Source organism: Rosa chinensis, chromosome 2 (assembly GCF_002994745.2).
Source record: "Rosa chinensis cultivar Old Blush chromosome 2, RchiOBHm-V2, whole genome shotgun sequence".
NCBI lineage: Eukaryota > Viridiplantae > Streptophyta > Magnoliopsida > Rosales > Rosaceae > Rosa > Rosa chinensis.
Window position 1 is genome coordinate 16,311,300 of NC_037089.1, and position 72,089 is coordinate 16,383,388.

General features: G+C 40.2%; 4 protein-coding genes across 4 annotated transcripts; 1 reads left to right on the top strand and 3 right to left on the bottom strand.

Moving 5' to 3' along the window:
• Positions 1-10,159: 10,159 nt before the first annotated feature.
• Positions 10,160-10,468, bottom strand: LOC112183794 (precursor of CEP7). The gene has a single exon (XM_024322129.1). The coding sequence runs from the start codon at positions 10,466-10,468 to the stop codon at positions 10,160-10,162; it is 309 nt and encodes a 102-aa protein (XP_024177897.1).
• Positions 10,469-32,642: 22,174 nt separating this feature from the next.
• On the top strand, positions 32,643-33,977 carry LOC112183795. Its single transcript, XM_024322130.1, has one exon. It carries the CDS (start codon positions 32,643-32,645, stop codon positions 33,975-33,977), a length of 1,335 nt encoding a protein of 444 aa, XP_024177898.1.
• Positions 33,978-34,627: 650 nt separating this feature from the next.
• On the bottom strand, positions 34,628-41,504 carry LOC121051182. The gene is made up of 3 exons (XM_040513280.1): positions 41,213-41,504; positions 35,537-36,030; positions 34,628-35,454 (listed from the first exon to the last, which is right to left on the bottom strand). Exons 1-3 carry the CDS (start codon positions 41,502-41,504, stop codon positions 34,894-34,896), a joined length of 1,347 nt encoding a protein of 448 aa, XP_040369214.1. The 3' UTR covers positions 34,628-34,893.
• A 3,117-nt stretch (positions 41,505-44,621) lies between these two features.
• On the bottom strand, positions 44,622-48,539 carry LOC112191035 (nodulation protein H). Its single transcript, XM_024330562.2, has 6 exons — positions 48,033-48,539; positions 47,023-47,255; positions 46,686-46,944; positions 45,483-45,662; positions 45,225-45,380; positions 44,622-45,067 (listed from the first exon to the last, which is right to left on the bottom strand). Exons 1-6 carry the CDS (start codon positions 48,060-48,062, stop codon positions 44,900-44,902), a joined length of 1,026 nt encoding a protein of 341 aa, XP_024186330.1. The 5' UTR covers positions 48,063-48,539; the 3' UTR covers positions 44,622-44,899.
• Between the last annotated feature and the right edge of the window lie 23,550 nt (positions 48,540-72,089).

Below are 72,089 nucleotides of genomic sequence, written 5' to 3' on the forward strand. Positions count from 1 at the left end.
GAGTCAATGACGTGAGGAGCTGCTCAGACAGAGCGATCGTTGAAGCTGTACCGAGGACCGTCACCCAAAGTCCTGTTCGATCATCTTCAGCTTGCACAAACCAATCAAATCTGGTTGGAACCAGATCACCGCTGACAACCAAAAGAGATCGGTCATCCTGACTTGCTATATTTGGCCAACGAAAGTTTTCATCATGGTTCCCATTGCACAACACTCGGCCTAGAGAGGTGATGCCGAAGCCTAAGCTTGAATTTGTCGACAGTCGTTGACCGTTAGAGGGAGCCACCGCAGAATGACGATGCCGAAAACCTAGCCCAAGACAACTACGGTTGAGAGAGAGCGCAGTGCTCATCTTTTTCGTTATTCAATGGCCCATGTTACAAAAGGAGAATTATTTATTAACCTTTGGGTGTGGCTATTTTATCATACTAACTACTTTCTTCACCCTACTAGTTTATGATTCATTCAAAAGGAGAGTTATGGTTTCTTAACATTTATTATCTTCAATCGTTCTCATGCTATGGTAAATGTGATCAATTATTGTTAGATGTATTACATGCGCTACTTTGTTTTGTGTAATAAGATTTTTTTTTTTTTTTTTTTTGGGATCAAATCATCATCCATACTTCATTCTAGCAGAAGGAAAGTTACAAGCAGGGATGCAATGTAGTATAGCAACCAAAAGACCTACTTCTAACTCAAGTCCGATCATCTGATCTGAACATACATTCCAAATTCTAAAAACAAAAAATGGAGCTAAACTCTCCAGAACACCAATAAGGATACAAATGACCAAAATCCAGCAAACGGGCCACAACATGGTTCGAGCCAACGCCGGCATACCAACTGACTCGTGGCTCAGACCAAAGAAGGAAGAATGCGCACCAGTCATCTCCACCTCGTCGGCTAGTGAATACAAGTAGAGCAACTCCAACAGCTTCCCTATAATTTTTGTATTATAGGGTAGCAAAAGTCAAAGTTTTAGCTAGTTTTTCTTCTCCAACTCCAACAGATTCCCTATTTTGCAGCAATCTCTAAAATCTCCATAATTCTTCCTTAAATTTTAGAGATTGCTGTAAATTTAGGGAATTTGGTTTTCTCTCTCTTCATTATCTCTAAAATAGGGATGATTATAGGGAATCTGTTGAAGTAAAAGAGACTCATTCTTCCCTAAAATAGAATAAAATCAAAATATAGGGAAGCTGTTGGAGTTGCTCTAATAGAATCTGTTTAGAGGATCAACATCACAATAAGTGAGACGCAATTTGAGCTTATTATACTAAACGCCATTTTCTTGCCCAACTAATAAACTATATATACCATTATTGAATATACTCTTTTTTTTGGGTCAAATTATTGAATATACTCGAATATTAGACTTTTCGGGAATCTGTTATTTTATTATCACCTTATACTATTTCCTAAACAAAGTTGTTAATTAATTAATTACGTATAACTATCTAGGTCTGTGAGTGGACCACATAGGGCACATTGTTTTCGACGCAGTCCGCCTCACGGCGCACAAGCTTCCATATCGTGAAAGCAAAGCGCGAGTGCTGCACACGCTCTGCCACCGGCGACCGTTCAGGGGAAAATGACAAGTCAGATGCGACAGCTTGGCGGCGGTGTCGCAGTCGCAGCAGATTCCCTTCACTGTTGTCAAATCTGTACCGTCGTTTAGGAAACATGGCCTTCGGGCGGCCGTTGGATCGCACGTAGGGTTCGGAGAGGTCGTGGGCCAGGTGGGCCTCGTCATGGTACGTGTATGGTGGTGGGCTGGTTAACGTCCATAATGCAAATACAGTGGGGCCCGTAGGCCGCAGCCTTTCCCAATTGGATGTAATTTTGCTGACGACAGCATATCCTGGTTGGATTCTTGTCTCGCACATTGTACGCATTGCAATTTACAGCCCAGCATTTGGAGAACGTCTTCCATGCTCGGGTTTTATGGGTCCATCCACGTGACTCTTTATTAAAACTAAATGTCGATGGGAAAGGCTCAGCCTGTTCCCGGTTTTTGTTGCCAATTGAGATTTACCCAGTCATGGGTGAATTGAGTTTTATCTGGTTACTCGGATCGAGTTTACAACCCATTCTCTGTTTCTTCTCAATTCGAGTCTTAGCCGGGATTTGATCGACTAAATCATTCAGATCTTGAATTTCCACACGAAATTGAGTTCCAATACTTGGCCTGCAAATTGAATCTGGAACAACCCAAAATTAGAGAACTGGAGACGAAATTGGTGCAATTTTTATCCTAACCATGAATTTTGGTGGAAAGGATTTTCGAATTGGGAAGAACACGTGTTGGGCTTCTTCATCAATTGCACTCAATACCGAAATTCTGCAAAATCTCATGAATCCTATTCAAATTCTGCAATACCCAGATTCATACTTACCTTTACACCAAAAAGTCAAGGAAAAATTGGAGGTGACAGAGTAGTTCTGTTCTTTTCCCTATTCAAAACGAAGAAAGATTGGACTCTGTTATACTTTGCAGCAAGAGAAGCGAAGACCAGGGAACTTGCGGTTGCAGAGGAAGAGAATTGACAGAACCCGCCCCGAATTTCACCCTGAAATCCGAGGTGACCCTGTGGGGCCCACCTTAGGAATAGCTCTACCAAAAATTCGGCAGAGTCACCCCTAAAATGGATTACCCAAAAACCTGTAAAACACACAAAAACCCTTCAAGCAAACCAACCTTATACTGCTGGAGCCACCATGCTCCCAATTATTTACAACTCTACTTTCACAAAACACAAAACTCAACAATACTAAAATTAAAGGTTATCAGAGCAATACTAATACACAGGGATATAAAAAGAGGAGTAAAGGATCAAAGAATCCTACAATGCGGAAGTAGTGACAATTATGCCTCATATGCCATGTACGCTCGACCTCCACTAACTTGCCTGCAAGCTGGGCATTTGAAATCAAAGGGCCCAGGGGAAAGTAATGTAAAACACGTTACAGTGAGTGGACAAAAATAAATAAGTAAGATAATTCAAACGAAAGAAAAAGCTTTAATACTTTCCCACATTTATTGCTTTAAAAACTCGATGCATGCAACGTGGATAAAACATATTTCCCGCAACACGAAGATTCGTGAAAACATTCCAGCCCCGCTAGTTAAAAGAAATCAAGCTAGCCCCGCTAGCTGAAGGTATCAATCAAATATGGGGAAGAAGTTCTCATCATACAAATAAGGGAGCCTCCCAGGCTCGGGTCGGAGTGTCCCCACTCTGGAGCATCCCATGCTCTGCTCTACTCACCCACGAACACATAGTAAGCAGGGAGGAGTACTAATAGGCTAGCTAGCAATCAATATGACGACCCAGGTATGGTGGTTTAAAACCACACGAAAACTCGAAAATCCGTAAGGTTTCCCCAATATCTCACGAGAAAGTACATAATCCAATGACGTGGCCCCACACGCCAAAATATTCTCGAAATCATAAACCATTAGGCGAGAAATAATCAATAAAAAATAATTCCATCGAAAATCGCATTTTCAAAAAATATTCTTGAAATCTCAATATCGACGAATAGAAATGTATTATAAATTTCCGGAAATCGCCTCGGAAAATAATTCGTCGAAAATCACTTAAATCGTGATTTCAAACAAAGGCCATATATCGGAGATATTATCGAAGGCTCAAAATCCATTTCCGAAACACAATTGAAATAAATCATAGTTAATCTCCGAAAATTAAATCATATTTCCGAAAATAAATTATAACCCCAAATCTGAGCATAATAAGTTCGTATCCAAAATTTATATGGAAAAACAATGTCAAAATTATAATCCAAGGCAAAATATTATGCTCGATAAATAAAACGATAATTAAATAAATCAATAGTTTCAAAATAAATGCATGCATCATTATTTAAAACAAAAGTCCACTCACTGTACCATTGGGCGACCCCGCAAACGAGTTCCTTCATTTAACCATAGCTCGCGACATCGTCCTGTACACAATTATATTTCCGTAAACGGCAATTCGATAAAATAAATACAAACCTAAACGAAACCCGAAAATCCATATCTTCATTACTTCACAAATTCAACCCAAATCTCTCTCACAACACCAATTCCCCAATTAACATATTCCACAACGAAAATGAGGCAAATCCGACGGTCGGATTTCCCATAATTCAATCTCAAAATCCCGAACTTCGGAAAATCACAAACAATTCCAAACTCCTCCAAAATTCACTAAACTTCACATACAACCTCTACAACATTTCTACAATTTAATGGGCTAAAAACTGAAATTAAAACACTGCCCTACACGCTTCCACGCGCCACCAACAGTGGCAGTGCGTGGGCCCCACTCGCACCAAAATTTGGCAGCACCATCTACTCAACAACAGTGACCCGAAAGCTTGACCTCACTGGATCTTTTATGGGGTTGAATCCCAATCAGTTCAAGGATGGAACCTTCCATTTTCAAGGCATTACTACGCCTATCCTACCTCCTGTGGGACGAACCCTATTTGGTGGCCCTGATTCAAGCAAGTCGTGCCGCCTAGTAGTCATTCGAAGTGTAGACACTAAGCAGGCCCGTGAGGATAATGCTTTAACTCTTGTTCCAGTCGAAACTGATCCATGCTCCAAGCGGGTGAGATCTTTTCCTTCACCAAAAAAGCTTAAATTCTTAATGTCTGACCCGTTGGAAGGAAAATCTAGCTCGATTGTTCTTGCAAAGAAGGTAAAACTGCCTGAGTTTCCTACTAAGTTCAGTGCCAAATCCTTGGGTCTTGTTGAGACTCCAGGTGGAATGTTGGTGCCCTCTGAAGTCATGCAACCAAGGTCTGCAATTGAGTTGCCGGTGGCAAAGTAGAAGAAGGGCAGACCATTGGGTTTTAAAAACAAGAATCCCAAGTCGAAGAAGGTCTCTGCTGAAGAGGTTTTGACTGTTCTGTACTCAGGCAAGCCTCCTAGCCCTACTTTGAAGGGCAAAGAAAAGATCTAGGTTGAGTGTAGTAGGGGCCTATATCCTATGTACCATTTCATCCATAATTTATAGGCTCACTGAATTAAGTGAGCGATTAGTTTGAATATAGGTGGTCTGTTTCTATGTATCACAGTAGTTTACTACAACTTCTTGATTTGTCTAGCTGAAGACAGCAGAAGGATATGTATTGGTCATCTTGGCATGTGTTAATGAAATCCACTTTACCCCTTAAAAAAAAAAAATTCAGGAGAATGAAAATCAGACTCTAAAATTTACAATCCACACTCATTCTTTCATCTTTTATTTTAGAAGAATGAAATCCACACTCCCCATTTTAATCTACACTCATTCTTTCATTTTTTTTTATTGAAATTCTTATAAAAAGACAAAATTTAAGTTTTTTTTTTTTTTTTTTGAGAAAAAGGGCGATGCGGCAGCTCTCAAGCCTTGATCGAATACAAGGGGGAGACATTGAGCCTAAACCCCTGATTACAATAAGTAGCTAGAGAACATCCTGAAATACTATCTTGAGTCTCTACTAAACGCTTGTACTCAACAAAGCACCAACTAGCAAAGAGCGCTCTACTGGCGACTCTATTTGCTTTAGCTGCATTAACGCAGTGGTGACACAATGGAAAGATAACTTGGTCTGCAACACGATTACAGCAAAGCATAACTACCATACGCACAGCTTTCCCATCATGATGCCATTGGAAATAACATCCAGTGACACTTAGTTTCACACTGCTACTAGGAGGCAGCGACCATTTGCAAGTGCAAGGAACTCGCCGCCCCTAGAGCAAAACAGGCACACAAGGTGCAAAAGACTGTCACACAGGCCACTACCTCAAACCAGAACACGGTTGGAGCTTATTTCTGACAAAGCAACAACAGGAAAAAAAAAAAAACAACCAAACAAGCAATAAAATCGGAGAAAGGCCAGGAGGTTTGAGGCCTTGGACCCAGCCCAAAACGCCGTTTGCACAGAAATCCCCGCCGCCACCACCTCACCCTCAAATTCACCGCGCCGCCATCGTTGTCGAACCTCTCCCTCGGTCGCACAGCTGCCGCTGCCGCTAGATCTGGAACTCCCGTCGTCGCCTGCTGCTCTATCCAACACAGAGATCCACCCGATCCCCACCGGATTTGCGACGAGATCCGGATGGATCCAACCACCAACCACTGCCCGCGCCGCCGAACTCAAATCCGCCCCAAGAAGACGCCGCAGCAACACCATCCCTGCCCACTGGCCAACAAACCGCCGCCTCCACCCTATCTCTCCTGCAAACGAATTGGACATCGAACCCATCACCACAAAAACTCCACTCCGATTGAGCTTATTCCGGGAAGACCCACTCCCCAACAAGTAAAGAAACAAGGAAAATGGACAAAGCTTGAACGAGGAGGCCGCCCCCAACCCTCAAGCCTTCGACTTAGATCCAGAGGGATCAAGATCTGGGCAAGAGTGGAGGGGTAGGGGAACTGGTTTCTCTCTCTAGACAAAATTTAAGTTATTGAGGACAAGATTTAAGTAACTAAAAAAGGAAAGAAAGAGTTTGGATTGTAAAATGGAGAGTGTAGATTTCACTCCCTTTATTTTATCTCTACAAAAAGATAAAATTTAAGATACTAAGTGCGGATTGTAAAATAGGAAGTGTGAATTTCATCACCCTAAATTTACCTAGAATTTAAAATAATGACACTTACATACAACCAAGTGCTTCACCTCCAATATCAGAAGGGGATCGTAAAATCCACACTTCATATTTTACAATCTACACTTCTTTTTTTCTTATTTGGTAACTTAAATTTTGTCTCTAATAACTTAAATTTTATTTTTTTATGAGAAGTTTGACCAACAAAGAAAATAGGGAGTGTGAATTATAAATTAGGGAGTTTGGATTTCACTTCCCTCTCAGAATCATCCTTCCCGTTCTCCAAATCATGAGTAGCACGAAAATTAAGTTAAAAATTGCCCATGAAGCAAAATAGTTTCTTTTTGGGTCAAAATCGTTTGCTTAGCTAACGGGCTAGATCTTTTGTCTACTCCATTTTCCCTTTCAACAAGAGCCCAATTTCCTTGGCCCGTAACACTCGTTGAGGCTGGTCACAGAATCATGATGATCAAAACAAATTCATGTAAGCAGAAAGTACAGAACTCGACACAAAAAAGCTCCTGATTACATCGAAAACTAATCTTAAGTAGCACAATAAGTAGTGTTATCAACTTAGATATTCGATAAGGTTAGCTAAGATTTCCTAGCTTAATATCATCGAAAAATATGAGGGACTCATGCTTTCATTCACTAATCCAATCGGGACCAGTTAATACATTTAGTTCCACTATAACTGTCAACAACCACTAGCAGATTCCCCAACTTAGTTCCGAGATATGCTTGAAAAATTAGCTTGTGGGACTAAATATATATGGACATAAAAGATAATCTATATAATTCTGCAAATACATTATGAGTCTAATGCATATTGAATGATAGTGCTAACTCCACAGTTAGCTACGCCTTCACAGGAGCATATATCATCTAGATCTGCAATTTTTTAAAGTTGTTTATGTATCTAAACCTTCATAGTCTCATCTATAGGATAATATGAATCCTCAATTTAGATTATATTCTCTCTATATATCTACACTTTGTTTGTGGCCAAATTGACTTTCTTTTAGAGTTTAAGAATAACATTATTTTAAGTTGCGGAGTAAGCAATTAGGGTTTATATTAGAGAGCTTATATAAAAGAGATTACATTGAGGCCTAGAACGATCTCCTTAAGACTAATGGAGCAAAATAAGATATCACAATCATTCCCACCCATGCCAAAACCGTTTTAGAGAGACAAGAGCTGCTAGCTAACTGTGCAGTTTGGTGCTTGAAAACACTTGATGAAACAAGGAAAATAATCAAAACAAATAACACAAGAATTTGTTAATGCAATATAAACGTCACCACTGAGGAAACATCACTGCAAGGCTATTTATGTAGCCTACACAAAGAAGCAATTCACTATGAAATCAAGTTTTTACAAATCATAAGTTGTGGTATTCAATACAACCACTTTACAAGCAATATAGCTAACTTGTTTACAACTTGAACAACCTATTCTACACAAGAATAAACTAGTCTGTTGTTCTAATCAAGACTTGAATGTCAGTTCTTCTTTTTGAATCAACATCTCACTGATCTCAAGTATTATGGAAAAGATGAATGTAGTGAGCAAGTAAACCAAATGACAATATATCAAAGAGAGTTTTTCATAAAATTGTTTGTGAAGACCATGCAACACATAAACCACACTTCAATCTCAAAATTCTAACTCTCTGAATGCAGTTTGGAAACCTTTTATAGAGATGCAAGACTCCCCCTCAATCAAATCTCTTTTGATCACAGAATAAAATAAACAAGGGAGGGTTTTAAAACTGATTTCGATATGCAATCAATCCTTCCTAACTATATGCAATCACAATCTTTATCTGATATGAGTCTTTTGAAAACAATTTAATGCAGATAAGATTTCCAAATCAACTCAAGTAATCACTCAACAATTTAGATCCATAATGCATGCAGATTTGCATGACAATGCAATCTACCTTTATCTTAAGATCAGTGAGCTTGATTTCAGGTTTGTGATCCCATCCTTCAGTCTCCTTAGATCACCGGGAAAGTAGGAGAGAAATATTCTCCAAATCTCTGAACTCCTAATGTTCTTGGGAGACTCTGTGTGAATGGAAATATCCCAAAATACTTACAGTGCTGAAGTTACTTTACATTAGTTTTCTGTTTCTCGCATGTTTTACTTATGGGAAATTCTACTATACTCCACCTATGATATTTTTACAAGTTTATGAACAAATTGTTGTCGATGTGGTAACTTTGTTCAATTATATGTAAATGTATAAAACAAATGTGATAACTTTGTTGTCAATGTTGTAAATTTAGTTTAACTAAACTGTAATTTTGGTTCAATTAGATATAAATGAGTGTATGGTAAAACATCCAAGTACTGTAGAAAACCCCCTTTACTTGTCCATCTTGTAAAATAACCAAAAGAAAAAAAATTCTAGGCCCGTCAAAATGAATGAGATTGAGATGCGGGATTCATTAACCTCATCGATTTCATGTCCGGCCCTTATAGTCGCCATCCCAAAGATCTTAAGGGTCATATATAGATATTTAATTGTGTATTAAAGCAAGCTAGAAAGGTGCAAAGAGTAACAATATTCTAACCTAGGAATCTCAGAAAGTGATCAAATAAACTGAGATGAGTTTTTTAGTTCAAAAGGAAAAAAGGAACTTGTTAATTAATTAAGTAGCTATTAAGTACAAATTAACAATAAACAAGCATTTCTTTAGAGACTAACCGAATCAAAAATGCCGTACACAGCGCATGCTTCAACTTGCAAATTTTGTAATAGAACCCACCAGTCACTGTCTCTAAGTGAAGCCAAACCCTAAAATAGTAATCAAAACCAATCATTTGGGAAGCCTACCAATAGACTGTTTAATCCCAGCCTCTGGGACCAATCTCTCGTGCATATCTCTGTCCCTTGGATTTTGTTTTTGGTCAATTTCGTCTTAACCTTAGAATCCAAGAGAAAGGCTAAAAAGTTGGGTCAAGCTCAGGTTTGGCTGGAGAGCTTAAACTAACTTAACGAGAACATGGGACCAAGCAAAACCCTCTTTAATTTGTTCAGACCTACGTTCGGATTTTAGTGAAAAAGAAAAAAATTAAATTAACTTTTTAAAGTGATGCCGTTGAACTTCATGTTTTATATTTACTCACATCAATGACTATTACAATTGTCTAACATGATAATAAAATTCTGATTTGAAGAAAATTTATGTTTGAATTGATGAAGTACGTTGTTAATCGTCTCACAACTAGAGGCGTCTTGCCTTACATATTCTATACACATTCTTTGCCTCTCCATTAATCGCAAAATGGGACACAGGCCCATCATAGATTGGAGTCTTCTTGTTCTGTCTGTATTCAGTGTTGATATTACAAATTCAAGTATATAGTAATTGAAAAAGTTCTAGCTGTTGTTTGGTTGGTTTGTCATAGAGCTCGGATAGAGGAGAAGAGTTGGGGAGGGAGAGAAAGAGAGATTTTATATACATTAACTGCAGGAGTAAATACAAGTTGCAACATATCCGATTCAAATAACAAATGAACTAGAATAAATATAAATCAATTGTTGATGGAGTGACCAACACCAGGGCTGTGACCCGGAGCAGTAGGGCGAAAATCATCAGTAACATGTTCTACCTTATTGCTCGTCTTTGTTTCAGCTGCTCGGACCAAACCAGCACTATGATTGTGGTCACCAACCTTTGATGCACTCATAGTGTTGATCTCACGATGCAGCCTCGAGCATTTCTTGCAGTGCCCAGACTTCAAATGCCTTCCATCGACTTGCGCGATTTCGTGGCAACATATCAAAACGATGAGCAAAGTACAAATAGTAGTTGTGGTGAACAAGCTAATCTGCTTGGCCATATCTTAATGAAAGCTTAGAGATATCAGAAATACAGAGACAGGGAGAGAACGTAATTAAGTTTCTTTCTGATGGGTACTTGAAGGTTCTGAACTGGTGTGTTGAAACTTATAACTCTACTGTGGTATATATATGGGAGTGAGAGTAGCGGCACCAATCGCCTGTCCAAGTGTGGTATCCAAAGGTTTATTTGCAGACCGGCCAAGACATGTGCGAGGTCCAATGGAGCGGGAAGATTCCAATTCCATAGTGTTGGATCGATGAGATATAAAATCCACCAAAAGTAAAGCAGAACCGAAGAAAAAGTAGTACTGCAATTGATGGTTTATATTTACTGTTTATGCCCAACCTCCCATTAGAAAAATTGCACCACCGCTACATGCTAGTTGTCTATATTCTGCTTGCCCCCATGGCCCATGCAGCAGCATGCAACTAAGCAAGGTTTCACTTTCTTTTTTTTTGCTTTTGTTAAATGATGTACTTTTAAAAATATTTATGTTAACTAAAGTTAGAGAATTCAACCTAAAAAATATAAAAATTAAAATCTATTAACACTTTGATAAAAAAAATAAAATCAATTAACACAATATTATTTAGAACTAACAATTGCAAATTCCAAGTAATAACGTGGTAAATTTTGAACTATCTTTCATCTAAAATCAACCTCAATTAAGAATGAGTGAACATCCCTAACTTTATTTATTTTTCGTCATAAGATATAAATGAAAGGAAAAAAGAGATTCGAACTTTAACTTTGAACAAATAGTGAGAAAAATGCTCATTAACACTAGATTTATAAGCCCAGTACCATTTGGTCTAGTGGCATAAGTCTCTCATTTATGAGTGAGAGGTCGTGAGTTCGACACATAATAGACTAGTTGTTGTATATAAATTGTTTATTTGATTAAAAAAAAAAAAAAAAGACTCGAGCTATAAGCCACTATCAGTCTATCATGAGATCTTTACAAGTTGGGTGTACCTTTTACCTTTCAAATCCCTCAAGAGCTAGGGCTAGCTGCATTAGGAGTTTTAAAAATGTAAGGTTGTACTAATTCCCACTGTACATGCACCTTCCCACTAACTATTCCACTTAGCTCCGTAGCCCTAACAATATTTTTTTTTTTGAGAAAATAGCCCTAACAATATTAATGTCGTTTAGTTAGCTATTTGGACAGTTGCTGTATAGCCTGTGAGATTAGTGATCTATTTATTTCAAAAAAAAAATTCGATCACCGGCAATCTAGCATTTGTGTGTATATATAATATATATATATATATATATAGCTTTTGTGTGTGTGTATATATATATATATATATATATATATATATATATGTAATGATCGGGATTCAAGCAAAAAATTTTGCAAAAGACATGTATTTATTTTAAGTTGAAGGGACGGACAAACCTAACTTTCGAATGAAAAGCAACCTCCATGAAACTTTAGAGCTCCAGCCCCTTGTGCGAGCTAGACTGCGAGTTTATAATATGATGATCATTAAAAATTAAGATACCAAACCTAGAAAGATTTCCCTGCCGACTTGCAGTTAGTGGCAAGAATGTTGGAAAAGAAGCAAAAGGCCTCTGGGAATTACATTACAAGAATAAATTAATTAGTAATAACCCGGTTTCATTGGACCTCCCAGGCTTATAAGAGTTAAATATTTGGTGACTTCTTTACATAATGCATGTTTTCGGGTAAGTTGATGGATGTTTTTTCCTGTGGTTGTTGAAGTGACTTTCCTCAGCTCATGGACGAATATACATATATGTTTATTTATATCCCTTTTGTTGGACAATGTCTGAGCTAGACTCTGAGTTATAGGGTTTAGATTTAAGGACCGCAAGCTTAAGACATGCAAGAGGTAAGCTAGGAGCTTAGGATGTTCCTCATTCTCTTATGATCAATCTCTACGAGAGTTTGAGTTACGTACATGAGATCTTGAAGTCGATTTTAATTTTGTGGTGATTGTGAAAAATTTCAATTGTAACAGTCTACATAGTTAAAATGATTTGAGTTTTGTATTTAACTGAGTATATTAACTCATTGTTTAATTTCCTTTTGTTTAATTTTTTTTAGAGATTTCAAAATTATATTTCTCTTGAGATTGCTTGGCTTCGTGATTGGAAACATGTATGGCTAGAGGTAGATTCATCTACTGTATCGGATTATATTCACTCTCCTCCTCTTGTGCATTGGCAACTTCGAGTACGTTGGTTAAATTGCTTATATAGGATCTCACGAATGAACTTCAAATCTTCACACATATTTAGAGAAGGGAATAAGGTAGCAGATGCTCTAGCTAATCATGGAACATCTTTGTCGGAGCAAGTATGGTGGGATATGCCTCTTCCATTTCTCTTGTCGTTCTATGAGAGTGATATTTTGAGTTTTCCACAGTTTAGATTTTGTTAATTTGTTTGTTTTGCTTGTTTATTTTAGAGGTTTTGGTTAGGTCCCCCTCCATTGTCATTCCCATTTTTTTTTTTGGCTTAATAAATTGGAGTGTTAGAGAGAAAAAAAAAATCTCTCCCTTAATTTATTGGTCTATCTATTCTTGTTTACGCCGATGCTATGATGTCTCCGTTTTTATAAAAACTTTATAGAGAGGGAATTTGACATCAATGGAGGCATATATGAATATTTGTTCACTAATTAATGTACCTGAATTCTGACAATCAATTGATGCTATATCCTCTAAGTACTCTTAGTTCCTTCGGTCACTGAATGCACTGATGTCTCTCTCGCTCTAGAGATATTCTTTTGAATGTTTGTTCACCCAAAGATTAGATTTTGGTTAAGAATAAAAAATATGCTGAAGACTAAGGAGTTCCATATAATCTAAATGTAGGTGGTTCAGTGTTAACGGAATGGAGGTCTTCTGGGTAAAAACCTTACAAATTGAAAGACAGGTCAATATGATACAGGGTTGTGCCCCCTTTGATATGGCCATTGGGACTTAACATGTGTGTAGCATTGAAGCATTTCTTTAAAGTCACACAAGTTCACAGTTATTCTACGTCTTCTGTTTCTCACCATGCATATATGCTCAAGAATGGTGGTTTAGGAATCCCATGCAGTTGTTTAATATGAGAAAATAAATTCATATTAATGATATGCACATATTATTAAGTGATATAAGTTTTTCTCTGCTGCAAAACTCCAGCTAAACTTTCTTTTTTCTTATTTCCATTCCCATGCAGTCGCCCAATGTAACTATATACTGTACACACACACGAGAGAGAGAGAGAGAGAGAGAGTTCTAAATTTCGAATTTTCCTACCTTTCATAAGAAACAACGACAGCTTAATACTATAGGAACCAGGAAGATTCTTAATTTAGGATAAATGTGACAATAAATACATATACAAGCCACTTTGATCTTAGCTAATAATTAAACAACCACAGTGAATATAAATACAATACCGTTTTTTTTTTCTTTTTTAGTCTGCTGAAAATAAAAACCCTAATGATAATAATATAGTACATAGTACACACACAGTAGCTATTACAGATATGATGAAGATGATTTCCAATTAGTTGTGAATGGAATGGCCAACTCCAGGACTATGGCCAGGGGTTGTGGGTCGAAAAGCTTCTACATGACCAGGGCTTGCTGGTAGTGGTACAGCTGGTGGGCTCTGAATTTGATCACTACTGTTTGAATCTCCAGTACCCTGATTTCCTGCAATCGATTTTGCATCAATATCTGGACTCAAACACTTCCCACGCTTATACTTCTTACTAGTTAGTTTCAAATTCCTTCCTTCAGTACATGAAATGAGTTCATGAGAGAAAATAACTAGTAGGAAAAATAAGCAAGTATAGGTAACATTGGCCATAGTGATATATAGAAGATAGTAGACTAGAAGGCCGAGCTAGTATGTATGCTCTAATGAATTCAAGCTAGCTAGCTCTTAGAGAAGGGAAAGAGAGAAACTTGTAAGGAATGAAGATACTTAGAATCCCTCACTTCTGGGTTATTTATAGAGTGAATAACCTGTACGGACTCCCAAAAAGAAAAAAACAATTGAAATGGGAAACCCTAGCTAGGAACTTAGACAGATCGACTGAAGGTAGCCCCAAACTCTACGGAAGATTCCTTGCGTATAACGTGAGATGCTCTACATTGAAAAGATTGAATATTGATTAGAACAGCTATGCCAGTGAACTGTGAACATGTACTACTAATTAGTAAATTATAATTTTGCTAAACAACGCTCGTTTTTACTGTAAGTATGTCATATATGAGCAGTACTGGTAACAGTAAGTACCTATGCATATTGCCAGCTCAAGTAGAATTATGGTAGGCGTAAGAAAGTAATAGATTCTATAGGTTAAATAGTACGGAAAAAGAAAATCCTATATCATACGTAAAAGTATCGCTATCTACAAACTATATATAGGCCGGATGTATCATATATATCAATGAAACCACAAAGGAGTATCATCAAATGTCATGTACTGCAAAATGTTTTTGAACAAAGACATGTATATCATGTTTACTAAACACATCATTTTTTTTTAAATATATTGAGAGGAAAATTTAGAAGGGGATAATTAACCGAAATGCATATCTATGGTTTTTTTTTTTTTCCTTTTCTTTTCTTCTTGTTCTACTTCTTTAATCTCCAGTTACATCCCAAAACAATATTGCCTGTACTTGCACTTTTTGCGGGTCACGTTCATCCCACATATTTAAAAAACAGAAGCATGCTGCATATATAGGCATGTTAAATGCATTTGATCACAATGAGTATTCAGAGCTTATACGAGTAACTTAGATCTATTGTTACTTTGATATTTACATTAAGCAGTAGAAAATTCTACAATGTGTTAACGTATGAAATGCATATAATTGCCTTAAAAGTGGTAAAATGAGTCCTCAAAATAGTAATATTAGTCCTTAAAGTAGTAACATCAGTCTTTAAAGTGGCAAATTTTCTTAGTTTACCACATGAGTCCTCAAAATAGTAATATTAGTCCTCAAAGTGATAACATGAGTTCTTAAAGTGACAAATTTTCTTAGTTTACCATATGAGTCCTCAAAATAGTAATATTAGTCTTCAAATTAAAGAGGTAAAAATAGCTTTACCCTAAGCAGTATTCCTCTGACATGCATGCATAGACCAAAAACATTAGCATATCAGCTAGCTAGGACCAGAGAACTGGTTTCGATTGCCGTTTCTGTCTTGCATTTTCAAGACTTGAACATCTTAGCATAAACTTATTCACAACTTTGTTTTCTTTCTTCTGGGGGAAAAACTACTCTCCCTCCCATATAAACTGTTTGTTTAAGAACACAAGTTGGCACTTGTATCACACCTGAGCCAAGAATGTGGAGGTGGATTCTTTCGGCCTAACCTATGCCACTATTCACATCAATTCAAATATATATTATCATCAATACTTAACGTTAGTAGAGGTCACCTTATATATGTTCCACTTGCTGCATAAGATTCTTCGTATATAGTTAATACAAAAGCCGGCCATGGCAACTAGCTATACTATATGTAATGCAATCACAACTGTCAAAGACTGTCAGATCGGAGCTACCTACAAGCTCAATGCACATGGAGACGATTTTGACTCTTCAAATCCTGTGCATCTTTCTCACTATCTATTTGATTCTCCTTGTCTACGATCACCTACTTGTCATTAAATTTTTTGCCTCATGGGTCTGTTCAGGACTACTGCGCAAGAAAACTAAACAAAAGTTAATAAAGGCTATTATAGTAGTATATGTAGTACCATTACTAGCTATTAGTATATATAATCACTTTGATTACCGTGTGGTTTTAAGAATCTAGCAGCTAGGATTCAGTTCATGACCCTTTTCAATTTTGCGGCTGCCCAGAAAATAAACTTTAATATGTATGCCAACCAAGCTAGGGCTAGCTTTTACTTTTAAATGAGTTTAAGTCCATGTATCTTATGCGTTTTACTTGAAGTTAAAATGAAAAAGAGCTGGTAACTTTTGAGGTAGCCCCAATCATATATCTTTTACAAGTCAAAATCTTACTTTGCCGCATGAGCTCCCACTTCTGAGGAACTTCCAGCTGTGCTGGATTAATTTGGCTGAAAGAGATACATTGGACTAATTAACTAATACGTACCAATGTGGCAATCTCCATTTGTTTTCAAGATATGCAAAAAAAAAAATCTAGCTTGCTCTCACTTAACGTAACCTGGATAGATTTAAATATATGTAATATAATCATCTTGTTAATAATTCCTAGCAGTAAAATGTCCCTTTCTCCTGATCAGGAAGAGAAAAAGTCTCTTTCTTTCTTTGCTTTTGTGAAATATTAAAGTTCTTTGTTCTTAGGTTAAATAAATATTAGACGTAATCAAATCAAATATCACTTTCAGCATATTGCAACATATGATCGAGGGTTGCTTTCATGTGCCTTCTGTCGCTTGCTAAATCGTTCTTTTGAACTTTTGTCTTCCTCTCTATATAATATATACATCAATACGTGAAAAAGTGCTTGATTGGCCCTTGGTGTTGGATGCATTATTCTCAATTCTTGAAAAAGCGTGCAAAACTAGTAATAGCTTCATTGTTAGGGTTTCACAAAAGAAACTATGGTATATTTATATCTTTGCGCAGGGGAGCTGGCCTTCCCCTAAATAGAAAGATATAAATTTTCTTTCTTCATACTTTCTAGTGGTCCTAACTTTTTGCGAACTATTTAACTCATACTCGACCAATTCATTATAAAAATCACGCCCAAAAGAAGCCGAAAAATCATAATGAAAATGACAATTGATATTAGCACTCTAGAATTAACTTTTCACATTATTAGGGTTTCTTCCAAAAAATTTGTTGTTAATTTTTTTTTGTCATTTCTCTTAGCGCCTTTTATCTTTGAGACTAGAACAATGGTTACACTCAATAGTTACATCGTTATACTTGATGTACAATTATCTTTGTTAAGTAAACTATTACACTCACTGAATTTATACTAATTACCTTTAGGCCTCATTTGGTTCGCAAAAAATAAAGTAATTCATTTGTCTTTCTCATCATCTCATGGGAAGGGAAAGGAAATTTCCCAAGAACTTTTCATTTCGTTGTTTGGTATATGCACAAGGTCAAGGTCAGCGTTGTTAAGGGTAAACGTGTGATTTTCCAACTCAAGTTAGATATATGTGTTGTAGTATAAATACATCTACTTAATACTCTGTTAGCATTAAAGCCACCCTCAAGTGCAAGAGGTACAAGTTATAGAATAGGGGGATTAAGTAAGGATGTCGAACCCACGAGGATTGGTAAATCATTTCCTAACTAGGGAAAACCTAAGGAAAAACTAGAAGAATATGCAAATATACAATCACAAACAAAGGCTCACAAGTGAACCAAAGTTCATGGTGAGTATGTGCAAGATGGTGTGTAGAGATTTGATTTTGATTTTGAGATTGGTTTCTATTCAAATTGAAACAATGAAAGCAAGTAATATAAACTAAGTTAAACAAAACAAGTTGTTATCAAATGGATGGGAGTTAGGGCATCAGGTTTCACCTTTTGCCTCCCTTGCAAGCATTAAAGCAATTGAATATGAATGATGCAAAGCTAATTGTCCAACTACCCTCTTAGCATCCGGATAGGACTACTAAGGCTTAAACCCCTTTCATTTTATTAACTCTAACCGGATAAGTCTAGAGCTAACTACCTAGAGACAAATTCAATTACCGGATAGGTCTCAATCCTTTGCCCCTAAATGCATAAAGCTTAGAGTTTAGGTAACCAAGCAAGCAAACCAATCCTATCTCTAGGTGATTTTAGCTCACTACCCTCACATGCACACATGGTGTGCTTTCATGCTCCCTTTTTGCCTAAAGGTAATCAATCTCTAGGAAAAACTTCATGTCATGGCAAACACATAACTCAAATTGATTAGGTCTAAGTAATGCATTCAACTATTGACTTAGCATGTGAGAATGACAACATGAATTTGCATCAATTTATAAACACAAGCATCAATCCAAGCAAGTTTGGCTAGGGCTTTCAACCCTAGCCCCAACTAGTTCACTATTCACACATAGCTAGATACACAAGCTTCAACATTCTATTAAACATCAAATACATAAAGAGATAGGGAGTAAAGGGTGACTATTGATGATGCCAGAAGAGGTGGTGGAGATGGGTCTCCAAGAACATGATGTGGTGGTAGTCACCTCTTTCTCCTTGCTCCAAGCTCATGATATTGGTGAGAATAGTGAAATTTGGGATCTATAAGATGAGTTGTGGTGTTGAGTGGTGAAGGAAATGGAGGATGTAGTGGTGGAAATGGAGGTTTTAGAGGTGGAGATGGTGGTTTTTGTGGTGGAGATGGTGGTCTCTTCTCTAGAGAGAAAAATGGATCTTGGATAGGATGAAGATGATTGAATGGAGTCAAGAATTCTGAATAATTCCCCTTTGGCCTCTCCTTGATCAGCTATGTGTGTCCTCCTTGGTCCCAAAGTGTGCAAAAGATGCTCTTACACCTTGTCCCCCAAATGGTCCCAAATAGACAAGGTGACAAAAGGACAAGGTAAAGGAAGATATTTGAATTTCAAGTGATGGAATATTTTCACAACCATGGTCCTCCTTTGCTGGAGAAAAGACCCTCCATGAGTGGCGGCTCGCAGGAAAAGTTTGCCGGAAAAGTCGCCGGAAAAGTCGATTTGCAATTTTCTTCCAATCTCCGTGTCTTCTTCTCCTAGCTTCAAATCTCCACATTTCAAGCCTCAAATGGTCATTTTATTCTCAATGCAAGGTTTCCTACAAAGAAAAGGAAATGGATTAAAAAGGGTAAAATGGAGTGGAAGACAAATCAATTTTCATAATTATGGGGCACAATTGCATAAGTAATTTGTGACTCAACATACTCTATCAATACAATTGAAGCCTTGGATTCTATCTTGTTCTTTAGCTCTCTCTCTATTTTTCCTGCTTTTCTCTATTTTTCATAAAACTCTAACATGGCATCAAGAGCCAGGTTCGATTGGGATGGGAAATCCGCGCCGACGACCTAGTTGTCCAAGAAATTCATATTCTCAGTCTCTATTCTGCTTATGATTCAAGCATATCAGAAGTGTGATTCAAGTTTTTTTAGATAAGTTCATCTTCGTGGATTTGGTTTTGGGTTTTGTTAAGATTGTTGAGACTTGTTGATAATTTCTACATCGAAGATTTGGATTTGTGTTTTGAGCACTCTATTACTTATTGAAACAAGTTATTCATGGAGATTTGTTATAAATTGAAGAAAAGGGAAAAACCTAGAATTCTAGACGTTCAGACTATCATCAAGGAACCAATCAAGATTAGTGAAATTTGCTGATTCGTGCAAATATTAAGTGAATCATGGTGGAAATTTGATTGAAGAAGACTGGAACTGTCTTGAAATGTTGGGATAATTCTCTTTGATTATGCATTTGGGTATTTTTGTGTGAGACGAGTATATGTTGATTTTGGACTCCTATTGAAGAACTCTACTCAGATATTACAAAGTTTGCTGCCAATTATTGAAGGTTGTTGAGTTTTGTGATGAATATTTCAGTAACTTCCATATTATAGTTCCTGCTTATTCAAGATAGGAATTCCTATTTTCTCTGCTTTTCTACATTAAAGGAATCATAGTTTCAAACTTTGCCACCTTGAATCATGTATAAGAACAATGAGCTACAACTTTCTCTACTCTCCAATTTCAGCAATGCAATCACAGTTCGCTTGGATGACACTAATTATGTAATTTGGAGATTTATGCTCTAGTCAATGTTGGTAGGGTGTGATCTAATGGGATACATTAATGGGTCTACTCCGTGTCCTCCACAATACAAAATAACAAAAGAGGGTAGTATTACCTCAGAGCTTACACAAGAGTATAAGGCTTGGAGGAGGAATGACTCTGCTTTAATGACATTACTAGCTGGTACTTTGTCCCTTAATGCTCTTTCTTTTATTGTTGGGAGCAAAACTTCAAAAGATGTATGGTTTTCGCTTTATGAAAGGTATGCTAAACTTTCAAAGTTCAAAGCTTTCGAGCTCCAGACCTCAATGCAGAAAATTCATAAAGGGAAAGATAGTATAGACAAGTATATGGAACACTTTAAAACTGTCCGGGACCAACTCTCTGTTGCTGGAGTTTTCATTCTTGATGAAGATATAGTGTTTCTGATCCTAAATGGATTGCCTGTTGAATATGCGACCATAAAGACTGTCATCAAAGCCTAACATATGTCAATATCTCTAAGCGAGCTTCGCACAATATTATTGGATGCTGAGTCTGATATTGTTCAAGAATCAAGATCATTTGCTTCTGCTCCTATGCTTAAGCAAAAAGCACTACCATTGCCTTTTCTTACAGCCATGATTGCACAGAATGAAATTGCTAATGGGAATGCATTTATCAATCCTGCAACTTATGGTCTATCCACTGGAACTACCCATATAAATGCTTATTGTACCTACATGTGCCGGAACGAGCATAATTAGCTATAATGAGCCACGCTCATGGTACCGCCAGAGGTACCGACTCCCACCAAGGGGGTAACCTGCGAAGGCACGGCCAGGCGGGCTACCGCTCGAGCCCTGGATCGCCCCTAGATCACAGTTGACGCGCCGCGTCAAGATAGCATCAGAAGTTCCAGACGCTGGGAATCGAAGCACATCAGTCCCACATCGGAAACAAGAAGAAGATCAACCTCTTCCTCACCTATAAAAGGTTATCTCCTCTCTCCTCATTAATTACGCAATTACTACTCATTTATTGTTATGCTGCTCATATACAGTGACTAACTTAGGCATCGGAGAAGTGAAGACCGCCCAACGCGGTCTCCCTCTGACACCCTGTCTCTCGTGCTGCAGTAAATGGAAGTCACCTAATCCTCGGAGTAGTGGTCCGCCCACAGGACCCGGGTTAAACAAAGAGCCGGCTACCGCCGGACTTGAGCATTAACATTGGCGCCGTTTGTGGGAACCCTTGAACAAAAGGTCATCCCGCCACAATCACCATGACTAACGATAGCAGGGGGAACACTGAAGAGCAGGCAGATCAATCCGCCATTCCCCAACCCACCAACCCAGCGGTAGGCATCAATCGCGCGTTATTCACCACCCCGGTCAACCCCGGCGGTGAGACAAACCCAAGTAGCAGCCGCCCGCCAGGCCAAGACCTCGCCTCTTTGTATGAGCTGGCACTGACGGATTTCCACAAAGCGAACAGAGAGCGTGAACAAGAACGCAAGGAAAAGGCTGAGGCCCAAAAGCAAGTGGCCACGCTTGTGTCCCGCTTTGATGAGCTAAAGAAAACGCTGGAGGCAACCGCCAATCCGGCAAGAAGCGAGCAGTCACGAAGCACCAGGCACAGCCGACCTGGTACAGGAGCATTGATACCAGCACCAGTCGTGCATATGCAGGTCCCGCTGCACCCACCAGAGCTAGCGGGAATGGGACCACTCCCTGTACCCCAGCTAATGTTGGAACAGGAGGCAGAGTCATCACTGCACACCCACCGCTCGCGACATCGGGCAAGGACAGAGGGAAACCCACCCGCTCCCAGATGAGGATCAGTTCAGCGGAGTACCCGGCTAGACCCCGCTGGCGATGCAACCGCTCAAATACTGGAAATGATGCAGCAGTTGGAACAAAGGTTAATCCGGGCGGAATCAGGCACCCCAGCACCAACTTCAAATCCACTTTTCGCGTCCAGGCCAAGACCATTTACCGCTGCAATTTTGCTGGCCGTCAGATCGACGTATGCAAAGACGCCAAAAATATCGCATTACAGCGGTAAGACTGATCCCTTCGTCCATATGGACACCTTCAAGAAAGTCACCAACAACAAGGGATTCGATGATGCCACCCTGTGCCACTTGTTCAGCGAAATGCTGGACAATGAGGCAATGAATTGGTTCTTCGAATGCCCGCCGGGATCCATTGACTCATTCCAGGCATTATTGCACGCTTTCCTTTCTCGGTTCATCCTACTGTCCGCCGGGCACCACAATACAAGCCAATTGTTCAACGTCAAGCAGGGTAAGGAGGAAACACTGAAGGCGTTCGTCACAAGGTGGCGAGCGGCAGCATCTCAATGCAGTGATCTTGATAAAACAATGGCTTCGGCGACTTTTAAGCAGGGACTCCTCAAAGGGCCATTCCTCTATCACCTCAACTACAATCATCCAAATGCAGTATACGACCACCTCATGAGTGAGGCGGTCATTCATGCCCAAGCAGAATTCATCACATATGGGGAGACCCCACCGCCACCAGCAGCATTGGCAAAGTCGGTACAACCCTCCTCCAGTCAGCAGGGGACTGCTAACAAGACCTCAAACACTCCGCCAACTGACAAAAAGAGGGAGTGGCAGCAGGGCCAGTACCAGAACAAGCGACAGAAGGACCAACACTACAAGGGGAACTGCCCATCCCATGGGGACAACCGCAACAAACATACGGAGTCTTCCCAGGGGTATGCAGCATTTACAGTCCTCACGGCCTCGTATGAAGAAATATACAATCAGTGTAAGGATCAGATCTCACCACCGCCCCTGGGAAAGTACCCAAAAACAGGAAAGCCAAGAAACACCGGCAGGTGGTGCAAATACCATGAGGACAGCGGTCACAATACCAACAGCTGCAACGCCCTCAAAACAGCCATTGAGACCTTGTACTGTGATGGCAAGCTTGAACAGTTCAAGGTGCGCCAACATTGAGCCCATGCCGGGTACATGCTGCTCATGAAATTCCCCACACCCAACGACACAGGCTGTGTCAAGGGAAGTCAACAGTTGGCACGCGAGTGTTATTCTACTACTATAGCACAATCAACCCACCGCCATGAGATCCTAGCGGTAGGCAGTCAGGCACCTCCACCGAACATTTTTGAGGACCCCAGGGAAGACGAAAAGAAGTACGTAAGGAAGGAGCCTGTCAACCTAGAAACATCATTGAGGGTTGTCAGCATCTAGGACGAGCACCCCGAGCAGACAGTCCGCATAGGCGCTCAATTAGACCCAGAGCTGGCGGCGGAGCTCACTCAGTTCCTATGTGACAACGCTACGGTCTTTGCCTGGTCATATGCAAACATGCCAGGTATCTCCCCTGAAATCATCTCACACAAGTTGAGCATCAAACCATCCTTCTACTCTATCAAATAGAAACGCAGAGCCTTTGACGAAGAGAAGTACTGTGCTATAGGAGAGGAGGTTACCAAACTCCAGGGCATTGGGTTCATCCGCCAGGTCATCTATCCCCAGTGGATTTCCAACCTGGTTATGGTCAAAAAGGCTAGCGGCAGTTGGAGGATGTGCGTCGACTTCAAAAATCTTAACAAGGCATGCCTGAAAGACAGCTTCCCACTACCCCGCATCGATCAACTCGTCGATGCAACCGCTGGACATGAGCTCCTCAGCATGATGGATGCTTTCTCCAGCTATAACCAGATCAGGATGCATCCCGACGACCAGGAGTGCACCACCTTCACCACCGACAAAGGCCTGTATTGTTACAATGTGATGCCTTTCGGTTTGAAGAACGCAGGGGCAACTTATCAGCTACTGATGAATGCCATGTTCGCGGAACATCTGGGCAAGATAATCGAGGTCTACGTAGACAACATATTGGTCAAGAGTATAAAGGCCAGCGGACATGTGACAAACCTAAAAATCATAATAACCATCCTCCTGACCTATGGTATGCGCCTCAACCCAGAAAAATGTTTCTTTGGCGTCACCGCCAGCAAATTTCTGGGGTATATTGTCAGTAAGCGGGGCATCGAGGCCAACCCTGACAAGGTGCAAGCTATCCTCAACTTGAAGGACCCAGAATGGAAGGTACACGTCCAATGCCTCCAGGGCAAGTTAACCGCCCTGTCTTGATTCATCTCCAGACTGACCGACAGGTGCGCCCCATTTTTCAAAGTCCTTAAAACAACCCACAAGAAGGTCATCGATTGGAACCCAGAGTGCCAGGCGGAGTTCCAAGGCCTGAAGAAATACCTGGCGGCAGTTCCACTCCTCTCCATTCCTGTGCAAGGAGAAACATTATACATTTACCTAGCGGTATCTCAGTCAGCGGTGAGCTGCGCCATTGTCCAGTGGGAAGGTCAGGACGAGCTCCCAGTGTTCTATGCTGGTAGGGGCATGAACTGAGCAGAAACGCGGTATCCTCCCTTGGAGCAGCTTGCTCTCGCACTCATAGTTGCCGCTAGACGCCTCCGCCAGTACTTCCAAGCCCATACAATCCATGTGTTAACCAATCAACCGCTGAGACAAGTAATGCAGAACCTTGAACATTCAGGGCGCCTCAGCAAGTGGGCCATTGAGCTCGCGATTTTGACATAGATTACAAACCACGAACCGCCATGAAGGGCCAGGCGGTGGCGGACTTCATTGCTGAGCTCACCGAGCGTCAGCCCGAATCCAAGATCGATGCACCGCCTGGAACATAAATAGTGACAGCCGAGGAGCCGGCTCCCCAACAATTAGACTGGAACCTACAGGTGGACGGTTCCACTTTCGCCAAGGCCATCGGCGCCGGAATCATCTTAACAGGACTATGGGGGCTTAGCGTCGAATACGCGTTGAAATTCAACTTCAAAGCCTCTAACAACATGGCGGAATATGAGGCACTTATTGCCGGCGTACTCCTAGCCATTGATTCAGGGGCCGACAGTGTCAACATCTTCAGCGACTCTCAGTTGGTCGTTAACCAGGTCAACGACAGCTTTTAGGCCAAGGACCAGCAGTTAGCGACATACTTAGGGTACGCCAAGACGCTGCTAAAAAAATTCAAGTTCCACACCATCACACAAATCCCCAGGGAGAAGAACGCCAAGGCTGATTCACTGGCAAGACTGGCAACCGCCCAGCCACACCAGAGTCCAGCGGACACAAGGGTAGAGTCTCTGGACAGGCCAAGTATCACAAAAACCCTGGCGGAGATCTTTAACATTGAGGCCAATCCTAGCTGGATGGACGAAATTATTCAGTACAAACGCAACGGGACATTGCCAGAGGACAAGATCAAGGCGCGACAGCTCCAGCGGAGAGCAACCCGTTACAACATGCAGAGCGGCAAACTTTACCGCCAAGGATTCACTCACCCCAACCTCCGATGTCTAACCCCAGAGGAGGGAAAGGTCGTGCTGGCAACAATACATGGCGGAGAATGCGGAAATCATTCAGGCGCCAGATCCTTGGCTAATCGCACAATGCGACAAGGCTACTTTTGGCCTACACTTGGTAATGACGCCAGTCGGATATCAAAATCTTGTCACAAATGCCAACAATATGCTGATCTTCCACATGCCCCGGCAAAACCTCTGTCGGTTATCGTCAGTCCCTGGATTCACTTAACATGGGGCCTGGACTTGATGGGAAAATTCCAAACAGCCAAAGGTCAGTTCAAATACATCATTGTCGCCATCGACTACAACAGCAAATGGATAAAGGCTGAGCCCCTGACGGCAATAACTACCGCCAAGGTAATTCACTTCCTCTAGAAGAACATCTACTGCCGCTACGGTGTCCCGCATGCAATCATCACAGACAACGGCACACAGTTTAACAACAAGGAACTCATCTCTTTCACCGCCAACCTGGGCACCAAGATGCGTTTTGCATCAGTCGCTCACCCCCAAACCAACGGCCAGGTCGAAGCGGCAAACAAGATAATCAAGAGGCTGTTACAGAAGAAGCTCGATAAGGCCAAGGGTTTGTCGGCAGAGAAGCTCCTGAAAGTTCTATGGGCCATCAAAACAACCTCAACTTCCGCCACAGGTGAAACCCCCTTTTATATGATGTTCGGAACTGAGGATGTCCTGCCTATCGAGGTAACCCAACCAACCGCTAGGGTCGAAGGCTACTGCCCCGAGACCAACAACGACAACGTTAACCTCGATAGGGATCTCCTAGAGGAAAAGCGAGACGCAGCCCATTTGCGCAATCTCCAGAACAAGCGACGGGTATCGCGTTTCTAAAACGCCAGGGTCAAAGCTCGCAACCTCCAACTGGGGGACTGGGTAATGAAAGAAGTCATACCACCGCCAACAAAACTTCGCCCAACTTGGGTAGGACCATACAAAATTGTAGAGGTTGTTAGCCCAGGCACCTTCTACTTAATGGACAAGGATGGCGTCACAACGACCCACCCTTGGAATACCGAACACCTTCGGTGTTACTACAAATAGTCATTCCGCTACCCAAGAGCATCTTGACTTAGCTAAATTTTTGTTCAATATTCAAAAATTTAGCTAAGGGAAGCTACCCAACGGGTACGACCCCGCTTTTGTAAATGCTGTTTAGACAGCTATCAATGAAACGAGGAATTATTCAAACCATTGTTACCAAGTCTAGCACTGGGGGCAACTGGCAACGCCAGTCAGCGGACTACGTCGGCTACATTGTGCACTTGGACCAATTTTAATTCCTTTAATGTTTCATTCATGGCCAAAAACAAGTGTCAAGACCTTTAGCGGTACACACATCATCACAAACAAAAAAGAAAAAACAAAGTATAGGAGCTTAGGTTCCGAAACTTCATTTATATCCCAAGTGAAGTACATCAAAAATTTATGCCTCAGCGGCTACAACAACTTTCCTACTCCTATCTTCAGGGCTTGGCGGGGATGGCGGGGTTGGCGAGGTCGGCTCCGCTACCTTCGGCATCTCCACTGGCGGCCTACGGCGGATGTGAAAGGCTCGTCTGGTCGGACCCTCGGGCTGTGGGACTGGGGGTCTCTATTGTGCCATCCGCCCGGGTGTGGGCCGCCAAGAACCAAGCACGAGACACCTCGGACTGGGTAGGCGTCCGCTGAGAGTCGCCCTCCGGAAGTTCGCCACTCTCCCCGCTACCCGAGTAGGCTCCTTCAACCTGACCAGGGGCGGTACTTGTTGTAGGCGGAGCTTCCTTCGATGGCTGCAAGGCCGGCATCGATGCTTTCGCCCAGTCGATTGCACCCTTCTGCTGCAGCATTTCCACATTAGCTAGGGCACCGGCCTTCGCTGCTTCGGTCAGCGCCTTCTTGTACTCCGTCAACTGCTTGTATGACTCAACAGCGGCGGCCGCAGCACGGCTCCCCTCAGCCTCCAGGCGAGCGACCTCACCCTCTAGTCGCTTAACCTCGGCATGTCTGGCGGCGGACTCCCGCTGAAGGATCTCAACCTTCTAATCCTCGGAGTAGTGGTCCGCCCACCGGACCCGCGTTAAACAAAGAGTCGGCTACCGCCGGACTTGAGCATTAACACTTATAATGGTCATAATGTTGTTGCTATGAGTCATATGGGTTATGTTCAGCCACCTGCATCTACTGGATTCATAATTCCTTCCTCTCAGAATATATCAATGAGTTTCTCAAGTTCTCCTGTCTCATCTACACCAGTTAGTACCAACTTTCAACATAGTTTTCAAGGTGCTACAATGATAAACAATAATGAACCTTTTGAATCGCAACATATGTTTCAGAGTACTCCAATCATAAATGGTTGTGTTACTATGAATCAAGCACCTTATGTCATGCATTGTACTTCACCTACTGTTGGTTATGTGAATCCTTCATATCCCATGCCTCAGCCTACTATACCTCAGCAGCAAGTTGTCAATGGTGTTTCTTCTACATGTGGGTTTATGGCTCAATATAATAATGGAAATGGTGCATACTTACAGTACCCCAATGCTCTGCACACTAATGGCTCTAATGGTTCATATTTGGTACAACTTCAGACAATGGAATGACACAGGAAAATAATGTTGGAAGCTTTTCTCATAGACCTATGTCACAACACAATGTTGTGCAGTCTCATAATACAAGAACTTTCAGTGGCAACTTCAACTCAAATGCAGGCAATAATGAGCTTTCTCCATTTTCTGATGTTGTTTCTTGTTATAGTGCATCCGAAAAATCATGTGTTTCAGCTGTCAATAAATTTGATCAAGTCAAGGGTGATCACAAGATAAGGGATGACCAAAAGGCACAAGCTTGTGTCCCTGTTGTTCCCTGTTGTTGATGTTAGAGTTTCTGCTCCCAAAACTTCTTCTCCACCTACAAGCTATAATCCAAGATAAGCAACCAGTGCTCCAGTTACTTCTGTATCGTCTGCAAAATGGGTACCAGAGCCCTTTGTTGAATTTGTTCCATGTGGTTCTGTTTCGGGTGGTCCATTTGGTTCTGTTTCAGTTGCCCCAACTACTTCAAACAATGCTGAGATGGACTTACTTAGTTCCCTGTTATTGACTATTGTTCCAAGTACATCCACTACTACCACATCTGAAGTTGATGGCCTTTTAAGTTCTGCTCCAGTGACCATATTTATGGAAACTCCTCCAGATACTACTATATTGAACTGTAGGCAGGCCTCTTATCCTCTGAAGCTATGGCAATCACTGCCACTCATTAATCCTGGTTGAAAGTTTGAAACAAATATTACGGGTTATTGTGTTGCTAAATCTTTAGGTCTTTTCTAATGCAATCTGATGGTAGCTTCTCTCCCATTAGCTTGAGGGAGGGTGTTAAGGGTAAAAGTGTGATTTTCCAACTCAAGTTAGATATATGTGTTGTAGTATAAATACATGTACTTAATACTCTATCAATACAATTGAAGCCTTGGACTCTATCTTGTTCTTCAGCTCTCTCTCTATTTTTCCTGCTTTTCTCTATTTTTCGTAAAACTCTAACAAGCGTGGCTGATGTTGGTGTGCAAGGGTGCAGAGCTATTAGCTATGACAGGGATAGGTGCAGGAGAGGAGGTGCCCAAGCGCGGGCTGCCTAACTCAATCTGGACACCCAATTCTAATCAGGGGCCCAACCCAGCTTGAGTGCTGAAATCAATTGGGCTTTGGGTGTCCAACACTAATAGGAGTGCTTTTTGGACTTCGGCTCTTTTGTGGACGAAACCAATAAGCTCCCGCTCTCTATATTTCATATTTGGGATTCAGGAGGATTGATCCAGGCATCCAGCTAATCTTACTTATGTTCTTTATGTTTGTAGTGAGCCTATATATGTACTATGTTTATGTTTCATAGTGTGATAGGTTTGCTAGAAATAAGTCCCGAATGTTCAATGAATTGAACTTATTCCTATGTACTATCATGCTACCACCACAACTTTTTGTCTGTTTAATGTCTATCTGGTGATGGTAGCGGAATGATATGTAGTGGCCATTCTGGCTTGAGATAAATGAAAGATTTATATGATTTATTCAAAAAAAAAAAAATGATCGTCTACAGTACATTAATGTACCGATACATCAAGTAGACTAGGTTCAATACAGAGGTAGACTAGCTCAGTACATGGGTAGACATGCATGGAGTTAGTCTACCATTGTATACCGAGCTAGTCTACATCTGTATTGAACCTAGTCTACTTGATGTATCGGTATATTAATGTACTGAAGTATTTTCTAAAAAAAAAATGTTGGTTCTTTTATTTTTTATTTTGTTAAATATGAAAGACAAGGGGAAAATCACTGAGCCAGGATCCTATGGCTTTGCTTTTAGGGACATATGAGACAGATATACAGATAGATTATAGATAGAGAGATAGAGATATCCAACAGCGAATTTTATTATCAGTTTATTACAAGAAAGCATATATAATATGATATACAACAATCTAGTTACTTATTACCCTATGACTTGAAACCAAGGAAGAATGATAATTCTATGCACAGCTAGGATAATTCTACAGAAAGATAATTACTGTAGAACCTAAATAAATGACACTAATTACATATCACACACAGAGGACGCCAGCTATTCTGTATGTCTATGGCCTTGGTTTGACATTTTCTTGAAGATCATGGCCCACACCAGGGCTGTGACCAGGTTGGGTTGGCCGGTAATCTTCTTTCGTTCCTATAGCAAAATACTTCCCAACGCCCACTAGTGTCTTTGGTTCACTGCCTTGTAATGACTTATGACCAGCACCGGGGCTGTTACCTGGTGTTGTAGGTCGAAAATCTTCTTCGTCATTGTATGCTGCAGTTCCTGACTTACCGAAGTGTCCTTGATTCTTCACCACTGCACTTTTGACTTCTCCCTTCAAGTTGTTGGGATGGCTGCTTTGCTCTCCCAATTCTCTTTTATAGTTAGCTTCAATGGTATCGATGACGATCGTCTCTGCAATTTTTTTTTTTGGCCAAAAGGGCCTTATTCCCTCAATAGACACAATTTCAAGGCATGCTATTAGGGCAAAAAGAATAGCACATTTAGCTTCCATATCTGGAAACGAGAATGAATAGTACTGATTGATGGTTGTACGTATTTGGAGCCTGATCAGATAAACTCAATCTAGCTGAAAGGGAACGAAAGATTTGTAGAAGCAATGAGGAGACATGAAAACAAAGTTGATATCTTTGTGGGTATTTATAATCCTAGCAGAGTAAGCACTGCTAAGATTTTAACCACTACTTTTATTATAGAATAAACAAAAAATTGTGGACTCGCATGACATTTCAATGTGGACGGTACGTTTATAAGTCAAAATTTTTCCGGGCCCTCTAATTAGAAGATTATATCATAATGACCAGACATATATAGTTTAATATTGGTATTTAAATTTTTAGGGGAAAGATCTTCCTCAATCATTTGCTAGTCCATTTGCCACTTCCATACTAATCTCTCTTTTCTTCATAGAAATATTATCATTCAAAACCAATTACTTTTCATATTACCAAAAAAAAAAACATTTTGCTTCACTATTATGCTCGGGTGCATGTTAATTTCTCTTCTTCTATTTATTTATTTATCTATCCTCTCATTTATTAGAAAGACACGATGGTATCAAAGCTCAACTATTTTAGTAAGATGCCTTCGGTTCAGTTCAAATCCTCCAACCTTCATTCTCCACTTTCCACTTCTTCATAATTGTTTCTCTTTCCTGCATTACGTGCACAATGAGCTGCGTGTGAGAACGTTGTTAGTTTGATGTGCATGTAAGGAAATTTGGTTTAATATATGTGTATTGTTTGCTCCTTCCCTAACTTTGAAGGCAGTGGTTGTTCGTTGGACATGGTGCTTGATTTGTATGATATTTGACCCTTGAATGTGCTGAAGTGTTGCTTGAAGAGCTAAGTGATTATTAGTACTCTAACGAGGATGAATACAACAGAGCTAATTAAGTTTGCATCAAAGTAAGATTCGTGTGTACTCTCCACTTATGGGTGTATAAATAATATGTATGTGGAAGGGCTAGTACTCTACATGCTTAATTAGAACTCTGTTGGTCCACAGATTCAAGTGTTTAAACCGATCTGCCCTTCCTCTCTCAGATTTCAAATGGGTTGATGATTAGCTCTAGCTGCAGTTTATTAAAAGAACCCTAGCTAGCTAGGTACTTTTGGTGAAGATTCCTTGAGCAATATATATCATGATTTCCTGCAATATATCACTTCTAGAAAGGGCATGAAAATCCTTCTTCATTGGGTGTAACTCAAACCATATTCAACTACAAAAGAAATCAATCTCATTATAGCGCGAATCACTCAAAACACCGCACAAGAAATTAAGTTTATTGAGTTTTTATTGTAAAGTTTTTATCATAAAGAATCTCGTATCATATATATCGTTGTCTTTAAGATTAGAGCATCTTTAGCAATGCTAGCCATATTTTAGTCATTTTTTAGCTAAAATAGCTAAAAAGTTATTTTGGCTAGCCAGTTTTAAAACACGTCTGCACCAATGCTCTCTATTATAGCTAACCTTGAATATTTAAATTACATAACCCTAATTTTTCAACGGCTATTTTTTATTATGTGAAAAATTGATCTCAACGGCTACTTTTTCTTGGTGGTCAAATTGATCAGTTCTTTGCTTGCTGAGAGCAAAGATAGATATCTATTTTCATATCAGATATGATCTGCTCTAAATTAAAGCGAAACTAAATCTTTTGTGCAAGAAAATGATATCAAAGAGATATATATTAGGCTAACCGACATCATATTAAAAAAGATACATATTTTGCTAGCAAATCATATAAAAAAGATACACATTCATTTTTGAGATATGTATATTTATGAAAGATTTGGCAAAGCAACAAACAATGGAAATTGATCATTCTCATTTACTTGGAAAGATTAGTTGCTTGCTTGACGAACATGCAAAGCAATAATATATATTGATACCCGGTTTTCAATCTTTCATCTCATATCTCAACTTCATTTAGTCTAGACATCTCATTTATATTGTGTCCAATGGCGAGTCAATCCATAGCAAGTCGTTGGATGCGTAAGAGGTTCCTGAAAAAGAATGATATTGCGGATGAAAAATATGAAGATAATCTGATTAAGCGGGTAGTTGAGGAGAGGGAAAGACCAATACGCCGTGGTTCAATCAAAGGTAGGATTGTTGTTCCACGCTATATAACTAAAGGTCATGAAAATCTCTACCGTGACTACTTCGCTGATCCACCTATATTTTCTGATAATGTTTTTCGGAGAAGGTTCCGAATGAGACGTCATGTTTTTCTTAGAATTCAAAATGCAGTGCTTTTATGTGATCCATATTTCTTGCAAAAAAGGAATGCTGCTGGAGCTATCGGGTTGTCATCATATCAAAAGATAACTGCTGCACTACGAATGCTTGCTTATGGAGTTCCAGCAGATTATGTAGATGAATACGTTCGAATAGGTGAAAGTACTGCTCTAAAGAGTCTTAAAAGGTTTGTTAATGCTGTAGTTGTTATGTTTGGTGATGAGTATTTGAGACCACCAAATAGTAACGACATAGCTAGATTGCTTTCAATTGGTGAAAAACGTGGATTTCCTGGAATGTTGGGGAGCATAGACTGTATGCATTGGAGATGGAAAAATTGTCCATCTGCATGGCAAGGTATGTATTCTGGTCACTACCATGAACCAACAATTATATTGGAAGCTGTAGCTTCATATGATCTTTGGATTTGGCATGCATTTTTTGGGTTGCCAGGATCTCACAATGATATCAATGTGTTAGATCGGTCTTCTTTATTTGATGACCTAGCCACAGGACGTGCTCCTCCTGTCAACTATTTAGTTAATGGCAAACCGTATAATATGGGATACTACCTTGCTGATGGTATATATCCAACATGGGCGACATTTGTAAAGACAATACCAGCTCCACAAGGAAATAAGAAGAAACACTTTGCTAAACAACAGGAGGGAGCAAGAAAAGATGTAGAGCGAGCATTTGGAGTACTCCAAGCACGTTTTGCAATTGTACGAGGACCAGCACGTTTATGGAATCAAGAGACACTTAAGGATATCATGACAGCATGCATAATAATGCACAATATGATTGTGGAAGACGAGCGAGATGATGACCACTATATTAGAAATATTGGTCGAGATCGTGATAGTGAAATTGATCAAATCATTGAGAATTATGATATAGTTGGAGAGCCTTCAAATGTATTACCATCACATGAGCGAACACAAACATTGATGGAGTTCATTGACAACCATCTCCGCATTAAAGATGGGGAGACTCATTCTAGACTACAAGGAGATCTTATCGAACACTTATGGCAGCTACATGGAGGAGAATGAATTATCATTTTGTAGTACTCATTTTAGTTATTGGTTTCTGTTTCAATTACACAATTGAATAAAACACAGTATTTGTGTTGAAATTTACATAAAAAATGATGAAATTGTACTGCATTAAATTTTTGAATTCAATACAAGTTTTCTGCTATGAGCAATGCATAAAGAACAGTACTAAGTAATCTTGAATGAATCTGTAATTATTTCAAAACTTAAAGAGAATAAAGAAATTATTGAAACTCTTTCAAGTCTTATGAAGAGAACAGTACAAAATTGGAATAGAGTGTCACTAAGATAACGATTCTGCTAAGCACCATAGTTAGCCAAGTTGCCAAGTGTATTGCCTTGATAACAATTCTTAATTTGATTCTTTTGTTTTTGTAATCTTTTTAATCCAAGCTGAGGTAAAAAAGTCTTGCAATGAGCTCTGTAGCCTGGAGATTTCACCAGACCACACACATGATTTTTCAACAGTGCCAATTTACTTATATTTTAAACTCTTTTCGGCTTTCTTGCTCTTTAGTTTGTAGTTACCTATCTCTCCATTTTCTTATAATGCCTACCCCACTGTAGCCACTCGATTTCAACTTTTACATGAATAAAACTAGGATCCCTAACACTGAAGTGAGTAATACCACTTGGTTCACAAGTTCTATAAAGCTTATGTCTTTCAATCAGAACCAGAATCTCCTTATCGACTATATAACAACAAATAAACAAATTCATCATTCAAAAGAAAAATTTGGATAATAATCATCACTGACCTTAACAGAACAGAGAGAATAGATAGAAGTACATCATCAGCTCTCAATGTAGCTGAAAACGTACAACTTTCAAAGCAACAAAAAATGAGAAAAGAAAGAGACTAGCACCAAAAAATGAACTGACATCTAGTTCGCACATCACAGGTAACTCCAAACTAGTTTCCATTAGTAGCTCTTTTTGCTATGATTTCCTGTTGAAGTCCTCTAAAATATTCTGCCCGCATTGGTTCCATTGTAGAAGTATCAATTGCCATTATTGCATTATCCTCTTTTCGAACTTGAATTTCAAGTTCTTGTTTCCTCAGCTTAATGTTCTCTTGTTCTGCATCATACATCAGTTGAAATTGCTCATCCTCCTTATGAGCATGTTCAACTTTCAGAGCATAATAGTCTCCTAATTCAGATTGGGCTGCTTCCACTTTCTCTTTAGCTTTTGCCTTCCTTGCCAAGGTCTTGGCAGCCTTTTTGCCTATAGGCCTCTCCAAGCATGGAGACTCATTACCTTCAACATTGCCATCAGCTAAATCTATTGTATCTGGGCTAGCAGATGGAGTGATAGGAGACGAAGTAGTAGGAACCGTTGCATGAGTTTTCTTTGGTTTTTTCCTAGAGAGTTCCAAGTTCCATTTCGGGTGGAACTTCAACACATGCCAACAATGCTCATATGTAAAGTTGTATCCTCGCTCCCTCCTAAACTTTTGTTTGGCTTCCACAATCTGAACAAACATAAAAACAAAATAGAGTTAGTTATTCTATACTATGTAACTTGGAATATATCACATTGGTAATTTAGATTACCCTATCTTGTTCAGTTGTACCACTTGCTCTTGTCCTTTCAATTTCAGCAATATAGCCACAAAATTTGTTCACATCCAGTTGAATTCCAGACCAGCGATGCATGAGAGAACCCTGATTACGATCACACTCTAGTTCAAAGTTCTTCTCAGCATAGAAATAGTCCCAAATTCTTTTCCAATAAGCAGCACCTTTTTGATCATTTCCTATTGCTGGATCAAGGGTAGTATTGAGCCAGGCAGACACAAGAAGGTTGTCTTCTTGAATGGAGAAATTCTTGGCTCTTTTAGCTTTCTTTGTGGTTTTGGGTTCACTTTGAGCAGCAACTTGACTTTGAATAGGGTTCTGACTATAGCTAATAGCATCGCCAGATGCAGGATAACCAAACGTTGAAAACATATTATCATTATGCCCTGAGCTTCCATTGAGGATATTGGCATAATTTAAAATATCCTCTCCTAAATCTATTGCAACACGGGGACTTGAGCAGAATCCATCTACATGTATAGGAATTGATAATCAACATAAGAAAACCAGACACCATGTGATAAAATAACCAAGTTAGACCATCTTGCTGCTGCATACTTCTTCTTTTATGGTTTGCATTATCAAATCAAGTATAGACTGGCCAAGAAAAGATCTATATATATATATATATATAGGCATCAGCTTTCAATTCATTCCTGTAATCATCAGCTCTCAATTCATTCCCACTTATCTTTTAATTCCACAACATATACATATAGGCATGATATGTTATAAAAACCATCGTCCAAAGCATACACATAGATAGACAAGCCTCTAGAAGCAACAGATTAAAGACATCAAAGCATATCACTGAGTAAAACATCAATTAATCTCATTCAAATCTGATCTACACCCATAATTTGATACCCACCAACGTACTCAAGTTCCAAGAAATTGCAGTGATTCTAGATCTATGATTAATCAAACAAAGAAATACTTACCGTACAAAAAACTAGAATAGCCCCAAATCCCTTTATCAGGGTTTGAATTTCACCACAAATTTCCGTAGCCCAAACCAAAAAATTTTGAAATCGAAGAACATCAAGGAAAAAGAAAGGCAAGAGAAGAGGAAGACGATTACCTAGACGTTTGAATTTGAACGAAATTGCCCGTTGGAGGAGATAGCGAGCATCTCGAATTTCTCTCTCCTCTCCTAGATTTGGCGAGCGTAGTAGCGAAAACCATTTTGGCGAACGATATAGCGAGTCTGCTGGAGGCCTGATTTTGCTACGTTCCGCTTCTCACGCTCGCTAAAATAGCGTAGAATCACTTTTGGCGAGGCTGGTAAAGTTGCTCTTACGATATTAAATTTTTATTTTAAAATCTGTCATTATAAAGAGCGTTGTATCATATATATCGTTGTCTTTAATATTGCGAATCTAATTTTGACTTCTTGCGCGTGCATAATAGTCAAGCACTAGTATAGATCTGTGGCATTCGTGCACATAAAGAAAGAATTTCTAAATACCACTAACTTAATAAGAAAGTTATTTGTGGTTAGTGATCATGGATGGTTTATATATACCGCCGAAATTTGACCAAATCTAAGCGGTTAGTAATGACCACTTTGCAAATTTACTGTTCGGAGTTTGACCCAGGAGTTAGGGACTATACTTTCTTTATGGAATTTTAATTGCTATATCATTTTATAATTAATAAGTTTGGGATCTGGCTCCTCTAAAATCAGGAGATAGTGAATTTACTTTAATTTCATAAAATCTGAACTCTCTATCTGATCTAAAGGTTATGACAATTGACAGATCACTCTTCCATCAATTTTTAGTTTTTTCTTCTAAACCATAGTTAACTTGCCGTTAACTCTAGAAAAAAAAAAAGTTTAAGGATTTGGCGTGGAGTTGCTACGTGTTCTTTCTCTGTGTTTCTGACCATGTCAACTCATTCATGGTTGCAGAGGAGATGAAGAAAAGAAACAAAAAAGCTGACTTGCAGTGAATAGCAGCAATGAATATGCCATGTGAATTGTAAACATAACCCTAGAAGTTGTGTCAATTGGAAAATTCATCAAGAAGCAATACTATATCAAGAAAAACTCAAATTGACCAAGAATGAGTTCGTAATTCCATGACTAATATAAGTTAAGTGCAATTTCTCCTATCATCTGATAGAAATTCCCAATGCTTTCCCAAATTTCAATCTTGAATGCTAGCTAATAATTGTCCTTTGTAATTTGAATTGAGATCAACCTAGCTTTTGCTTTCAACAACGAATTAAGTGTGCTAATGTGTCTTTACATTTCTTGTTGATAATCTTAATTAATTTAAACCAACAAACAAACTACCAATGATTCAACTGACCAAATTACTTCATAAGAATAAATTTTGTTTTTTCCCCCAATGACCAAATTTTTGTTGCTTCTATTCAAAAATTGATAATCACTGGTGGAGAAATGAACATCATACGTACATTCCAAATTTTGCCAGATGACACAGCCAGTGGTTTTGTGATAACGTTGTTTTCTGATATATGACCCCTTTTGTGGTTTGGGTTTTAAGTTTGTCCTTGACCGATGGCTGCCAATAAATTGAAGGAAAAAAAAACAAAACCCTTATGGTCAAAGAATAAAAAAGAGTCAGAGTCAAAGTGCACTAGCTAGTTACACCCCAGAGCTGTGGAGGACGGGTCCCGACCACTTTACTTTGTCACAAATTAAACAAATTGATTCAATTAATCGCCTGTTGAAGCCTAATAGAGTCAAGCTGAATCAAATGATGAGCCAGCCCCCATGCTTCCACTCCCCTCCATTTTGTATGGAATTAACAAAATTGGAGAATCTTGGAAAAGGTCTTAGCTGTTATTCGTTCCTCGCTCTGAGGAAGGCCTCTCAGAGAGCCCTCTCTTTAGCACTGAACTAAACATAATTTACAAATGACCTACATATATTTATATACAACACAGATCAAAAGCGCACTTGATTTCTGTAGTGTTCAGTCGCAAAATACATATAAAAATATACAACGTGCAATGTGCATTGTTCAAGAATCAAGAGAGGATATCTTTTTGGTTCACCACAAAAAAAGAGGGGAAGATATCATTATGATACAGATGTCAGTGAAGCCTCACATGCATGTAATTAATCAAACAGCATTAAGTTATAAACATTCTATTAATTAATTACTAAGGCACCCATCTGAAAGCACAAGCATGCAATTAGACTCTCTGCTTTCGGTAGAAAATGAAATGAGTGCGGTGAACAGTGAAGAAAATGTGAACTACTTAGTTTGGAAAGGTGTGAAAATGTTTTACATAGAATAGTAGGTATTGTAAAGTATAAACTCAGTATTTGTTAAGGCCGGCCGGGGGCGCGGGCAATGTACTTCTGGAACACAGAGCTCTGAGCCTCATGGATGTGCATGCTAGTTATCAAACGCATGCATGATGGCCCATTTTTGATTTGTGCACTCAAAATGTGTCAATGCATGCATACTAAATAGAAATGCATGGTTACTTTCATGAATCTAGCTTCTCGATCAGGATATGGACTATGATTGAGTAATGAGGACAATAAGTTTGGCTTCTTACTCTCTGAAATGTGGACAAGGGATTCACTTATCTGATTCGATCTATTAATTTTGAATCTCATAAGAGAAGTTAAACTTGAAGTTATAAGCAAGGATTTAATCTGATTCCATAATTAATCAGCTAAAAATTTTGTGATGACCTGCAAAACTAGCCAGGGTCAAGACTTGCATTTAAAAATATCGTCCTCATGATCTACACGTATAATTAAGAAAAGAAAATACTTAAACTTATACTAATGAAAGCGAAACTTGTCAGTGAGCCGTGACCTGTTGGTTAGCTAGCCTAATTAACACTGTGGAGGTCATGGGTTCAAATCTCATTGACATCAGAGGTGTGGTGGGGAGTTACACTGTCGTCCAGAATAAAAAAAAGGAAAGAAAAAAAGCGAAACCTTTAATACAATCAGCGCCAAACTAAATTAAAATTAACCCCAAACAAATTTAGAAGCAAACCATGCTAGCTCCCAGACTAAATTAGAATTAACCCCAAACAAATTCAGAAGCAAACCATGCTAGCTACCAGATCCGACTACCCCCTGATAGAATGATAACAGACACTCGATTACCCTTGCAGAATTAGACGCCTGAACACATGTATGTCTGAAAGAAATTTAGTTACAAGAATTTGCCAAAATTTTATGTTTGTAATTTATTTTCAAGAATTAATAACCTAAGGGTGTGGGAGCTCTAGATCTTATATAGGCTGAATCCTCTTTTCCCTTTGGGGAAAGATATCAGTTTGGATCGATCAGGCTTGTATAATTTTCTCTCACCCAACTGTACTTTATTTTTTAGAAAAACAAAGATTATTAGGAGACAAGCTAGTGTACTGGTGGGTATGAGATACCCTCATTTACAACTATTTGAACAAAAATTTACAAGTATTTGAACCAAAATTATAACATTGAGAACAAAAATTACCATATTCATTTACACTATTTACATATAGTTAAACAAAAATTACAACATTTATAACGAATTTGTTCAAAAGCTTGTAAAAATATCGTAAGAACTATAATTACCATTATTAGAACTAAGATTACAATATTGACCATGAATTTATTCAAAAACTTGTAAAATGTCGTAAGAGGTGCAATTACCATTATTAGAACTAAGATTACACAAAGTAAGACTCAAATTACAACTTTGACAACAAAATTTGTTCTCACTTTTGTAAATGTGGGTATGAGATACCCACCACTACTCTAGAATTTCCTGGATTATTAGATGATTCGCTAATTCACCAATAAGGCAATAAGCAACTCGGAATGATCCCCTGAGTAACTTGAGAAAGCCTTTATTGAGAGCATAGGAAAGACCTTTAAGAGCTTGATAGTTGATCAGTAAGGAGGACATTAGCGTTGGTTAGCTTGAAAGAATCAGTGAATAAGGGAGACGAGGAACATCCGAGTCTCTACAGGTACTAAACCAGCTGTAGCTTTTCATTGTTAACAACAAAATTTAAGAAGTTATATGTTGTTAACCACGAAACTGTCAAAATTAAGCTTCACGATAGGAGAACTATGTATATACGCTTCACAATAGCTAGTCTACACTGCCTCCTTATGAAGATCATTTTCCGAATTCTTAGGGCTGACAAATTAATTCCTCCTGGTCTTGGTGATCAAGCTCCTTCACTTGCACATTTAGCTTCTTATTTTGCTTTGTCGTTAGGGTGTTTAATCCTTTTTCATTTTTCTTTTTTGATCTATTTCATCGTTAACATGCTTAACAGAATCTACTTTATACTAACTGTAATCGCCCTATAGGAAGTTTCACGCCATACAAAAAAATATTCCTAGGTTCTACTTCTCTTAAAATAATTAGGGTTTAGAATCTTTCTAAAGTAATCTTATAGTTTATAGTATATACCTTTGCTATACTTATTGAGATGATTATATAGGGATCAGACAAAAGCTATAGAAAACCACAAATTTTATTGATAATCAAGCAACCAAACTACATTTTAAAAACAAATCTGTACAAACTTCTTGGAATCTTATAGGGTAACTGGAACGCTTATCAATACAATGCGGCACATACATAGGGATATTAGATGCAAGCCCTAGCTACAGCTAGTTGTGAGTGGAATGTCCAACACCGGGGCTGTGACCTGGAGCTGTGGGCCTGAAGTCAACTATGCCATGGGCGGGAGGAGGGGGCTGTGCTGCACCAGCAACCTCACTTTGTGGTGGTGTCACTGATGTTGGGGGAGATACGACCACTGCTTTTGAAGTTTCAGTCTCGTTATGAACCACTGATTTGTATTGATCAGTGTGGAGAGTTTGGAGCTCGCTAGTATCAATCAAACGCCTTGCATCAGCGGACTGAATTTCCCAGGTTAAGATTACAAGTAGGGAAAGGAATAAAGAGCAAGCAATGAAGGCTGATTTGCTTAAGGCCATACTGCGAATCGAGGAGCTGGTGGGAGAGCAAAGGTGGAAGCTCAAATATGAAACTGACTAGTAACTAGGACACAAAGAAAGTCGGCTAGAGTCTGAATCAACTTAATTAGTTAAGAATGATGCAGGAAAATTATTGCTGTAGAGTAGTTTAGCAAACCCTGCCTTGAATGAAGCTGTGATTGCTTTGAGACTTCCGTCTGCATGAGTATATATAGAGCTGAGAGCACCACTAGGGCTGAACTGCCAAGTGCCAACCAATTCTCTCTCAAGTTCAAACTACCAAAGAAATATAAATTAAGATGGTGCTCTCTTCCCCCAACCCCCCATAAATATTAAAAGACAGGTCAGCATAAGTACAAAGTAGAAGTAAGTGTAGGATTTTCAAGATCTATATATTCAGCATCTGTATTTTTTCTGTTTACTTTCCTATGAAGAGTAGGGTTAAGTGAGATCATTAGGTTGTGTATAATTTTTCTTTATTTGATCACTTGGATGCATATCTCTTAGGATAGGACTCTAATATTTTGTACTATACAAGGAATGCAAGAGTTTGACTCTCACCCTTTCTTTCTCATCAATCACCCCTTTAATTTTTGACCAAAAAAAAAAAAAAATCAGAAACTGTTAGAGATTTGAGTTCTAATATTGTTAAAATTTATCCCAAAAGTTAACCTACTAAAAGCCTAGTGAAACAATATATATATATCTATATATCAGATCCGATCCAGAGCGGAGCTCCGCTTTGGAATTAACGTGTGAAGTTCGAGTTTTGGGTCACTTTTCGGTCGCATATCCATATCTCGACCGTTCAGTTTTTAGGTACTAGTGTATAGATCATCTCTGCAAATTTTCAACCAAATTGATGATCGTTAAGGTATCTAACTCGCTTAAACCAATGGACGGACTGAATCTGTCAACCTGAACCGTACTAGCTTTAAGGCAGTTATCAATGTCTTAACGATCATCATTTTGGCTGAAAATTTGCAGAGACGATCTGTACACTAGTACCTAAAAACTGAACGGTCGAGATGTGGATATGCGACTGAAAAGTGACCCAAAACTCGAACTTCACACGTTAATTTTCAAAGCGGAGCTCCGCTCTGGATAGGATCTGTATATATAGAGAGAGAGAACAATTAAATAACACTAACGCACACACCTAAACCCTAAAGATGGTCTGTTAACAGTTTGCATGGGCAAGCAAACCGTCCATTTACATTATCTTTCTATCTCCTCAGTTAATTTCTATATATTTCTCTTACGGCCGGTGCAGTACAGCAAAAGAAATATTATTAGCTAGCTGGTGTGGCCGTGCGTACTCTTATAATTTTTTCACAACCAATCTTTTCAAACCTGTGCTCATATAGATCACTAATGGACGTATATTAACCAATCATATACGGGCAGAACTATTTCTGTAACTATAAAATAACAAGTTGAAGAAGCAACAAGCAAATGAAAGGTCCATGGAGGCCAGACCACTGGTTCTGATTCTCCCACTATTCTCTGTTTGAAAAAAATAAAACTTTTCTACCTTGGTTAGTTGGTTGCATCTTCATTATAAATTTGTTCTTCACCAATATTCTTCTTCACAGAAAAGGTTAAAGAGTAGTTCCAGTCAAACACCCTGACAATTGTCAAGTACTGGAAGTTTTAGCGGCTAGATTTAACAACGTACACTGAGAACTGAAAAGAGTTTCTTACATTATATATAGTGCTAATTGTTGGCCGTTAGTATAGCTTTACAGTCGTCCCATGTGTTTATAAAAGTTGCCCTAGCTAACTCTAAGTACTTAGGTTCGAAGAGGCCCCCATCCACCCTCGCATGCCTACCATGAACTCTCTGAACAGGCCGTACTGTTTCTCTGTCTCCTTTCCTCACAAGAAGGCAAATATCTTACTTATATAGTCACAATTAACAATGATTCTTATTGTGTTTTGTTAATTAGAATGGTTTATTCTGCAGCAGATTCTCCAATGCTTCAATATAACTCATATTGAGACTATGTACATCCAGTCACAGATCCTTAAATTTTTCACATTTTTTAAAACTTGTTCAAAAGAGATAAAAGCTGTTAATTGTTGATTGATAACACTTCCATAGGTAGAGGCATCTTTAAAGAGAACAAAAAATGTCTGGCATACAATATTTTCTTGTCTCTTCAAGGCATTGTATCAACGGTTTTATCTTTCACAAAATCAACCACATCATTATCACACACAGCAAAGCAACAATCAAGTTGCTCTGCTATAAAAAAAATTAAAAATGATACATGCCCTTTCAACAAAGAAAATGATACATGTAAATGGATCTCATGTAATGCATTGTTTTACTTAGTGATTGAGTTCATATAAATTCAAAGAAAAGTCATATCTTTCACATATTTCAAGGAAAAGTGAGATGCATTGTTTATTTAGTGATGGAGTTCAATGTAGATTCAACAGTGCATCAATCACATATTGAGTCTATATACATATGTAGATACATCAGATGAATGAATTACATATTTTTCCTTTTCCTTTCCTTTTGTGAAAGATGAAAGTGATCGCTAAACAGAACTCATAATCACATATAAACAAACTCGAGAGAGCCATATAAGAGTGATAGTATTTCAATTCTCACTACAGAATTTATTTCTCCAATCCCCATCCTGAAGAGGATCGAATCCTCCTCACCTAGAGCTGGTTGAGGCGGAGGGATGTTGATTTGGTGGCATGTGAGTTTACTTTCAACCTTTCTCTAATTGAAGCTTCAAAACTTTGAATAACTTCGAAGTCGCAGAAAATTCGAGGGTTTTTCTCTCCCTCCAAAAGATATGAACAACCTTCACCCTTTGGCCCAAGACATTTCAACCAAATATATTGGACCGTAATCTTTCTTGGGCCAGAACAAATGCCCATGTATCACTATACAAATTTGTGGACCCGGCCCACATTCTTATATTATTAGTACCCAACAATCACCATCAATCTCTCATTTTCCTTCTTGGGTGAAATTCAGATAAAAGAAGGAAGTGTTATATGTGGGACTGTGGGAATAGCCCAAGATAATGGCGAAATACTAGGGTTTAGCCCAGAAGTCACATTAACCAAAGTACTAGCATGACATAAATGACATGAAAAAAACAAAACATAAATCGAAGAATTGCACATTCACTCACAATGTTTAGCTGAACATATACAATGTGTCTCTCTGGTTAATACAAAGAAAAACAAGGTATAGATCAACAACTCGTTGATGAGATATGAAACAAGGATCAAAACACCAAGCAGTGTTGCAGCCAAAATTTTCAAAGCAGTGGCAATATCCTGTCAGCTTCTGCCTTCTGGGGTAAGAATATATAACTTGAGTGGATATTTACACCAGACTTAAATTAGTTAGCAGAGGACTACGTCTAATAATCCGAATGGAGAAAATATTCATATGGTGTTCCTGTTAGCGTATTCTTGACATCATCCCAGTTTCTGATATGGTCTGCCAATGGTCCGTTGTGTATTTTTACCTGATGGCTTTTTAATCTCTTCTTAGGAAGTCTCAGGAACTCTTCAACATCTTTTAAGACCTGAACAGGAAAGATGACCCTCAGTAGATGTATACAAAATCAGATGCTAGTAGTCTCCAAGTGAACAGACCCTAGATGACTACTGAAAAAATGGTAAAGATTTTTTTAAGAATAAATAGCTCTTAAGGATTAAAAGATAACCCAGTGAGATCCTTACAGTGCGGTTTTTGACAATATCTTCATAATACAACACCATGTGTCTGGTGCTATTGAAGCATTCTATGGCCTTTGCAGCTGTCGACTCCATTTCTTTAAGATCAGTAATCAACTTCGTGCAATTGATAGTAGGCTTGTACTTTGATAGTGTATCAGCCTGTATATACAAGAAGTCACCAGCTAAAATTCAGTATCATGAATGTTGGGGAAGGTAGGAAGGAATACGTGCATACAAATATGTATAGAGACAGTGAGAGACCTCTTCTTCTGAATGTACATGTGCCTTGTGGGTTCCATTCAATAGCTTAGCATACCGATCATAAGAATTGGCAAGAACAGAGACCATTCTGCGCAATAAATTTCTTCGAAAGAGAAATATTGCAGAAACCCCCCTGCGATTGAAGTATTCTACTATCTCTTCATGGTGCTCCATTAATCCCTGCAAAAGCCATAAGTTAGTTATGCTCTTCCATAGCTTCCCCAAACAAAGAGGCAAACACAGAGAAGAGAGGGAGAGAGGAATATCCATAGTTTCTTCAGAAATAATGCATATTTCACACACCAATCACAGAGACACACTTCTTTATGGTGCTCAATTATCCCTGCCTAAGTTAGCACTTCCACTGTCTACCATATTGAACAACATATCTAAACCTAGTTGATTGCTTCAGAAAATTTGAATATCACACATACATTTCCTTCAAGGAATAGATATTATTATACAGTGGTGTACCTATGAAGGAAATGTTACAGTTAGCAAACAGCTTTTATGAGCTATCAAACTTTTAACTTATGGTCCCAACATTTACATTCATCACTGTATGTTAATCCAGATCTCAGGGAAGCTGTGGACAATAGTGGTACTTGCGTTTTCATAACAGGTAAGGGAACAAAACCTAGAGCACAGTATATGGGGGTACTTCAAAATCTGCATTTGGTTAAAATTACACCACAAGAGTAATCTCTCCTTTTATCAACCAAACACTGAAAACTCTGTCCTAATCAGATTGAGCAATGTATATCTGAAAAAGGACTTCATTGCAATCTTCAAGGACATCACTTGATATGGTGTATATCATACACAGACAATAAAGCACATAGGAACCAATCAAAAGTTTACCACCTAATGAATTAGCAGGACATCACACAAATTCATAATCAAGAGTGAGAAAAACAAGAAGTTAACCGGGCAGATTAAGCGGTAAACAATTACTTTGAGGATATTAGAAGAGTAAACCATCCATCAAATCAGTACACAAATTTATTGATTATAACTTATTGCATCAAAAAATGAGCATATTAATTAAACCAAATTTCTGCTACAAAGTTGACAACCAATTAGGTACCAATATGATTCACATTCTTAAACATTTGTTACTACTCATTAAAAAGAAAAGTTCTCTAATAATCAACAAGCACAATAGAATACGATTATATGCCTCAAGTTAAAGACATTAAGTACCTGATTAAGCATCCACTTGAAGCCAGTTGCTGCAGAGCACTCATTCTTGGAAGCGCTACTGAACCAGTCTAAATTGTAAACTTTATCTAGAGTCTGTACAATTGAAGAAATATTTGCCCTCCTATCCTTAACGGAAAATATCTCTCCATTAGAACTAACATTCTTGTGACTATTTAATAGGCTTTCGAACCATCCACTCCCTGATCTCTGCATCGATAAGATTGCAAAGAATCTCACAGGATTACGTGCACATTCAGCCCTAGAAAAGACCAAAACAGTGAATTACAAGGCTTAAGATTCCCAAATTTAAAGCAGAAAGGTACAAATTTTAAGTTACCTGCTGAAAGTTTCAGGCATTGGATAATGCTTAAAAGGAATTTCTAATAGTTTGGTTTCATGAGAAGGCCTTCCAATGACTTTGATGCTTTCGAATTTAGTCACAGTTTCGATACTTATCTGCTTTAGACATATCGAGCAGATGTAGACTCCAAAAACCATTGCAAACATTAAGACTATCATTCTCAGAAACAAAGGAGATTTCTTGGGAGATGGCTTTATAATCAAACTTTCCTGTCAACCAAAAGGGGAAAGGAGGGAGGAGAGAGAGTTAAAATAAAAACTTTTAGAAAGAGAGATTATGGAAAGGTTGTGATAAACATGCTCAAATGTAGTATTACTAGTGCAGGTTCTCTCAGTAACACCAACAACAATGCTTAAGACTTTTTAAGTCCATATAATAACTAGAAGAACACCATAATGCAATGGTCGTAAATGTAATGGGTGCATAGCTGTAATGTATGTTCTCTAAGTAACACTAACAACAACAAATTAATCTAGAAATCCATGAAACCACTCAATACCGGCTCTACGACTAACTCAGAAAATAGAACCCAGTCAGAGAAATACAAATCTAACTGGGTTTTGAACGGTACTAATCTTAACGACACAGAAAACTTGATTACAAATAACTTCAAGGCATGAAACCAGATCCAACATGTGGCAAGCATTAAGCATCAAGCGGCAAAGTTTTCCATTCAAATCCATATACATTATTCTTCCACATCCATGAATCAACCACAAAACTGAAAGCTAACACCTTTCACATAAACTAACCAAAATCGAAACTGGAAAAGGAAAACGAAGACAGCCCATCTATGCTTCCAGAACACATCTCATCTCAGACCCCCCAACTTCTTTTCGCTCTTTTCAAATCAAACAACAAAATAAACAAGCAAAAACAGCACCTTGAGCAAAACCCACTACTTTAATTCAAACAAAAAGTGAGCTTGAAAAGTCCAAAACACAAAATAAAGCAAAAGAAAAAAGAAAAAAGAAAAAAGGCAGCACCTTGTTGAAACCCAAGATGAATTCCGCCATTGTTTCACCAGAAACAGAGATAGACAAAGAAAACAGGAACCTCCAAACCGAGTTCAACAGCCTCAGCAGTTCATCCCCGACCTAAACACAGCTGCTAATCCTCAAACAGAAAAGAGAGACAAGTGAGAAAAAGAAGCCGCCTGGGTTTTTGAGCTTTTTGGCCGCCCAAAAAACAAAACAGAAGCCAAGTACAAGGAGTAGACAACAGAGGCCTAGGATACCCAAAGAGAGGGGGGGGGCTCTGGCTCTCCCTCTCGGTCTCTAACTGGGATTCTTTATTCGTTGTTGGGTACTGTAGATCTTTCCCCGTCAAAAAAACTAAAATCTAAATCAAAGCAAATTGCATGGACGACCACCCAAATGCCGTGTAATCTGGTTAGTCCAAAGTCCAAAGTCGAAACCAAACAAAAGCACACACTTCTGAGGACAGAGCGAAGCTCTCGTTTTCCTCTGTAGACTTTGACTTGTGTTTGATTACAATGGAATCTGTAGATTATTAGCAATCATAATTTGTTTAATAATTTTGTTTTCCCAATAAAGCAAAAATAAAATTAAAATACCTTTTGATTTTTAAAATATAATTCACTTGAGAACTTTTCTAAGCAAAGATGCTTTGCTACCTAATAACAATTTAAATGATAATTAAGATGTCAATTTGTTATTAGGTAGTAATCCATCTTGCTTGAAATCTGTTAATCTATTTAAACATAAACATTAAGTGACACAATATGATACATTATGGTTAAGGTTAGATAGGATTTTCCTTTTCTATGTATAAGTAGGATGAAATTTAGAGTATTAAACTGCTAGATTAGTGCTTTGTGTTTAGTGCAGTGGAAATGAGCTGTTATGTTATTTAAGGGAATTGTAAGGTGCTTTAGCACAACTGACATCATGAGGTGTCATAATGTGATTCTTCTTGATAGAACACCTAACATGTCAAATAAAGACTGCTCATCTATTGACTTTCATCTAATAATATGTAATTCGCATAAAACGTTGGATTAATAAGGTGGTGTGAGACTGCAAAAATAGGGTTAGGGAGTGCTATATGATGCAAACTTCAAAAGAGAAAAATAAAAATAACAAACATATGATCGATAAAGAGAGTAAGAGAGAATTTGCCTATTTATTAGTTTAACATCAGAAGAATTTCTATTACAAAACAACTCAATACGATAAGCATACCCGCAATATCCACATATTTTGCAACTAGTCCTTTTTTATATGGTAGTTTTGAAGCTTTTAGAGCGGGCTCTTGAAAGGAACCCTCGTAAGGAAACCTAATACAAGAGATGGAGACCTAGAGTGATCCAAAATTACCCATCAAAACGTTTTCTGTTTGGATGTCAAAAACTACTATGAACTGTAGATTGTGATACATTGATGTTGATTATCACCAAATTTCCAATAATATATAGATTAGTTATCTACCGAACATATGTGGGTGCACTTATAGCACTCAAATTTTGATTGCGACACTAGTTACTCAAAGTTAACTTGGAAGCACTAATCCAAGCTATCTTTTATTTAATTGTATGGATCATGTATTATGCATCTTCATATTTATATCATCATTCAACAATCTTTTATGCATCATCATTTAAAACAATTTAAAAGTATTACCACAATTGTAAGGCGAATATAATAGTCAACTTTGCTCTTCGCTAATAGGTGTTTGTCAGAATATATATGCTTAGTTAAGACTCCGGCTATTATTTCAAGATGTTTACTTGATTTTTATTGTATTTTGGGTTTGGACACAATGTTCTGCCATGTATTATGCGGTTTCATAATGGTCAAGGCTTGAGGAAAGCCATACTGGCCTTTTTTTTTTTTTTAATTATCAATTGTTAGGTGTTTTCTGTTTTGAATTAGCTTTGAATAAGTAAAAGTCCTAGTCTACTAGGAGTTTGTTTTGTTTACCAAGTCTTTAGGGAAATCCCATGAACTTAGGAGTTGTTAGTCATGGGTAGTGGTTCCAGATTTTTTGCTTAGTTTGTTTTGTACGCTCTATTTATACAGAGCCTCTTTCAATCAATGATAATCCAATTCAGTTCCAATAATCATTCTCTATTTCATATCGTTCTCTTATTCTAACATTCTGGTATCAAAGGGCCTTAGGTGAAAAGCAGCAGCTTTGTGTGTCTTGCAGCAGCAAGGGTGATGGCAACAGAGAACAATTATGTGCAGCCTTCAATACCACGCTTTAATGGTCACTATGACCATTGGAGCATGCTAATGGAGAACTTCTTGAGGTCGAAGGAGTATTGGAGCCTCATTGAGACAGGCTTCACTGAGCCTGCCACTGGAGAGGGGATGACGGCTGCACAGAGAAGGACATTGGATGAGTTGAAGCTGAAAGATCTCAAGGTAAAGAATTACCTCTTTCAGGCAATTGACTGCGCAATTTTGGAGACCATTCTCCAAAAGGACACAGCGAAGCAGATATAGGACTCGTTGAAAAAGAAGTATGAAGGCAATGCAAGAGTGAAACGCTCTCAGCTCCAAGCACTACGTTGAGAGTTTGAGACCCTTGAGATGAAGGTTGGTGAGTCTGTTTCAGATTATTTCTCAAGAGTTATGTCAGTGGCAAATAAGATGCGAACCATGGCGAACAGATGCAAGATGTTAATGTGGTGGAGAAAATACTTCGCTCCTTGACTGACAAGTTCAACTACATAGTCTGCTCCATTGAAGAATCCAAAGACATTGATCAGTTATCAGTGGATGAGCTGCAGTGTTCGTTGCTCGTACATGAGCAAAAACTCAATCGAAATAATGGAGAGGAGCAAGCAACCTTGAAAGTAGCAACAAATGGTGAAACTCCAACAAGAGGAAGAGGTTGTGGGACTTGGAGAGGTAGAGGCAGAGGCAGGGCTTTCGAGATGGCAGTGGCAGTAGGACCCGGCATGATCTTCAATCCTACGATAGGACCAAACATGATCTTCACTCCTACAATCAGTAGTCCTCAAATTCCCAAGGTAGAGGCAGGGGGCATTTTGATAAGTCCAAGGTTGAATGCTTCAGATGTCATGGGCTTGGTCACTTTCGTTCGGAGTGTTATGCGAAGCTTCACAAAGACAAGCAAAAGAATGGGGAGCAGTCCAATTTTGCAGAGAAAAAGGAAAAGGAAGAAGAGACGCTTCTGATGGCATTGCATGTGAAGGAGGAGCCTGAAGCAAACACATGGTACTTAGACTCCGGGTGTAGCAATCACATGTGCAGTAGCAAATCATCTTTCTCTGTTTTGGATGAAGCATTTCGCACTGTTGTAAGGTTTGGTGATAATTCTACTGTAAATGTTATGGGCAAGGGTGATATTCAAATTAGAACTAAAGCTGATCATATTGTTGAAACAATCTCCAATGTGTTCTATGTTCCTGATTTGAAGAGTAACCTGTTGAGTATTGGTCAGCTTCAAGAGAAGGGATATGTGTCTACAATCAGGGAAGATGCTTGTGAAGTTTATGATCCTCAAAGAGGTCTAATTGCTCATGTAAAGATGACGCCAAACAGACTATTCAGCTGCGAATCAAGAGTGCTCATTCATGCCATTTGACCGAGATAAAAGATTCAACATGGCTATGGCATTTTGCTATGGTCATTTGAATTTTAATGGATTGCAGACACTATATCAGAAGAAAATGGTTACTGGTCTTCCTCAAATCTATCCTCCCTCCAACAAAGTATGTGAAGATTGTTGTGTGGCAAGCAGCATCGTGAGTCATTCCCAAAAGGAAAAGCCTGGAGAGCTAGTTCATTCTGACATATGTGGACCCATCTCTCAGGAATCTAATGGTAAAAAGAAGTACTTTATTTCTTTTGTTGATGATTATAGCCGGAAAACATGGGTTTATTTTTTGTTAGAAAAATCAGAAGCTCTTGCTGCATTTAGAATCTTTAAAGTTCTAGTTGAGAAGGAGGTTGGCAGACCTATTAAGATCCTGAGGACTGATCGTGGTGGTGAGTACAACTCACAGGAGTTTGTGTGAGTTTTTGTGCTTTACATGGAATTCTGAAGCAGCTTACTATAGCCTATACACCACAGCAAAATGGTGTATGTGAAAGGAAGAATCGTACTATTGTAAATATGGTACGAAGCATGCTTGCAAGAGGAGGAATTGGGAAGTCCTTTTGGCCGGAGGCAGTAAATTGGAGCATTCATATATTGAACAGAAGCCCTACATTTGCTGTTCAAAATATGACTCCACAAGAGGCATGGAATGGAGGTAAACCTACTGTTGATTACTTCAAAATATTTGGTTGCATTGATTATGCTCACATTCCAGATCAAAAAGAAAGAAGCTTGATGACATGGGTGAAAATGCATATTTCTTGGAGTGAGTGAGCAGTCCAAAGCCTACAAATTGTATAATCCTATCACTAAAAAGATTGTGATTAGCCGAGATGTTGTTTTTGATGAGGAGAGCACATGGAATTGGGCAGATAAGAGCACCCAACAGAAGCAAATACATGTGAGCTTTGATGAAGAACAATTAGGAGTGCAACAACAAATCCCTCCTACAGTCGGAGTGTAGCTGCAAATCTCTCCTACTGAAGACATGACAAATGAGCAGCCAATACATGAAGTTGAAGCAGCAGCTCCAAGCTCAGAATCACAAAGAACAAACAGGAAGAGACCTGCATGGATGATTGACTATGTAAGTGGAGATGAATTTTCTGATGATGATCAACTTGCTCATTTGATTTTATTCGCAGACTGTGATCCTTTAACTTTTGAGGATGCGGCCAAAGAAAAGAAATGGCAGAATGCTATGGATACGGAGATAAGAGCAATAGAGAAGAATGACACTTGCGAGCTTGTTGATCTTCCAAAGGGGCAGAAGACTATAAGAGTGAAATGGGTCTTCAAGACCAAGTTGAATGAAAAGGGAGAAGTGGAGAAGCACAAAGCTCGGTTGGTAGCAAACGGATACAAGCAAGAGTATGGTGTTGATTATAGGGAAGTTTTCGCTCCAGTGGTGAGGCTTGACACAATCAGGTTGGTGATCTTGGTTGCAGACTTGCAGCACAAAATGCTTGGCCTATCTTTCAGTTGGATGTTAAATCTGCGTTTTTGCATGGAAAGTTGCAAGAGCAGGTGTATGTTGATGAACCCACTGGTTATGTGCAAAAAGGTAGTGAGAAGAAAGTCTACAAGGAGAAAAAGGCTTTTTACGGGCTTAAACAAGGACCTAGAGCTTGGTATAGCCGTATAGATGCCTACTTTGCTGGAGCTGGGTTCAAAAAGTGTCCTTATGAGCATACTTTGTACATCAAATGTGGAGCTGCAGGGAAGTACTTGATTGTGTGCTTGTATGTAGATGATCTAATATACACCGAAAATGATGAGCTGATGTTTCATGATTTCAAGAAGTCTATGATGGAGGAGTTTGATATGACGGACCTGGGAATGATGCATTACTTCCTTGGCATCGAGGTAGTACAATCAGCAGCTGGAATCTTCATTACACAAAAGAAGTATGCACTGGAGGTGTTGGAGAAGTTTGAGATGAAGAACTGCAATTCTGTTGCAATCCCAGCAGAACCAGGATTGAAGTTGGTTAAAAATCCTGAACTAGGATCAAAGTTGGCTAACGATCCTAAAAGCAAGAAGGTTGACAGCACATTCTTCAAACAGAATGTAGGTAGCCTGATGTACCTCATAGCCACAAGGCCTGATATAATGTTTGCAGTAAGCCTTATTAGCAGGTTTATGGAGCATCCAACTGAGCAACACATCCTCGCTGCAAAAAAGGTGTTACGCTACTTGAAAGGTACAATTGATTTTGGTATCTTTTATAAGAAGGGAGAAATGTCAGAACTTGTTGGGTTTACTGATAGTGATTATGCTGGGGATGTAAATGATAGAAGGAGTACTTCTGGTTATGTGTTTATGATGGGTAGTGGAGCTGTTTCTTCATCAAGTTGTCTCTTTGTCAACAACTGAAGCCGAGTTCATTGTCGGAGCATCATGTGCTTGTCAAGCAGTATGGTTAAGGAGAATGCTTGGAGAATTAAATTTTCCTCAAGTGGAAGCTACTGCAGTTTATTGTGACAATTGTTCTACCATCAAGTTGTCAAAGAATCCAGTGTTACATGGCAGGAGCAAACACATTGATGCCAGGTTCCATTTCCTTCGTGATTTGACAAAGGATGGCATCATTGAGTTGGTTAATTCATTGTAAAAGTGAAGATTAGATTGCTGATATCCTAACATAGCCTCTCAAGGTTGCTACATTTATGAGGCTGCGAGGATTGGTGTTTGTTTTGTTTACCAAGTCTTTAGGGAAATCCCATGAACTTAGGAGTTGTTAGTCATGGGTAGTTGTTCCAGATTTTTTGCTTAGTTTGTTTTGTACGCTCTATTTATACAGAGCCTCTTTCAATCAATGATAATGCAATTCAGTTCCAATAATCCTTCTCTATTTCATATCGTTCTCTTATTCTAACATCAATTAACAATCTTTTATGCAACAAATCAATAAAATTAGAATTGTTTAAATACTAATTAGTACGAAATAAATAGACATTTTTAGCACAGTTCCCTCTACTAGTTTACAATCTATTTATCGTGAAGCAAAAAATGGTGTTGCTCCTAGGTTAGCACACCTTGCTAGTGTTGACTATTGGATAGATAAGACTCCTGTAATTATCCAGGATGTCCTATATGTGGGTTACAGCTCTATTTCTTGAGGTGTATGTACTATGTTCCCCTCGATGTACAATTGTCTCTTATTTATTATTAATAATAATAATGGGCATGTGGCTGAGTCTTCCAGTTAGATTGGGCTCTAAATTCTTTTTCAAAAAAAAAAAAAAAATATTTTTTTTAACGAATTGTCCATTTGTTTCACACAGTTGGCTAATGAATTATATCCACTTGATTTTTTTTATTTTTTTATAAATCAATCAATAAAATAATTTATAGTATGAACGACTTGATCATAATACTACATCATGTAATAATATAATATAAACGATTAGAAAAGCTTTCAAATTAATTTGGAGAAGTTCCTTCTAGTTACCTAGACAACTGAAGTCTGTAGATGAGATTTTCAAATCATTCTATAACATGTTTCAAGAAATAAAGCTTGATTAAAAGGGTCACTTTACCTCCAAAGGTAAAAAGTTCAAAGGTGCTTTAGCATTGTCAAACTCAACACTAATTAGTTATATACTAATACTTATATGCGTGTTTATTCATCGATTTTTTCCAAAACTATAGCTGGTTACGTCTCAAGACTTCAAAAAACAGGCAAACGAATGTTTAGTAGTGCTGGGTTCATTTATAAATCCATTAATCCAATGTCATGAATCTTCAAAGCCAATTAGATCTTAACTAGAAATTAAACTAATAAGTGATTGGAGAAGCCAATTTACGATCGAAGTTGCTTAAAATTCAAGCTTATTCAATTGGTTTAACATGTGGAATGAGTCATATGCTCAAAGATTTGAATACTATATATGCATGACCAAAGAAACTAAAATAAAAGAAAGAAAGATTCATGGTCTCACAAGAGAAAGACATGGACGGATATGATATGAAAAGAAAACGTGAAACCCACTCTGAATAGTGTTTGACAACCAACCTTCTCCCGTCTCATATTATAGAAATGTTATCATCATATTATAGTTGAAGAATCTATACGAGTACTTTACTGTCCCACATTAGTCATTGCTTGCATTTTAAACTATCCTGATCATTATTGGCAAGGCCTAAAAAGAGAGAACATAATAAGTTGAAGTCTAAAACAAAGAGTGGAAGTTATGATCACTGCTAGCAAGGAAGTTTCTGGGATTTAATGTCCATTTTGTAACAAACACAAGACAGGACCATCCATAATCCAATCTTATACATAGCTCAACAAATCCATGCCTAAAAAGTATACATCAAAACATACTTACAACCGACAATCATAGGCACCAACTAGTAATACAGTTATTAAGTCAAAAAAGCCTTAAATTGTTAAGATAAGAGACCCAAGGAAGCAAAACATAGAAGATCTTCTAGAAAACAAGCACAATTATGAACTAAAAGGCCCCAGTGCTTCCTTCTTTAATAAGCCAGTGATGCCAAATGCCCAAATCACTCTCATTTGTCAACAAAAAGACCGTAACAAAATCAATCTTGTTTTCCAGCCGTTGAGAAACAAGGAAATTGCAAAAAGAAGAGCGCAATGTTAGATATCTCAAGAACAAGACATTGTGTTGAGACTGAACATAGATATATATGTGGTTGGTATCGAGTTCAAGCATCAAACTGAGGTTGCAGACTCAGTTAAATCATATAAGTCCACCTCATTAATCTGTTTTGATTTCAAATTCAAATATTCAAATGAATACAGTTAATAATTAAGATAAATCTGATCCAGACAAGTTAAAAATTACATGCATGGCTAAACTCAATATATAATCAGGTTTTGGTCCTTGCTGATACACATTCTTCTTTTCTCAGTCATGCAAACAATCCCATCTATTTATAGGAGAAATCTAAAGATGTAATAAGAAGAAGTTTCAAATTGAATGAATCTAATTCTTCAAGTAAGTTTGCTATTCTTCCAAGTTTTTGTTTCTGGTATACTGGGATTGCACAGAAATCTCAATGTTCATGTATTCATCTTGAAATAGATTTGTGTTTACAATTCATGTAACTAAACACGCAAGAATCCACCTAGACTCGTTCTCAAGGATAAACTCGACTCTCCAAGAATTAATGAGCCCCCTAACCAAAATCCAGCCAACGACATTACGTAATCAATTTATTTGAAAAACAAATAAAGTAGAAGCTTTATCTATCGAGTCATTATCGTAAAGTCCTCGTTACCCATCGCATACTCGGCCGCCAAAGAAAGAAAAGAAAGAAAAAGAAAACATAATATGGCTTCTTGTTGGCAAATATTGATTTATGGGGTAAAAAGGGGTTTAAGCAAGAACTGAAAGGTGAGTGACATATATGTGAGATATATAACTAAGAAGCACGCACAAATCCAAGTTTGTCATTAGTCATTACTTATAATTTCACTCACATCGAGCTCTATAATTTTGCAGACAAAAACTGAAAGGGACTGGCAAAACACGTGAGTGCCAAAATCCTTGTCATATGAAAACAATGAAACACAGCTTGAATAATTAAGCAAAGGAAGACTACATTCTACTGATTCCAGTGCTACTTCGGTCCTGGAGACCTCTGGTTACTAAAGACAACCTACTAGTGGGCACAACCAGGCATGCCCTGGAAAATCATTGACTGCCTTCCATGCCCATGAGTACGTACCAAGCACTGCTTCTATACTATTTTGCAAATTTAAGTTCTTTCGCAAGAAAAAAAGGCACACTGTTTGACTGTGTCAGCCATTGATTGATAATCGATGGCATTGTTTGAAACCAGTCAAGCCTGGCATAGGAATCAAATTCACATTAAGGACAGACATTAAAAATTGAACTGATGCTAGATTGCTAGGGAAGAGACCAACCTCTGCCTGCAAATAATTCTGATCCAGATGTTTTAACTGTGGGTAGATATATCGGTTCCACTTTACGAAACATCATATGTCTATTTGATGTATAGGTAAATATCAATACTTATAAGTTGGTTTTGACTTGTAACGTATTTTACATGTTACTCAAATATGAATAAGATGTGAGCTTATAGAGAAATTTTGATGGAAATTTCGATTGATTCAGAGATATTTAAAGCGTTATGATCTGACGTACTTATAACTTTTAGCTTTTAAATCCAGTCATTAAGGTTCAGAAGTACATTTATATTTTTTTTTTGCTTTTCATACGGATAAGACTAACATTTATATATACCATACAAATAACTTGCCTTTGTAACTCAAATTAGTTCAAAGGATTAAATACTGATTACTCCCTGTACTTATAGGGTTTCGTCGTTTCAGTCTCTGACGTTCGAATTCACCTAAAAACTCCTCGAACTCTCAATTTCCTCACAATTGGTCCCTGCCATCAAGGAGTTTGAGGAGTTTGAGGAAATTGAGAGTTTGAGGAGTTTTTAGGTGAAATTCGAACGTCAGAGATTGAAACGACGAAACCCTATACGTATAAGGAGTAAACAATATTTAGTCCTAGTTTAAATGTAACTTGCTAAAAGTTGGACTAGCTAGAAGAGTTGCTTACACAAATATCAACATAGTGGGAGAACTGTGTTATTGGAAATGATGCTTCTTCGTAATAGAATTATTTTTCTAATATGTCACCACAATCGTAAAACAAATGGAGTAACCAGTAGAACATTCTTCGCTAATGGGTGTTTGCTAGAATGAGGAATTATTTGGTGGTCCTGGACCACCACGTGTCATGCTGACATGGTGGTCTCAACCAATACCCACGCGACATGTGTATAGCTGCTAAATTGATAGGATTCCCAATTATGTTTAACGGCTCTGTTTGCTCACCTTTTCGGTACTAATAAACATAAAGTCCTCTACTTCAAAAAAAAAAAAAAATCAAGTTCGTCTTTTACAAGTCGAGAAGAGAAACAAGTGGAGGAACAAAAAAAATTCCCAGATATAAACTGCTTAGCTCTTCTCTTTGTCAGATCTGAAAACTTCCTATCATAATAGAATTTTCTCCCTTTCTCAGTCAGTTTACAGGGATCTCTCAAAATTCCGATCCAATAAATCATAATCATAAGCGCCGACTTATCTTATTTTTCTTGGTAAAGAGGAACCATTTGAATAGCTCTGTGCAATTTTAGAATTTTGTTGTTGTATATTGGCTTACCTAGCAATATGGGATTACGCCGACTTACCCTTTTTCTACACATGCATGTGTTTCTCTCCTTATCTTGTGATTATCCTTTTGTTTAATTTTTTATATAAGCAGTGGAGGTATCATTATGCAATGTTTCCTCCAAATTTCCAGACATAAATGTTTTCTGGTTTTTGTAATTTCTTGAGATGGAGTCCAAAAAAAGGGCTAGTGGGGGCTAGACTTTTCGTTCATATCTTATCTTGCTTTATTTTCATTGTAGAAGAATTATCAAGTGAATCTAGTATTGGCAGCAGAACACTGAACCGTTTTGGTTTTCTAATTAGCTTCAAGGATAGGATCATTCTGTTATGTTTTACATTTTTTAATGGGGATGGAATTTTGATTCAGGGATATTTTTCATGCTGTTTCCATGTGAGACTTTAGTAGTCTTTGTTTTTTTTTTTTTGGTGTCTAATATGGAGAGCAAAATTGCATCTTTTTTCGAATCATGAGATATGTATTGGCTCAAATTGATACCTCGATTAAGTTCAGAGAAGATGCTGATGTGAAAGTTAAGGATTTTGACCCAGAAAATCTAGAAAACAACAACTGATTTTGTGAGAATTGAAGGTGGTGAATCCCCTTATATTATTAAATGAATCCATCTGCATTGGTAAATAAGTTTTGGGGTTATGTTAAGAGTTAATTATGGACCCAATAGTACATGACTTCCATTATAGGGTGTTTTGTTTTCTTGCTAACCTAGCTGCATGAGTTACTGTTAAAATTATCAAATTCTTGAAACTTTTTATGTACAGGTCTGCCATTATAGGGTATTTGCTTCTTTACTGTTTGTATTATTCAAACTTCAGGCTTGGCTATGTTTTCTTTACTTCTGCTCAGGAAGAAAGAAAAGACTTTGGATAATGCTCTATATCAGTAAATGTGTGATGAATGAATCAAAATGTATATATGCCTGATCGTAAGAAGTTACATTTTCCTTACCAATCCAGTACCCTTGATCCCTGGAATCACATTTAAGAGATTGCTATCACTTTTTATTTTTGGATTCTTACTATCCTCTGCATGTATATATGATCTAAATACATTTACTTTGTCCTTGGATGGCTTCTTGAGCGTTTTTACCATATATTTACTTATAGAAGCTGAAATTTCTATCCTTATAATAGGATGAGTTAGCACGTTGAGAAGTTGTTTATGCTATAGCCTTGTATATGTAAGGTTCTACCATATGGTTAAAAGTATGTGTGCAGATGACTTTTATTGGTTATCTGTCACTGTAGGTGAACAAATTATCCCATTGATTCAATCCATGCTGGCAAGGAGATCATTTCAAGCAAAGGTTACTGAAAGTCTGTTTGATGAGTACACATTTGAAACTGTTATTGATGGAAAGCTCCTTTGTGGTTTATTCGAAAGGCATCATCAAGAAGCAATAGACGTCAGACAGCCAATCAATGCTTATGCAAAGGATTTCGCATCACATGAGATTGCTTGTGGAAAGGTCTTGGAAATATGTTGTTTTGGCAATATAAAAAGAGTTGAAAGCTCGTTGCTAAGACCAAAGTTTTAATAGTTAAATGGTGTATTCTAAATTGTATATGTATTATTGTCTCTAAGCTTGTTAGGTAAGTGAGTTGGTTTTGGTTATGTGGGTAGTTTTCATTTACATGTAATGTGTGATTTTAAATGTGAATAAAATGTTCATGTTTTTATAATTGATCAAATAACTAGTTTATTTGAGCCTTTGCTTTTACTTGTTTAATCAAGCAAAATGTGGCAGAATACAAACCCCTCATATATGATGGAACACATTATTGGTGCTCTCACTTCTTTGCGAAGCTTGAATTCTAGCAAAAAAAGTGTCTGAGCTGAAGGCCGCACATCATTTTTCCCATAGTGTATATAGTCTCTTCAACCATAGTGTATATAGTCTCTTCAACCATTCATTCTCTGTAACATTAAATGTCACAAGTAACTCATCCCATGTAGACTGAAATTCTGCAACTGTCTAACAACCATAAAGACACTTATTGAATATCTTTTTAAAGTCAAGGATTCCTAAGTAGCTTGCTATATGTCTTGTTGCATTCAAGGATATATGCCATAAACATAGACAGTGATAGGTATCAGGAAAAACATCTCTAATGCCATTTGCCATTGCTTGACATTGATCAGTATAAATGGTCTTTGGTGGTTGATTTCCATTGACTCTAAAAATGTTTCAAACAACCAATTGAATGAAGCAGTTGTCTCATCCAATAGAAAAGCACATCCAAATAATACATTTTTCCAATGGTTATTAACATCCACAAAAGGAGCACAAATCATGTTGTACTTGTTGGTTCTATATGTACTATCAAAGACTAATACATCTCCGAAGCACTCATAATCAAGCCTTGATCGACCATCTCTTCAAAAGAAATTTGTCATTCTATTTTCTTGATCCACTTGCACTGAGTAAAAGAACATAGGATCTTCAGTTTGCTTACGCTTGAAAAGATTAATTAAGCTTTGAGCATCTCTAGCCTCAAACATAGCCATTTTCTCATTATTCACAAAATTATAGCAATCTCTCTTTGTAAACCCAACCGTTTGAGATCCGCCAACTTCTTCTGGTAAATATGAGCATGTCTTTATGGTCCCTATACAAGCATCACCCATGGTCTTTATTACCCCTTTATGAGCTTCAGACAATTTTCTATTTGATCTTAAAAATGGTCTCTCTTCTGGCTTAGCAAGCTCGTGATTGTGCTCGGCATGAAAGTGAGAAACTCTCCACATGTCATCTGCTAATGTAAACAGGATCATGGCTTTGTAACCTGTTCTTGTATCTAACCTGTCAGCTTTTTGGTTTATGAAGGATCACCATCCTGTTGAAAACCTTCTTTTGAACACAGGAAGTTAATTTGATGAACAACATTCTGTGCATCTCTTTTCTTTTTTCTCTTTCGAACACTAAATCCAATTCTTGCAGCATAGCTGTTGTAGAATTCATTAGCTTCCACTTCACTACACACCATCTTTCCAAACAAATCATCTTCATCGAAACTTCCTTGACGATTCACAATATATCATTGGATCTTCCCGGTTATTATAACCATTGTTCTCATCATTACTCTCCACATCAATGACTATAACATATACAAGAATAAAAAAAGAAAATTAGAACCAAAGTAGTGAGGCAAGGAGACATGGAAACTAACTATATTTCAACCAATACTATAGTATTTGTTTAGTCAGACAAATAAGTTTGACTCTTATTTGGGGGTTCAATATAGACAATTTTTTTAATTACCAACTACTGCAAGATCCCATAAACACCAAAATACTTTTCACTAACCATGTTAGTTTCTTTTAATAGAGGAGTATCTCAAAAGAAATATACATATAATTAAGGCTATAACCTTGGCAACAAAAGCAGCTACTGAAGTTTTATTGCAAGTTTTTTAATATAAAACAAGTAAGCTGACATTGTGATTACCTTTTACATATGCAAGTTTGTTTTCATGCCTAGCTATATATATAAAAGAAAGTCAAGTAAGCTCGACTTAGCAACAAATTCAAATTAGGGACGTTCCAACCATCAACCTGACCAATTTTATAGATTGCAATCTTCACTTTGTTCACCACACCCCCCCCCCCCCCCCCCCCCACCTGTCCTCTACTCCAATTCAGAATTACTACTTGTAGAACCCTGCGAGAACCCCAGCTAGACCTCACATTCTCACGCAGAACGCCATAACCTCCCCAAGTTTGTTTTTTTGCCTATATACTAAAGAAAGTCAGCTTACAGAACCACCTAATCATAAAACAAGTTCCCCAATACGCAAGAATTTCAATGAAACGAAACGACTTCAATACTAATATATATATATATATATATATATATATATGTATACAGTCCTTCTTGGCTAAGGATGTCCTTACCTTAGCTTAGGAACTGATTTCAAGTTTTTGACCACTTTTTGATAACATATTCACATCTTAACTGTTTAGTTTTTAGGTCCTAATGTATAGATCATCTCTGCAAAATTTCAGCCAAATTGATGATCGTTAAGGCATTCAAAACTACAATTTATAATAATAAACACGAACGGTTCCGGTTCTATAGATTCAATTCGTTCATTGGTTTAATCAAGTTCGATACCTTAACGATCATCAATTAGGCTGAAAATTTGCAGAAGTGATCTATATATTAGGACCTAAAAACTGAACGGTTAAGATGTGAATATGTGATCGAAAACTGGTCAAAAACTGAAAATCCGCTCCTAAGACTAAGGTAAGGATATCCTTACCTGAGAATGACTGCATATATATATATATATATATATATATATGTATGTATGTATATGTATGTATATGTTAATGCTCAAAGTCCGGCGGTAGCCGATCTTTCGTTTAACGCGGGTCCGGTGGGCGGACCGCTACTCTGAGGATTTGATGGCCTCCGCTAGCTGTCACACGAGAGATAGGGCGTCAGAGGGAGACCGCGTTGGGCGGTCTTCACTTCTCCGATGCCTAAGTCAGTCAATGCATGTAGGGAGCATAACAATAAATGAGTAGTAAATGCGTAATTAATGAGGAGAGAGGAGAGAACCTTTTATAGGTGAGGAGAAGGATGATCTTCTTCTTGTTTTCGATGTGGGACTGATGTGCTTCGATACCCAGCGTCTGGAGCTTCTGATGCTACCTTGGCGCGGCGCGTGGCAGCGCGTCAGCTGTGATCTGGGGACGATCGCGGGCTCGGGCGGTAGCCCGCCTGGCTGTGTCTCCATAGGTCACCCCCTTGGTGAGAGTCGGCACCTCTGGCGGTACAATGAGCGTCGCTCATTATAGCTAATTATGCTTGCAAACGTACATGTAGGTACAAGTCCCCCAAGTCCCGAGTCAAGGAGGGCAATCTTGGTTGGGGAGTTGATCGGCGGTGTGAAGCGTTATCTCCGCTTAGACTTGCAAAAGCATAATTAGCGTCAGTGCGTTGTCAACCATGGATTTACTGAGCGAATGCTTTATACCCTTTCGGGTGGGCCCCTGCTAGGCCCGCCAGGGAGTCCCCCACTCCCTAGCCAAGACGGACCTTTGGATGGTCTGCAAATTGTTTGTTGAGGGGAAGCTTCGCGGGGCAGAGGGTGTTGGGTAGCGAGCCCAATCTTAGTACCCAAGTGACGGGGGTCAACGTACCTGATCAGGGTCGTCGTAGACTGTTGACAAGTCCCCGTGTCTCGTAGGGACGACCTGACCGTAACGCCGCGTGGCGGACGTTGTCAGAGTGAGGCCTAGCCTCGGGATTCGCCGCTGGCGGATACCCCCCGCTAGTTGTAGCAGGAAACAGCGTCGCGTAGACGTGTTTGGCGGTAGTTATTGAGCGGAGTTGCGCTTACCAAAGCATGTGGTTTGCAAGATGGAGGGAGCTCTGCCAGCAGTGTTGCGTGTAGCAGAGGCTGCCTGTTGCAAGTTGATGAGTGGAAGTTCCGCTAACGGGGAATCGCTCAGCGGAGACTTCGACACTAGGAGGGTGCTAAGGGAGAAATCCTGCTGGCGGGGTTTCGGTTAGCGGACTTCGACACTTGGAAAGTGACGAGTGAGAAGTTCCGCTAGCGGGGTTTTGCTCAGCGGACTTCGACACTCGGAAGGTGACAAGGGAGAAGTTCCGCTAGCGGGGTTTCGCTCAGCTGACCTCGACACTTGGAAAGTGACGAGTGAGAAGTTCCGCTAGGGGGGTTTCGCTCAGCGGACTTCGACACTCGGAAGGTGACAAATGAGAAGTTCCGCTAGCGGGGTTTCGCTCAGCGGACCTCGACACTTGGAAAGTGACGAGTGAGAAGTTCCACTAGCGGGGTTTCGCTCAGCGGACTTCGACACCTGGAAAGTGACGAGTGAGAAGTTCCGCTAGCGGGGTTTCGCTCAGGGGACTTCGACACTCGGAAGGTGACAAGGGAGAAGTTCCGCTAGCGGGGTTTCGCTCAGCGGACTTTGACACTCGGAAGGTGACAAGGGAGAAGTTCCGCTAGCGGGGTTTCGCTCAGCGGACTTCGACACTCGGAAGGTGACAAGGGAGAAGTTCCGCTGGCGGGGTTTCGCTCAGCGGACTTCGACACTGGGAAGGTGACAAGGGAGAAGTTCCGCTGGCGGGGTTTCGCTCAGCGGACTTTGACACTCGGAAGGTGACAAGGGAGAAGTTCCGCTAGCGGGGTTTCGCTCAGCGGACTTCGACACTCGGAAGGTGACAAGGGAGAAGTTCCGCTGGCGGGGTTTCGCTCAGCGGACTTCGACACTGGGAAGGTGACAAGGGAGAAGTTCCGCTGGCGGGGTTTCGCTCAGCGGATACCGCCGACGATTGGCGCCTTCTTCCCAAAAGTGGTGGCTTCCATTAGACGCTTCATCTGATGGCGGTTGACACGTGGCGAGCCCCTAGAGGGTTAGCATGCAGAGGCGTGTCTCCTCCGCCTAGCCGTCTCCTCGCCATTAATGCTAAGTAATGATGGATTTTGTAACCGAGGTGATGCCTCGGTTAATCCGGAGAGTAATTGGAGTCGTGGGACACGTGTACGGCCGACATTTGATGTCGTTTTTCAATGGACGGCGTAGAACTGTTTGACATTGACATAAAAGGGGGGGAAGTTAGCAAGATTTGACACTTTGCTCAAAACCTTGAACTGTACTCGTCGTCTTCAAGTTCTGTGTGTCCGAGATTGGAGAAGAAGGCTGAGGCGATATCGCTGAGTTATCATACCTGGAGAAACTACGATCTCCGGCTGAGCCGAGACAATTGCTCACACTCTCACCAGAGACTCCATCGTTGAGGTTGGTACTCTGATCTTTATCCCTGTTTCATTGGATGTCTGCCATGACGAGTTTTTGGGTTTTGGGTATTTCTGTGATATGTTCTTCGTTGACGTGCTGTGAGGGTGTGAGAGTGGGTTTGGGGATGGGTTGCTGTGTTTGACAGAGTTGGGGCTTTTAGGGATTTGCTAGATGGTCGAATCTGGGTTTGAGTGTTTGTTCTTGTTTTGGTATTTTCTGGGTAACTGTTCTTGATGTTCTTGGGTACTAACTGATATAGGGATAGGTTAGATCTTGTGTGAGCTAACTGATTTGGGTTTTAGGGTTTTGGGATGGCCGACGTTATAGAGATTTCAAGCAGTGAGGATTCCGGATCTGAAGTGTCAATCGGCGCGGTGGATAAAATTTTTATTGACTCGTTGCGTCTGTTTGCCGGTGCAGGAACCTCACTGCCAGAACCGCTAGAGGTTGAGCCGCTACAAACCATACCCTGGGACGTAGCTATGGGTCGTGATCCACGTCCAGAAAGTTCTAGGGCCGGGGAGGCCGCCGCTGCCCAAAAAATGCGCGATAAGCGGTTAGCAAGCAATAGTGCCGCCAGTGGCTCTGCTGACGGGGAAGATGTAGCGGGGGAGGATGCCGAGTCGGCGTGGGTCCTCCAGGACGGCACCCCCGTCGACGAGGCGGGAGGCAGGATGACTGTTGTTGCTGTCAACCGGCTGAAGCGGATGTTTCGATTGCCCGGCGTGGTGAAGTTACGCCCGCCAACGGTGGAGGAGAAGGCCTCGATTCTTCCAGCGGGGTTTGCCGCCGTGCACGAGGCGATATTCCGCCAGGGAGTGACATTCCCGTTGGTGCCCAATCTTCAGATCTTGGTGTGCGAGTTTGGCATTGCCTTTGGGCACGTCTGCCCCAACATGTGGCGGTTGATGCTGGCGCTGAACTCGTTGTGGCGGTTGTCCGGTTGCGAAGGACCGGCCGTGGCGGAGGTACTACACTTCTACGAACTGGTGTATGTGAAGTGCCAGGGTTGCAGATGGCAAGTAAACTTCAGTCGTCGCCAAGGAGCGCCCAAGCTGATCGAGAACCTGAGGGATTCAATGTCGTATTAGAGGGGGACCTTCTGTGTTGCCACAACGGGGTGGGAATACCAGGCGGGGTCCAAAGAGGGGGAGCCGACGTTTAGGATTAAGTCGGAGTTTCAGCCTATCCGAGGTTGTTTGTCGGTCTCCGCCGAACATGACTGGCGGGGTTTTTTTTTTTTTTTTTTTTTCCACAGCCTTGTACTCTGTACTGATGGTGACCTTTTTTGTGCAGCGGGGTTGCGGTATAACCTGACTGGCGAAGAAGAGTGCCGCGTGGCGCGTATCAGAGGTTGCCGGCGGAATCGCAACTTGCTGGATTTTCATCTTCTTACAGGCTGGGAGTTGTTGGTCGATCAACAACTGACTCGTGCCGTTGGTAAGCACTCTTCGCCATGCCGCACTTTTAAAGAGATTGTTCCATGCTGATGGTTTTGTTGTTTTTTGTAGAAACTCCGCCGGGGAACAAAGCGAGCCGTGATGCCTTTGCGAAAGCCATGGACCGTGCTGAGATCGACAACTTCTTGGAGGCCATGTACGCTTCCGGGCTGGCGGGGCAGAAGACGGTGGTGGACCCAGAGACGCTGGCGCTGAGCCCGTCCGAGGTTCCCCGGGTGCTGCCAATGCCGCACCACTCTCATCTTGGCGGTGACGGGCTGCCTACCGTTCAGGAGGGGACCGGCGCGGTGAGCGAGGCTGCGCCGCGGAAAGAGAGAGCTCCGGCCATACGGCGCGGGGTGCAGAAGAAAACAGTGCGCCCAGCGGAGGGTGTCACCATAGCGGGGTTGGAGCCGCCGACGCGGGGTTCAAGGACTGCCGTCGCTGGAAGCAAGTGGGTGCTTCAGCGAAAACGCCGTCAACCCGACTCCGGCGGGGAAGAGGAGGATGCCGTGGAGATAACTGGGGCCCGCGAGCAGCCGAAGAAGGCAAGGCAGGCTCCGCCCGAGGCTCCTGCTGACGTGGCGAAAGCGGCGGGTACGAGCGACCTGGACTCATTTTCCGCTTACGCTGAGTTCCTGAATGACGGTGAACGGGAGTTCCTATATCACCTCTGCGAGCGGTTGGGGTTCGGAGGCCTGGAGGGGATTGTACGGTCGACGGCCGTCAACCAATCGCCCTTCAGCATGGCATTTGGGCACATCTCCGTCGGGCTGCATGAGATGTTCCTGGCGGCGTCAAAACAGCCCCTGGTTGAGCGGGAGCTCAGGGAGGAGGTGGCGGGCCTGCAGAGGGATTTGGGGGAGACCTAGGAAAGGTTGGCTGATGTGGAGCGACGCTTAACAAAGGCCGATTGTGATGCAGCAGACGCTCGTGGCAAACTGGCTGTTGCCATTGAGCGGGACCTGGAACGAAACGAACAATTTGCCAAATTGGGGCAAGATATGTCCCTGCTGCAAGACCGGGTGGCTGCCAAAGATAAGAAGGTTGAGATCCTTCAGCGGGAGTCAGCCGCAAGGCAGGCCGAGGTTAAACGGCTGGAGGGTGAAGTCGTTCTGGGCAAAGACGTCGATGCCGGTCGTGCCGCCAGCGAAGGAAGCTCCGCCTACAACAAGTAGCGCCCCTGCTACCGCCCCTGGTCATGTTGAAGGAGCCTGCTCGGGTAGTGGGGAGAGTGGCGGACTCCCGGAGGGCGACTCTCAGCAGACTCCTACCCAGTCTGAGGTGTCCCGTGCTGGGTTCCTGGCGGCCCACACCCGGGTGGATGGCACAATAGAGACCCCCAGTCCCACAGCCCGAGGGTCCGACCAGACGAGCCGTTCACATCCGTCGCAGGCCGTAGGTGGAGATGCCGAAGGTAGTGGAGCCAACCACCCCAATCCTGCCAACCCCTGAAATAGGAGTATAAATTTTTTTTGTAGCCGCTTAGGCGTAAACATGTGATGTAATTGACTCTTTTGGGATATATGAAATTTCGGAACCTAGGCTCCTATTTTGTGTTTTTTTTTTTTTTGCGTTTGTGATGATGTGTGTACCGCTAGAGGTTTTGACAGTTTTGCTTTTGCCAACGAATGAAACATTAAAGGAATTAAAATTGGTCCAAGTGCACAATGTAGCGGACGTAGTCCGCTGACTGGCGTTGCCAGTTGCCCCTAGTGCTAGACTTGGTAACAATGGTTTGAATAATTCCTCGTTTCATTGATAGCTGTCTGAACAGCGTTTACAAAAGCGGGGTCGTACCCGTTGGGTAGCTTCCCTTAGCTAAATATTGAACAAAAATTTAGCTAAGTCAAGATGCTCTTGGGTAGCGGCATGACTATTTGTAGTAATACCGAAGGTGTTCGGTATTCCAAGGGTGGGTCGTTGTGACGCCATCCTTGTCCATTAAGTAGAAGGTGCCTGGGCTAACGACTTCTACAATTTTGTATGGGCCTTCCCAAGTTGGGCGGAGTTTTGTTGGTGGTGGTATGACTTCCTTCATTACCCAGTCCCCCAGTTGGAGGTTGCGGGCTTTGACCCTGGCGTTGTAGAAACGCGATACCCATTGCTTGTTCTGGAGATTGTGCAAATGGGCTGCGTCTCGTTTTTCCTCTAGGAGATCCCTGTCGAGGTTGACGCCGTCGCTGTTGGTCTATGGGCAGTAGCCTTCGACCCTAGCGGTTGGTTGGGTTACCTCGATAGGCAGGACAGCCTCAGTTCCGAACATCATACAAAAGGGAGTTTCACCTGTGGCGGAAGTTGGGGTTGTTCTGATGGCCCATAGAACTTCCGGGAGCTTCTCCGCCCACAAACCCTTGGCCCTATCAAGCTTCTTCTGTAACAGCTTCTTGATTATCTTGTTTGCCGCTTCGACCTGGCCGTTGGTTTGGAGGTGAGCGACTGATGCAAAACGCATCTTGGTGCCCAGGTTGGTGGTGAAAGAGATGAGTTCCTTGTTATTAAACTGCGTGCCGTTGTTTGTGATGATTGTATGCGGGACACCGTAGCGACAGTAGATGTTCTTCCAGAGGAAGTGAATTACTTTGGCGGTAGTTATTGCCGTCAGGGGCTCCGCTTCTATCCATTTGCTGTTGTAGTCGATAGCAATAATTATGTATTTGAACTGGCCCTTTGCTGTTTGGAATTTGCCCATCAGGTCAAGACCCCACGTGGAGTGAATCCATGGACCGATGATGATCGATAGTGGTTCCGCCGGGGCATGTGGAAGATCAGCATATTGTTGGCATTTGTGACAAGATTTCGATATCTGCCGGGCGTCGTCACCGAGTGTAGGCCAGAAGTAGCCCTGTCGCATTGTACGATTGGCCAAAGATCTGGCGCCTGAGTGGTTTCCACATTCTCCGCCGTGTATCGTTGCCAGCACGACCTTTCCCTCCTCTGGGGTTAGACAGCGGAGGTTGGGGTGAGTGAATCCCTGGCGGTAAAGTTTGCCGCTCTGCATGTTGTAGCTGGTTGCTCTCCGCTGGAGCTGTCGCGCTTTGATCTTGTCCTCTGGCAATGTCCCGTTGCGCTTGTACTTAATAATTTCGTCCATCCAGCTAGGATTGGCCTCGATGTTGAAGATCTCCGCCAGGGTTTTTGTGATGCTTGTCTTGTCCAGACACTCTACCCTTGTGTCCGCTGGACTCTGGTGTGGCTGGGCAGTTGCTAGTCTTGCCAGTGAATCAGCCTTGGCGTTCTTTTCCCTGGGGATCTGTGTGATGGTGTGGAACTTGAATTTTTTGAGCAGTGTCTTGACGTACCCTAAGTATGCCGCTAACTGCTGGTCCTTAGCCTGAAAACTGTCGTTGACCTGGTTAACGACCAACTGAGAGTCGCTGAAGATGTTGACACTGTCGGCCCCCGAATCAATGGCGAGGAGTAGGCCGGCAATGAGTGCTTCATATTCCGCCATGTTGTTAGAAGCTTTGAAGTTGAATTTCAACGCGTACTCCGCGTTCAGCCCCCAGGACCTGTTAAGATGATTCCGGCGCCGCTGGCCTTGGGACAAGAAGAGCCGTCCACATGCAGGTTCCAGTCTGACTGCCGGGGAGATTGTTCCTCAGATACTACCATCTCCATTCTTGGTTATGCTTCGACTTTGGATTCGGGTTGACGCTCGGTGAGCTCAGCGATAAAGTCTGCCACCGCCTGGCCCTTCATGGCGGTTCTTGGTTTGTAATCAATGTCAAATTCGCTGAGCTCAATGGCCCACTTGCTGAGGCGCCCCGAATGTTCAGGGTTCTGCATTACTTGTCTCAGCGGTTGATTGGTTAACACATGGATTGTGTGGGCTTGGAAGTATTGGCGGAGGCGTCTGGCGGCAACGATTAGTGCAAGAGCGAGTTGTTCCAAGGGAGGGTACCTAGTTTCGCTCCGTTCATGCCTCGGCCGGCATAGAATACTGGGAGTTCATCCTGGTTCTCCCGCCGGATGATGGCGCAGCTTACCGCTGATTGCGATACCACTAGGTATATGTATAGTGTCTCGCCTTGCACAGGAATGGAAAGAAGTGGAACTGCCGCCAGGTACTCCTTCAGGCCCTGGAACGCCGCCTGGCACTCTGGGTTCCAATCGATGACTTTCTTGTGGGTTGTTTTAAGGACTTTGAAAAATGGGGCGCACCTGTCGGTCAGTCTAGAGATGAATCGAGACAAGGCGGTTAGCTTGCCCTGGAGGCATTGGACGTGTACTTTCCATTCTGGGTCCTTCAAGTCGAGGATGGCTTGCACCTTGTCAGGGTTAGCCTCGATGCCCCGTTCACTGACAATATACCCCAGAAATTTGCTGGCGGTGACGCCAAAGAAACATTTTTCTGGGTTGAGGCGCATACCGTAGGCCAAGAGGATGGTTATTATGATTTTTAGGTTTGCCACATGTCCGCTGGCCTTTATACTCTTGACCAACATGTCGTCTACGTAGACCTCGATTATCTTGCCCAAATGTTCCGCGAACATGGCGTTCATCAGTCGATGATAAGTTGCTCCTGCGTTCTTCAGACCGAAAGACATCACATTGTAACAATACAGGCCTTTGTCGGTGGTGAAGGTGGTGCACTCCCGGTCGTCGGGATGCATCCTGATCTGATTATAGCCGGAGAAAGCGTCCATCATACTGAGGAGCTCGTGTCCAGCGGTTGCATCAACTAGTTGATCAATGCGGGGTAGTGGGAAACTGTCTTTCAGGCATGCTTTGTTAAGATATTTGAAGTCGACACACATTCGCCACTTGCCGCTAGGCTTTTTGACCATAACTAGGTTGGAGATCCACTGGGGATAGATGACCTGGCGGATGAACCCAATACCCTGTAGCTTGGCAACCTCTTCTCCTATAGCACGGTATTTGTCTTCGTCGAAGGCTCTGCACTTCTGCTTGATAGGGTAGAAGGATGGTTTGATGCTCAACTTGTGCGTGATGATTTCAGGACCTAGCATGTCTGCATATGACCAGGCGAAGACCGTAGCGTTGTCACGTAGGAACTGAGTTAGTTCCGCCGCCA

Bases quoted from the DNA above. Each gene is read 5' to 3' on its own strand.
- LOC112183794 (XM_024322129.1), bottom strand. From the start codon at position 10,468: ATGGCCAAGCAGATTAGCTTGTTCACCACAACTACTATTTGTACTTTG.
- LOC112183795 (XM_024322130.1), top strand. From the start codon at position 32,643: ATGGCGAGTCAATCCATAGCAAGTCGTTGGATGCGTAAGAGGTTCCTG.
- LOC121051182 (XM_040513280.1), bottom strand. From the start codon at position 41,504: ATGGCCTTAAGCAAATCAGCCTTCATTGCTTGCTCTTTATTCCTTTCC. The intron at 36,031-41,212 runs GTCACAGCCCCG...CTATACATGTAG, and splicing joins CTTCAGGCCCACAGCTCCAG to ATGGATTCTGCTCAAGTCCC. The intron at 35,455-35,536 runs GTAATCTAAATT...ATGTTTGTTCAG, and splicing joins GTACAACTGAACAAGATAGG to ATTGTGGAAGCCAAACAAAA.
- LOC112191035 (XM_024330562.2), bottom strand. From the start codon at position 48,062: ATGGCGGAATTCATCTTGGGTTTCAACAAG. The intron at 47,256-48,032 runs GTGCTGCCTTTT...TTTGGTTGACAG, and splicing joins TCATCTTGGGTTTCAACAAG to GAAAGTTTGATTATAAAGCC. The intron at 45,068-45,224 runs GTAAGGATCTCA...TTTCCTGTTCAG, and splicing joins ATATTGTCAAAAACCGCACT to GTCTTAAAAGATGTTGAAGA.